Consider the following 72,089-nt stretch of genomic DNA (forward strand, 5'->3'; position numbering starts at 1 on the left):
TTTTGCAGTCCTTGCATACCTGGTATAAATCCCACTCGTTCATGGTGAATTATTTTTTGATATGATGTTGAATTCTATTGGCTAGAATTTTGTTGAGGATTTTTGCATCTATGTTCATGAGGGATATAGGTCTATAATTTTCTTTTTTTTGGTGTCTTTACCTGGTTTCGGTATCAGGGATATGCTGGCTTTATAGAATGAGTTGGGGAGTGTTTCGTCCTTTTTTATGCTTTGAAATACTTTTAGTAGTTGTGGTGTTAACTCTTCTCTGAAAGTTTTGTAGAACTCTGCAGTGATGCTGTCAGGGCCAGGGCTTTTTGTTGTTGTTGGGTTTTATTAATTACGTTTTAATCTCTTTTTTTGTTATGAGTCTATTTAGTTGTTCTACTTCTGTTTGTGTTAGTTTAGGTAGGTAGTGTGTTCCTAGGAATTCATCCATTTACCTAGGTTTTCAAATTTGTTGGAGTACAATTTTTTGTAGTAATCTGATATGATTCTTTTAATTTCATTTGGGTCTGTTTGATATGGCCCAACCCATTTCTTATTTGGGTTATTTGTTTCCTTTATTGTATTCCTTTAGTCAGTCTTGCCAGTGGTTTATCAATTTTGTTAATTTTTTCAAAGAACCAACTTTTGGCTTTGTTAAGTCTTTCAATTGTTTTTCTGTTCTCTAATTCCTTTAATTCTGCTCTAATTTTTATTATTTGTTTTTTTCTGGTGCCTGATGTTTTCTTTTGTTGCTCTCTTCTTATTTGTTCAAGTTGTAGGGGCAGTTTTTTGATTTGGCTCTTTTTTCTTTTTGTTTGTTTGCATTTATTGATAAAAATTGACCTCTGAGCATTGCATTCGCTGTGTCACAAAGGTTCTGATAGGAAGTGATTTCATTCTCATTGGATTCTGTGAATTTCTTTATTCCCTCCTTAATGTCTTCTATAATCCCGTCTTTTTTGAGCAGGGTATTGTTCAGTTTCCAAATATTTGATTTCTTTTCCCTGGTTTTTCTGTTATTGAGTTCCACTTTTATGGCCTTATGGCCTGAGAAGATGCTTTACAATATTTTGATGTTTTAGATTCTACAAAGTCTTGTTTTGTGACCTAATATGTGATCTATTCTAGAGAATGTTCCATGTGCACTAGAAAAAAAAGTATACTTTGTAGCTTTTGGGTGGAGTGTTCTGTATAAGTCTATGAGGTCAAGTTGGTTGATTGTGGCAATTAGGTCTTCTGTGTCTTTACTGAGCTTCTTACTGGATGTCCTGTCCTTCACCAAAAGTGGTGTGTTGAAGTCTCCTACTAAAATTGTGGAGGTGTTTATCTCACTTTTCAGTGCTGTTAGAGTTTGTTTCATGTATCTTGCAGCCTTGTAATTGGGTGCATAAATATTTAATATGGTTATATCTTCCTGGTAAATTGTCTCTTTAATCATTATGTAGCGTCCTTCTTTATCCTTTGTGGTGGATTTAACTTTAAAGTCTATTTTGTCAGAAATGACTGTTCTCACTTCTGCTTTTTTGATTGTTTTTCTCGATATATTCTTTTCCATCCATTGAGTTTTAGTTTGTTTGTGTCTCTAATTCTAAGGTGTGTCTCTTGGAGGCAGCAAATAGCTGGATTATGTTTTTTTAATCCAATCTGCAACTCTCTGTCTCTTTATTGGTGCATTTAGTGCACTTACATTCAGAGTACTTATAGATAAGTATGAGTTTAGTGCTGTCATTTTGATGCCTTTTTTGTGTGTGTGTTGTTGACAATTTCATTTTTCCACTTACTTTTTTGTGCTGAGAAGCTGTTCTTTGTAAATTGTGTGTTCCTCATCTTCACTGTAGTTGAATTTATTTTTGCTGAGTCATTCTGTTTATCTTGATTTTTATTTTGAAGTATGGAATTGTTAGACCTTTTGTGGCTACAATAATATTTACTCCTATTTTTCTATGTAAAAACCTAACTTGTATCACCCTATATTGCCTTGGTGTCCTCTCCATATGGAAGATCTATGCCTCTTGTGTTTAGTCCCTCTTCATTGATTATTGTAGTCTTTTACATAATGACATTGATGATTCCCTGTTTTGAGCTTTTTTTCTTTAATCAATTTTATTTTGTTTTTGTGATTTCCTTATCTGAGTTGATATCAGGATGTTCTGTTCTGTGACCTTGTGTTGTGTTGATATCTGATATTATTGATTTTCTGACCAAAGAATTTCTTTTAGTAATTCTTGTAGCTTTGGTTTGGTTTTTGTGAATTTTTTAAGCTTTTGTTTATCTGTAAATAACTTAATTTCACCTTCATATTTGAGAGAGAGTTTTGCTGGACATATGATTCTTGGCTGGCAGTTTTTCTCCTTCAGTGCTCTGTATATGTTATCCCATTGCCTTCTTCACTGCATGGTTTCTGCCAAGTAGTCAAAACTTATTCTTATTCATTCTCCTTTGTAGGTGACTTTTCTTTTATCCCTGGCTGTTTTTAAAATTTTCTCTTTATCTTAGGTTTTGGCAAGTTTTATAATAATATGTCTTGGTGATTTTCTTTTGGGATCTATAGTGTATGGGGTTCAATGAGCATCTTGGATAGATACCCTTTCACCTTTCATGATGACAGGGAAGTTTTTTGCCACCAGACCTTCAACTATTCTCTCTGTATTTTCTGTTATCCCTCCTTGTTCTGGAACTCCAATCACATGCAAGTTATTCTTCTTGATAGAGTCCCACATGATTCTTAGGGTTTCTTCATTTTTTTTAATTCTTTTATCTGATTTTTTTCCAGCTATATGGGTGCCAATTGTCTTATCCTCCATCTCCCCAATTCTGCATTCCAATTCCTTGATTCTGCTCCTCTAACTTCCTATTGTGTTGTCTAATTCTGTAATTTTACTGTTAATCTTTTGGATTTCTGAATATTGCCTCTCTATGGATTTTTGCAGCTTATTAAATTTTTCATTATGTTCTTGAATAATATTTTTGATTTCTTCAACTGCTTTATCAGTGTGTTCCTTGGCTTTTTCTGTAGATTGCCTTATTTTATTTCTGAGGTCATGCCTGATGTCTTGAAGCATTCTGTATATTCGTTTTTTATATTCTGCACCTGACAATTTCAGGAATGTATCTTCATCTGGGAAAGGTTTAGATTCTCTAATTTGGGGGTTTGTAGAAGCAATCATGGTCTGCTTCCTCATGTGATTTGATATCGACTGCTGTCTCCGAGCCACCTATAAGTTATTGTAATGATTTGTTTTATATTTGCTCACTGAGCCTTATCTTCTTGTTTTGTTTTGTTTCAGTACACCCAGATGGGCTACTAGAGTGTGCTAACTTGATTGTTGGAGCCTTTGAATCACTTATGTCCTGTTACCAGCTGGCTTGAGCTGTCACCTGGTGTATAAGCCTATGAGTCCACTCACTATTCTTGAATAGAATCAGCTCGGGTGTCCTGAGAGTGGGTCACCTAGTGTGTGGTGTAGGCTCTCACCTATTATCTTAGAAGAGCAGTGGTGATGGTTGTATGCACCCGTTTCTAGTAGCAGCAGGGAGTCACACTCCAAGGACGGCAGGATGCTGACAGCCTTCCCCCAAGTGCCGCTGAGGAAAGAGTGTCTATGTTCTCCAGAGCACTCTGGTGGGTGGGCTCTGCAGTTGTACATTAGGCACCCAGTGCTTATACCTCTAAAGACTGGTAGGCATCACTATCCTTAGACACCTTTAGCAGGTGGCTATTTGGTGTGGATGGAGCCTCAGCTCTCAGTTCACTGCTGTGGATCAGTGAGGGCTCTGTTTAATATGTACAGCGGTATCAGACCTCCAGAACTTGCCTTTCCACTGCTCAGCTACAACAATTAAAGTCAGATCTCTAAAAGAATTGCCTTTGCATTAAAATAACCACTTGGTTTCATGTAGTGGTGAAAGTCAAAGACTATGGATCTCTTATTTCTGGAAGGAGCTGGTTCATTAGTGTTATTCCAGTTTAGAGAAGTCAGGAAAGGATTTTTCCCCTGTTTTTTCTAATTGCTGCTTTTCCCAATTGCTGCTTTTCCCAGGCCAGGAGAATTGGGTAAGAAAAAAAAAGAAAAAAAAAAAAACCCTAGAGCAGTTCACTCTCTGGCCCAGGGAATTCAAATGTTAATGAAGCCAGCTGGGGCAGGGAGGGGAGGGATCAGATAGATACGAGAGAGTAGCACGGTAAAACAGACAAAATCACTTATCTTGTTTGGTGAGGACTGTTTTATCTGAGATTCCAGAGGGGTGTGTAGCCTTGCTGGGTCCCCGCTGAGATTGCCCCAGGGTGTTAGGGCTGCCTCCCATGCTTGCCTTGTCTCAGGAAGGCATGATCAGCCCCACCACTCTCGCCCCATGGCTCTTCAAGGGATCAGGTCTGGGGTGCAGCTCGCCATGCTCTGGAACTGGTCGCTCCTTCAACTCATGATTTCTCACTCTCCTGAGGGCCCAGGGCTGGGACGCAGCAAGCCAGGCTCCTGAACTGGTCACTACTTCAGCACGTGGTTTCTTGTTCCCCTGTCACTCAGGTCAAGTCCTTAGCTCTGTGTTTAATGGTCAGAGTTTGTAGATTGTCATATATGTAATCTATTCAGTTGTTTTTTCGAGTGTTTGTTGCAAGAGGGATCAGTGTAAGCTTCTGCTTAGTCAGCCATCTTGGTCCTTCCTCTCCCTTATCTTTTATAGTGGATTTTGTTTTAAAGTCTATTTTATCTGAGATGAGTATTGCCACTCCTGTTCTTTTTTGATTGTTTTCTTGATTTTTTTTTTTCCATCCTTTGATTTTTAATAAAGTTATGTCTTTGTTTCTAAGGTGTGTCTCTTGTAGACTGCATATTGACTGGTCTTGTTTTTCCATCCATTCTGTCGCTCTGTCTCTTTATGGGTACCTTTAAGCCATTTACATTCAGTGTGATTATTGACAGGTGTGAGTTTATTGCTATCATTGTGTAGTGCTTTTTTTTTTTGTCATTCTGACGTTTTCTTTATTCTTCTACCTTTCCTGTGCTGAATTCCTTGTGTTTGTCATTTTTTGTTTGTTTGTTTCATTTGTTTTTGTAGATTTTGTGTTTCCGGAGGCTTTATGTTTTTCTTCTTTAATTTCATGAACAGTTTTGTTAAATTTCTTTGTAGTTACCTGGAAATTTACCCCTATATTCCTAACTTTAAACCAGTCCTTTATTACTTGATAATGCCTTGACTTCCTCTCCATTTGAAACTCCTATGCCTTCACTGTTTATTGCCTCTTTTATTGCTCTGATGTTGTTGTCACTTACAGATTGACCCCTCTGGTTCCAAGTTGTAAATCTTTTAGGTTTGTTTTACCATTGAGAGTTCATTACCTAGGTCATTACGTGGCTGATGCTGTCCTGTGTCCTAGATTCAGTTTGTTGTCTGATGTTGTTGATGTGGTAACTGAAAGGAAGCCTTTAATAATTCTTGTAACTTTGATTTGGTTTTTGCATATTCTCTTAATTTCCGTTTATCTGAAGATGTCCTAATTTCACCATAAAATTTTTTTTTTATTATTAGAGTGAGATTTTTTCAGGATATATTATTCTCGGTTGGCAATTTTTTTCATTCAAGGTTATGTATATGGCATTCTATTGCCTTCTTGCCTGCATGGTGTCTGCTGAGTAATCAGAGCTTGGTCTTATTGTTTTTCCATTTTATGTGATTTTTTGTTTTTCTCAAGCTGCTCTCAGAACTCTTTCTTTTCCCTTGGTTTTGGTGAGTGTGATTATGATATGTCTTGGTGACTTTCTTTTGGGGTCTATGCTATATGAGATTTGCTGAGCTTCTTGGATGGCCAGCTTTTCATCTTTCACGATATTAGGGAAGTTTTCTGTCAGCAAATCTTCAATGACTGTTTTTTCTATTTTTCACCCTGTTCTGGAACTCCCATCACATGCAAATTTTTGCTTTTGATTGTATCCCACATCATTCACAGATTTTCTTCATTCTTTCCTCGGATTTTTTCCTCAAAGTGGCATCCAAAGATTTGTCTTCAATTTTGCTGATCCTGTATTCCATTGTTTCAAAATTTCTCCTAAAAACCTTCTATTGCACTGTCCATTTCTGAAATCTTATGTTTATCTTTGTACCTCTAATTGCTGTTTTTGTATGATTTTTGGTTTTTATTTATTTCAACATTTGGCTCCTGTATTATTTTCCTGAATTCCTTCATTGCTTTGTCTGTGTTTTCCTGATTTTGTCTGTATTTTCCATGTTTTTGTCTATTTTTTTCCTTATTTTTGTCCATATTTTGCTTCATCTGTTGGAGAACCCTGGATATTAGTTTTGAATTCCTTGTCTGGTAGTTCCAGTGCCTTTTCTTCTAGCAGAACGACATCTGGTGTCTCATTTGATCACTTTCTGGAGCCAACCTGTCCTTTTTTTAATGTTTTGATATTGTCTGCTGTCTCTGGAACAATCGGGAATTATTTTCTTCATTTATTGATTGTAGATTTGTTTGTTTCATCCTGTTTTTTTTGTTCCATTTCATTATGCCTGGGCAGACAGACTGGGTGCATTATGTTCCTTGCTGGCCTGTGGGCATGATACTTCTCACCACCTTTTCCAGGTGGGCAGGGCCAGTCGATCAGCTATGAGGCAGCAGAGTGGGTCTAGCGTGGGTGGAGGGGCAGGGAGGGATGGGTAGTTTGTGGCATGTACTGGGGCTGATGTGGAAGGGTTGGGGGCAATGCAGGGTGGGCTCTGGGGTGCTGCACAGTGCAGATAGACAGGAGGGAAAGGGTAAGATATGATGTGTGGAGCTATATGGATGACTGAAAGAAGAGAGAAACAACAGGAAAAAAGTAAATAAAATGGTGATGCAGTAGAATTTCACAGGTGGGGGGCAGGGCACACTTGGCAGGACCATGTGCTGATGGCTCTCTAGCCAAGCAGTGGGGCTTGGCTTGTTGAGGATGGGTGTGGGTGACTCGTAGGGCTAGGTGAGCAGGAGAAAGGAAATGAAGGAAAGACAGAGAAAAAATCAACCAACAAACAAAAAATAACAACAACAACAAAAAAATGGTGGTTTGGGAATTGGCCTTTGGGGACGGTGCTAAATTAGGGTGCCAGCTAGTTCATGTATCTCTTCCTGCGCAGTTCATCACAGCCCATCAGGAAGGGGCAGAGGCACCACAGGGCCTAGGTGTGTGGGAGAAGGAAAATGGATAAGAGGAAACATAAAGAAAATAAAAAAATATGAAGCTGAGGGAGCTGGCCTGTGGAGGCATTGAAGACCCAGGGATTCTGCATTCAAAAAGCTCTCCAGCTGAGTGGTACAACACAACTTGTCAAGAAGGGGGGGACAGCACACAGGGCTATGTGGGTGGGAGAAAGGAAAGGAAGGGAGAGAGAGAGAGAAGAAATAGCAACAAAGAAATAAATAAACAAACAATAAATAAAATGGCACTAAGGAGCTGGTTGGTGATGATGGCACAGAATGGGGGTGACCACACACCAGTGACCCTCCAGCTGAGAGGTGCAGCACAGTCCCTCGAGAAGGGTAGGGGCAGTACACAGGGCTAAGTGGGCAAGAGAAAGGAAAGGAAGGAAAAGAGAAAGAGAAAAGAAACAGGAAAAAAGAAAGAAAAAAAGAACAAAGCAAATAAATAAAAAAATATGGTGCTGAGCAAGCTGGTTGGTGGGGGTAGCACAGACCTGAGGAGGCCATGTGCTGGTGGCTTTCTAATCAAGTGGTACAGCACAGCCCACTGAAAAGGGGCGGAGGCAGCACATGAGGCTAGGTGGATGGGATAAAGGACAGGAAGAGTGGAATAGAGAGAGAAGAAACAAAAACAAACAAACAAAAAATATGGCACTGAGGTACCCAGCTGGTGGGGGCAGTGTGGACACAGGGAGGCTGTGTGCTGCTGGCTCTCTAGCCTAATGTTGTGGCACAACCCATCAAGAAAGGGCAGGGGTGGCACACTGGCTTAGCTGGGCAGGGAAAAGGAAAGGAAGGACAAGAGAGAGACAGGAGAAAAAAAAAAGCCAAAAAAAAAGATTAAAAAAATGGCACTGAAGAAGCTGGCCTATGGACATGGGACAGTCCCGGGTGGCAGTTAGCTTGTGTCTCTCTGATCAAGTGACCATGGCCTGCTGGAAAGCAGCAGAGGGCACATAGGAAGAAGAAGGGCTGGGGGTGCAAAATGTGTGTTACTTGTTACTGGGTCTTCTGTCTCCTGTTGGAAGCTCTGTGAAGTTGCCATCCTATACTCTCTGTTGGTGACTGTAGTCCAAGATGGCGAAACTGTGCCGTGTTAGCTAGGAGGGGACCTCCACTCCATAGCTCTCCTCATTCTCTGTTTTATGTTAGTTTCTTATTCCATTCCTTGTTTGATCAAGTTCTTTATCCCTTCATTTGATGCTTAGGTTTCCAGGGCTGGTGTTTGTATCTGTTATACTTAGTTTTTCGGGTCTTCACTTCTTGTTTCACTGAGCCTAGAGATCAGCAAAAGGTGAAAGGGCTTTCTAATGTCTTTTCTAAGCGTGCATCCTGACCTGGACATGCATGTTGCTTTTTAAATTCCCTGGTATATGTTGGCACTTTTTCAGTGCCCTAATTTCTCAAAGAAACTTCCTAGTTTTTCCTGTCTAGCTTTGGTGTGTCAATTGATTGCTTGAAATATAATGTTTTGCTTCAGGCAGCAGTGGGTTACTCATTTGCCTTACAGTATGTTCAGTGAATGCTATCGGCATAGCCACTTTTCCACATTGAAGAGTTCTAGTTTGGTGAAACAAAGGCAAGCATCCTGAGACAGTCCTTCAGGTAGCCCTTACAGAGATCAAAGAGAACAAACAATTTGTTGAGGTAAGTACTGCTCTGCTCCCTCTGGAACCAGGGACCAGAGTCTCACACTTGGAATAAGGGATTCAAAACTGCTACCGACTCATAGACAGGGGTGGGAAAAGGATAGATAAAATGTCACAGAACTTTCCTACCATTTTTAAGGAGGCTTTTTCTTGATTTTTTGTTTGCTTTGTTGATGTAAACCAGTATGTTTTCCAGGATTCTGAAAAAGTTGATTCTGACAGTCTTTGCTCAATTTTTCAATGCGTTTGTGGGGGAATGGGCCCTTGGAGATACCTTGGAGATTTTTGCTGGCATCAATCCTGAAGCCTATTTATTTAACTGCAAGAGGTATTATATGGACAGATATTTCACAGTTTAGTATCATATTCTACTACCGATGAATATATCCGCTCTATTGCATAAATTCGGTCATTTAGTATGTACTAGTTTTGTTTAATTTTTTCACTCAATATAATGTTGTGAGGTTTATTCCCAATTTTTTATAGAGTATTAGTTCATTTTTTCTCATTGATTTACAGTATTCACCATATGAATATACTCATTTCATAGCTCCATTCTACTATTGATGGACATTTGAGTTATTTTGTCTTTGGACTACTATAACCTAAGTCATTAACTACTCTCTCTCTATATACATACATACATACATATATATATGTGTGTGTATATATATGTATACATATACACATATATATATATAATAAACCAAACCAAATATGTTGTTGTTGAGTTGATTCCAACTCATAGTGACCCTATAGGACAAAGTAGAACTGCCACATAAATTTTCCAAGGAGGAGCTGGTGGATTTGAACTGCCAACCTTTCGGTTAGCAACTGTAGTTCTTAAGCACTGTGCCACCAGGGCTCCACTACTCTCTTTCTCTCTCTCTGTATATATATTAGTACTAGAAAGAGTAACGAATTAGAGTACAAGAGAATGGAGGAAGAGAAATGTGTACACATATTCCTCACTTATTGACATGGTTAGGTTCCAAATCATTATGTGAAATTTGGCATTATGTGAAAATGTAGGATGACCACATTAGATCACAAAATGAGGCGTGACCACATCATTACGTAACTGACAAATTACAGCATTACATAAGTGCCAAACCACTGAAAATCATGGCCCAGCCAAGTTGACACTTAACCTTAATCATCACAGCCGGTGTTACTCTTGCCTCACACCTTGGCTTTCTTTACTGCCAGACATATGCCTTTAATGTCCAAAATAATTACATAGTAGATTTTTTAATATTGCTGTAAATGCTAAATTTGGGCAACAAGATAGCCGATAAGTGAGAAATAGGTGTCATCACTTCCTTCATTCTCTTATACTCTCATTTTTAAATCCCAACTAAAACGATATCACATTTCTTGTATATATTAAAGTTGTTAAATGTTAAATTTCTTATGTAATTTATATCTATTATTTATTTATTTTTATTCTAGCACATTTATTCAACTTGATTTAGCATATCATTAATTCATCTGTTTAATGTTGTTGTTAGATGCTGTCTAGTTAGTACTGAGTCATAGCAAACCCATGTACAGCAGAATGAAACACTTCCTGGTCCTGTGCCCTCCTTGCAATCGTTGCTATGTTTGAGTCTATTGTCATAGCCACTGTGTCAATCTGTCTCATTGATAGTCTTCCTCTCTTTTGCTTACCCTTTACTTTACCAAGCATGATGCCCTTCTCCAGGGACTGGTCCCTCCTGATAGTATGTCCATAGTACATGAGATGAAGTCTAGCCATTCTCGACTCTAAGGAGCATCCTGGCTCTACTTTCAAGACAGATTTCTTTATTATTTTGGCGGTCCATGGTATATTCAATATTCTTTGCCAACACCATAATTCAAAGGCATCAATTCTTCTTCAGTCTTCCTTATTCACTGTTCAGCTTCCGTTGAGAGTTTATAGCTTGTTAAAGTTTTGATGAGCATTAATAATGGAGTTCAAATATTTTAAAGTGTCCTTATTTTGTTTCCACACCATGTTCAACCAGTGTAATATATGGAGAGACAGATCTTAGCTTATGAAATGTAAGCTCTAAATGGAACAGGCTACTTTGATATGGATGTTTGCCACCTCACTCTAGGCATAAAAAGTATTTAAGTATTACTTCTATTTTACATAGTAGTACTACTGGTCCTAGCCATCCCAGTCAAGTTAAAAAAAAAAAAAAATGAAAAAACACTCTCAGGAACAACAAAAAGGCATAAGGATTAGGACAAAGAAAAGGTCGTTGGATGTAGATAATGATTTGGAGTATGCAGAAAATTCAAAATAATTTTTAAAATATTGGAATTTAGGAGTGAGAGACACAAAACAGTACATCCTTTGTGATTCTATGTTTATAAAGCTCAAAAATAGGCAAAAGTAAATTATAAGTAAGGATAGTAATTACCCTGGGGATGATGGTGGTGGCATAATGATTACTGAAAAAGGACACAAATATCAATAAAGTTTTATTTCTTCAACTGGGTCCTGGTTAAATAACTATGTTTGCTTTGTGAAAATGCATCAAGCTGAACATTTATAATTAATTTACTTTACTAAATGTGTTCTAGAGTAATAAAACCTACATTTTAAAAAGAATATCTTGATGTTCTTGTTCCAGGGATTCAAAAGTCCTGATCTATAACTGAACTGGATGACTCTAAACTCTCTTCCAATCACTAGGCTCTCTCTGTGATTCCTTTTTTTTTTTTTTTTCTTTACTGTTAAATACATCTACTTACTATCTCTTATATATAATTTTACCTATCTTTTGAATCATTAAACAGGATATTTTCTCTATTTAGGGGATTTGCTCAAATTTTTATTCTCTTTTCCATTATACAGAAACCCAGCTAAAAATCTATTTAAGAAGGATTCTTGATTTCTACTGCATATGATCATGTCTTTATATTCATCACCTATATACTAGCTTCCCATATTGCATATAATATCTACTTTCAGTTTGTGTATATGTATGTGTGACTGTGTGTGTGTGTGCAGGTAGATAGATAATCTACAATTAACAGAAAGATTACCTATGATGAACTGGATTCAGCTTTAGGATCCTTTCAAGTCTTAAGTGAGAGAAGGATTTCCTGTGTTTGCCTCAACCCTGATCACCCTCCCTAGAAATTTCATGATTACTCTTCAGGAAAATTATGTTCTTCATGTTCCTGAATAGTGATTTACAGGTGATATCAGTATTGAATTGCCCTTTGTTTTGATCATCTAGTGCTGCTCTAACAGAAATACCACAAATGGATGGCTTTAACAAACAGAATTTTATTCTTTCACAGTCTAGGAGGCTAGAAGTCTAAATTCAGGGTGCCAGGTCCAGGGGAAGGCGTTCTCTCTCTGTTGGATCTGGAGGAAGGTCCTTGTTATTAATCTTCCCTGGTTGAGGACCTCCTCAGCAGAGGGACCCTAGGTTCAAAGGACACACTATTCCCTTGGGTCTTGTTTCTTGGCGGTATGAGGTCTCATTTCTCTGCTCACTTCTCTCTTTTCTATCTCAAAAGAGATTGACTTAAGATACAACATAATCTTATAGATTGAGTCCTGCATCATTAGCATAACTGCCTCTAATCCTGTCTCATTAACTTTATAAAGATAGGATTTACAACACATAGGAAAATCATATCAGATGACAGAATGGTAGACAGTTACTTAATACTGGAAATCATGGTCTAACCAAGTTGACACATTGGGGGATACAATTCAATTCAATACACCCTTTTCAACCTTAAATATGTGTTTCTATGGCACAGTTTCTCAAAGCTACCATCCTATTTACACAAGACATTGAAAAATGTTACTCATTAAAATATTCTGTGGCCAAATGATTTAGAGATATACTGGGGGAAATCTAATATAAGCAGAAATAGCCTTTACTGTACTTTGTGAATTCCCGAGAAACCAGAGAAACTTTTTGTAAGGTTGAGAAGTGTTGACTAGAGGAAATACGTTACTACCAAGTTTTTGTTGTAATCTTCCTGAAACAGAATCCATATGTGAAAATTTATCCTACTGACTTGCTTTGGTTTGTGACACATGCACATCGATTCATTTTATGAGGTCTTGATAGTTATGTCCTGATTATATACCAGTTGCTTAAATAAGGTGGTGATGCTGGTAGTTCTGTGAAAATCATGATTCTAGGCATGTACCTTGTAGAGGGTGGGAACTTTTCCAAGATTTTATTATAACATGTGAATCGAGGTGCTGAAAGCCTTCTAGATTGGAGATCTAAGTGTTCAGAAGCAGCTTTTTCCATACAAGTTCCCCAGGAAACCTTTACTCTTGGTCACTCTTGTGCTTGGTATTAATTGGCCTCGGGAATATAAGAGCCTCTAGGTCTCATCCTGGGCCCAAAGTTCAGTGTTTTCTGGCTCCAAAGAGAAGCACTTCCACCCTAAACTTACCTTGGATCCAGAGATTCATATTCAGAGGCTTATGGTTCTGAAAAACTCATTCACGAGAACCATCTTCTTGTCTTGGGAAACTAATTAGAAGAGTGAAGGGACAAAATTTTCAGAGGTGAGGAAATAATAATAAAAAAAAAGGGCCACGTTATTTCTCTTGCCCATCTGCATATACTACAAATTATCTATACAGAGAAAACATAATACTTCTTTTCTTCAACTATTCATGTTAGCCTTCCTGATCTACTCCAGCCAAAAATTCACCTAGCCTTCATACATGCCTTTTATAAAATGTTTTTATTTCAAAATACTATATTATCTCATCTCTTACTATTTTTAGAAGGGAGTAGTAAGTCAGACAAACCATATTAGTATACCTTCCTTAATTTTTTTTTTTATTATTATGCTTTAGGTGAAAGTTTACAGCTCGAGTTAATTTCTCATAGAAAAATTTATGCACATACTGTTAGTTGCACTCCCTAAATTGTGACAGCACACTCCCCCCTTCTACCCCAGGTTTCCCATACCCATCCATCCAGCTCCTATCCATTCCTGTCTTCTCATTCCGCCTATGGACAGGAGCCACTCGTTTGATCTCGTGTATATAGTTGAGCTAAGACACACACCCTCTTCACGGGTATTGTTTTTATGTTTTATAGTCCATTCTAATCTTTGTCTGAAGAGTAGGCTTTGGGAATGGTTTTAGTTCTGGGTTAACAGAGCGTCTGGGGGCCATGGCTTCAAAGGTTCCTCCAATCTCAGCCAAACCACTAAGTTTGGTCTAGTTCTTCTGGTCTCAGTCTGATTGTCTTAATTTTAAGAACGTACATTCATTATAGGGAAATTCAGAGGGGAAAAGCATGAAAGGTAATTTCCCTGCTTTATGGGGAATTTCCTTTACATTCTGATTTTTCTTAAATTTTTTCCAATTGTACAGTTTGTTAAAAGGCTGAAAATATGAATTCTTTCTAATGTAGTCATAATTGTTGATACATATAAGTTATGGATACAGATTGTTTATGTGCATATATGTGTTATATGTATGTATGTGTTCTTGCTCCCTTGCCCTCTGGATAATTCTACTTTCTCCATAACTGTAGATAATTGGGGAAACTTCATATTTATTCATATATACAAAGTTTAAAACGTGGGATACAGTAAATTGTGATGCTCATGTGTTCTATTTTCTTAAGAACAAGTGAACTAGCAGACCCGGAGGCACTGTGGTTAAGTGCTCAGCTGCTAACTGAAAGATTGGCAATTTGAACTCACCAGCTGGTCTGCAGGAGAAAGATGTGGCAGTCTGCTTCTATAAAGATGACTGCTTTGAAAATCCTATGGAGCCGTCATCCTCTGTCTTGTAGGGTTGCTATGAGTAGGAATTTACTCGACGGCAATAGGTTCATTCAGGTTAAGGACAAATGAATGAATGGAACAAGACTGAGTTAAATAAATGTGAACATGACAACTATATCAGAAGAAAAGCATGGAGATTATCTTTCTATCTAGTACTTACCTCCAGAAAATACTCTAACCTTTCTTAGAAGTATATTTTACAGCAGTACATTTAAAAAAAAACTCAAGTGATTGTTGGGGGCACTGAAACTTCCTGACTAAATTGGAGGAGAAGAGGGAAGGATGTGAGTCTTTTGAAATAGTAATTAGATACATGTTTTTTAATGAAACCTACTATATTTATGGTGTATTGATTTATGCTCTATATATGTTGTAAACACATAATTTATTTCTAGCTAGAGGAAGAGAAATAGAGAGAAAAGCTGTTTAATAGAAAGAATAAAGGCACTAGTTTATTCAAGAGGTATTTATTTGGTTCCTTCTATGTTCCAAGAAGCCCTGGTGTTAGAGTGACTAAGCACTCAGCTGCTAACCAAAATGTTGGCAGTTTGAATCCACCAGCCACTCCTTGGAAACCCTATGAGGCAGATCTACTGTGTCCTATAGGGTTGCTATGAGTCAGAATCAGCTTGATGAGAAAACTGGTTTCATTTGGTTTATGCTCCAAACAGGCCTGCTTGCTGAGGATAGCATGAAAGACATTTAAGAGAAATCTTTGCCCATTAGGAGTTTACTTTCTATCTGAGGATGCATGACCAGCTCAGTGACATGAAAGTCAGCACATTATTGCAAAATAGTTCAGGATTACCAGAAGTGTTTTGTAGAGAGTGGATCTGAGTTCTTGGAAGATGTTGGTCCAGAGATAAATATTAACAAGTCAGTAGAATTTGCTGTATAGTTTCCAGGTAGTACAGATGGTTTGCTCCGGACTGTTAGCATAAAGGTTGGCAATTCAAATTCACCCAGTGGCACTGCAAAATAAAGGTCTGACAATCTGTTTCTGTAAAGACTGTTGTTGTGTACCATCCAGTGGATTCAGTCTCATAGTGATTCCACGTGACAGGGTAGAACTGCCCCATAGGACTTCCTAGGCTATAATCTATAGGAACAGAGAGTTAGGTCTTTTCTCCTGCAGAGAGGATGATGGGTTCAAATCACTGACTTTTGGGTAGCAGCTGAACCCTTAATCACTGCTCCTCCAGGGCCCTTTTGTAAAGATTACAGCCAAGAAAACACTATGGAGCAGTTCCACCCTGTGACACATGGGGTCCCCATGAGTCGGAAATGACTTGATGGCAATTTTTTTTTTTTTTTTTAGAATTCATCAGGGGTAAAGGAAATGGAATAGTTATTGCAAAGAGGAGACAGAGGATTGGCAAAGTATTTGAATCAGAAATTAAAACTTTTTGTAAGTGGAGTAGTAATGGAATTTACTTGACTAGAACAAATTATAAATGTTGGGAGATAATTCTGAAAACCAAAAGGGGAACAAAAATTGTGCGGAGTCTCCAATTCAGTGCTGAGTTTTGTGAATTTCATACATTGAGAAATGAAAATTGTATCTTGATGAATGTCGTTTTTGGGAGGCGTGATTCTGTCAGTCATGTATAGGAAAGGAATGAGGATTACAACTGAAAGGTAAGAGACCACCTAAAATTCTTTGCCATCTAGGATGATATAAATAGAAGTCTTTTTTTTTTTTTAAATAAATTTAATAACATAAGGATAGATTGGTTAACATGCATTAAAGGTGCAAAATGTCATCATCACATTCAAATTTAGTTTGGATAGGGGTATGAGATAACGGACATAAGTGGTAGAACATTGTAAAGTGAAGAATTTTTTTGTTAGGGAGAGTAATAATGGCCTCCAATTACGACATTCTGTGTCTATCCAAGTGGATAACTAGGGAGAAGGTATATAATAGTCAAACAGCAGGACTGAATCACATGTAACATTTCTTTTCTATATAAATTTTTGAAGAATCGTAAATTTAGAGGCATGTAAATCTATTATCTTCTCTACAAAATATTTTTTCAGCTTTAGTGTTTCCTACTTCTGTAAAGGACACCGAACTGTTCAAGAAATAAACTTGTAATCCATCATCAACCCTCCCTTCTCACCCTCCACATCTAGTTAATCATCATGTTCTGTTGATTCTAACTTCTAAATATCTCTAGAGTCTAAGAATATAAATCTTCCCTGCCACCATCAAGCCCTTTCTTTCTTCGAGCATTGCAACTGCTTTCAAACCAGTTTCCATGTATCAACTCATTCCTTGCCGAACCATTCTGCAATCTGAGGCCAGAGTGGTTTTTTTTTTTTAATAAAACAACCTGTCAATTACCTGTCCCTCCTGACTTCTATTGCCCCTTCACCTGCTTAAAACATCCTTGGGATAAATCCAACTGTTCAGCATAATTTAAACATTCCTCTTCCTTCCCATGCATGCATACTATTGTAAACTAATTCTATAACAGCATATATTTCTCTTCTCTATGCCTTTTCAGCATTAAGCCATAGCATGCTATTCCTTCTGCCTAAAATAATCTCTCCTTACCCCAAACTTCATTGTATTTACTGGTTAAGGCCTATTCATCCTTTAGTTCTCTGCTTAAACACTACTTACTAAGAAAAGTTGTCTGACTGCCATCAGCAAAAATGCACTACATGTTTTTTTAATCAAATTTCCAAAACATTTTTTATCTTTTTTTAATCTCCATTTCCTTCAGTAGAAGGTCAGCAGTGACCTGTGGCATGGAAGACCACTAAATTATTTAGCAAAGTTGTGTAATGCAACCAAATGGACTTGTTATTCTGATACTATATAATATGAAGTTATAAAAGGGGAAATATTGATCACACTCCAACCAAAATTTCAATCCAGTCTATCAAAGAATAAAATTTTCAAAAGCTTTAGCTTTTTTAATTAACATAAAAATATCCAACTGCTAATTTTTACAGAATAAGAAAAATATAGAAGCAAAATTATTTAATCTGTAGATGATATTTACTAATTAATTAAAACAACATGATAATTACATATTTCATATTCTGTCTTATCCCAAACCGGTGCCGTCGAGTCGATTCCGACTCATAGCGACCCTATAGGACAGAGTAGAACTGCCCCATAGAGTTTCCAAGGAGCACCTGGCGTATTCGAACTGCTGACCCTTTGGTTAGCAGCTGTAGCACTTAACCACTACCCCACCAGGGTTTCCTCTATCTTATCATGATATTGATAAATGCATACATATGTCAGCATAATGCGTTGCGATAATAATAATAAAAAAAAAACCTAACCCCTTGCCATAGAGTCAATTCCAACACATAGCGACCCTATAGGACAGAGTAGAACTGCCCCTTAGGGTTTCCAACGAGCAGGTGGTGGATACTAACTGCCAACCTTTTGGTTTACAGCCGTATATTTAAAAAAGCATATGTGTTCCTTATTTGCTGCTTTTACTACTGACCACTGACACCCGTTGCCATCTGGTTGATTCCCACTCATAGTGACCCTGTAGGCAGAGGAGTACTGCTCCTAGGGTTTTGAAGGCTGCAGTCTTTATAGAACAAGATCAGCACCCTTTTCTACCAAGGAGGAGCTGGTGACTTCCAACTCCTTGACCTTTGGGTTAGCACTGCACCTAACCTGTGAGCCACGGGGGCTCCTTTTGATCACTGATAAAATAGGTATAAAGCAAATGTTCATTGACTGGACAACACCTCTCCTTTTCTTCTTTCGCTTCCAATTTTACAAGATGCTTTTGAGGAAGAAGGAAGTAGATTTGCAGAAAAATTGAAGAATTTGGAATAATCAAGAAATCATTAATTATTGTTTACTTCTTTTATTGTTTATCCCTTTCCTTCTCATGGGTACCCCAAGGAACCAAGTACATTTTCTGCTTCTGGACATTTATTGGGAAGCTGCTGCACCACTGACAGTGCCTGCTGCCTCAAGGCAGGGGCCTTTATGACTACAACTGAAGAAATGGGAGTGTGCTGTAAATTACTATTTTTATAGGGTATTGTATGAGGTATCTTAATTTTTGGTAGGAAAAATAGAAATTTTGAAAATTTTTATTTGTTGCAGGTAAGTACCAGTAGACAGACCCCACTGAGGACTCTGCGGCATAATTAGTGTAACATCATGTGTACCACTGAACACTTAGGGTAAGCTTCTGGGAGGGGATAAGAAAAAAAAATCCATACTGCCTTCCAAAAATTCAGACACACTTAATGATTCAGCATGCTTCCATTAATGAAAACACGTGGTAACAACAACAAAAAAAAGAATTTAAAGCAGAAAATAACGGGTTCTTGAAAGGGTTATTTAATGTCACCATATTTTTTAGCATTTCTCTAAGAAAGTTCTTAATTTTTTTCCTCCTGGTGTCAGACAGGTTTGTCTCTTCACTCTTTCTTTCTCTCTCTCTCTACTTACACACCCTCATTCTTCAACTTCAGGGTCTATTTCTTTCAAGTGTATTTCTGATTTTATTTGCTTCCCACTGCCCAATATTGACTCAATTTGGCAGTGTATTTGGTTTTGGATTTTAGACTCATCACATGTATTTTTGTACTCATCTCTTTCCTTTTCATAAGTAGGGTGATGAAGACAAATAATGAGAGTTTGGGAAGTGATTTCATTTTGGTGGGCTTCTCTGACCAGCCACAGCTTGAGAAGATCCTCTTTGTGGTTGTGCTGATCTCCTACCTTCTGACACTGATGGGCAACACAGCCATCATCCTGGTCTCCAGTCTGGATCCCAAGCTCCATACGCCCATGTATTACTTTCTTACCAATCTCTCCTTTGTTGACCTCTGCCTTACCACCACCATTGTGCCCCAACTGCTGTGGAATCTCCATGGATTAGCAAAGACAGTTACTCCTATAGGCTGTGCTATTCAACTCTACGTGGCTCTGGCACTGGGATCTACTGAGTGTGTTCTCCTGGCTGTCATGGCATATGACCGCTATGCTGCTATTTGCCGACCACTTCATTATGCTACTGTTATGCATCCACGGCTTTGCCAGTCACTTGTAGGAGTGGCATGGTTGAGTGGAGTGGGCAATACCCTAGTTCAGGGCACCATCACCCTTCAGCTGCCCCTTTGTGGGAACCGGAGGATTTACCACTTCATCTGTGAAGTGCCTGCCATGATCAAGTTAGCTTGTGTAGACATTCATGCCAATGAGGTCCAGCTCTTCATGGCTTCCTTGATACTACTCCTCCTCCCCCTGGCACTCATCTTGGTCTCATATGGATACATTTCCCAAGCAGTGATGAGAATCAGGTCAGCCCAAGCTTGGCGTAAAGCCCTTGGAACATGTGGATCCCACCTATTTGTAGTTTCCCTCTTCTATGGGACCATCACAGCTGTCTATATCCAGCCCAACAGCTCCTACGCCCACAGACAGGGAAAGTTTATAACCCTTTTGTATACTGTAGCAACTCCCACCCTCAATCCCCTCATTTACACTCTGAGAAACAAAGATGTAAAGGGAGCTTTGAAGAGGCTGGTGAGAAAAGATCAGAGTATAGGAAAGTGAGAAAACGATACGGAAAACGTGCAGACATGGTTTAACTAAGGTGGGAGTGCTGAAAGACTGAAAAGCATGCTGCAAAACTAAATTCTCAATGCTGTCTGAAGAATCCATAAACAACTGAAATCACTTTCTTTAATCCCCGTACTTAACATAGTCAGGATATGATGTCCAGACTGGCATCTTATAATCTGCCAGACAACTGGTTTACCCAATAAAGCACAAACAAGCCTTACTCTTCCTAGAGCCTCTGAAGTTAATTTTCCTCCCTCTCTATTCTTTCTCTTGTATAAATTCTGGTTTTGCCTTGTTAGATGAAATCAATCTATTAATTTATCTCCCTTTTGTAGAAATAAAAAAACCTTTGATGCCAAGTTGATTCTGACTCATGGCGCCCCCATGTGTTACAGGTTAGATCTGCTCCATAGGGCTTTCTTGTCTGTTATCTTTATGGAAGCAGATCACCAGGGCTTTCTTCTGTGGTGCCACTGGGTGTGTTCGAACTGCCAACCATTGTGTTAATAGTCAACCACAAACTGTGCTACACAGGGGCCTTCTTCTTATAGAAGTAAACAGTTCGTAAACAGTAAAATAATTAGCTAGGTGTCTTCGAGTTGTTCTTTTAAAGGTTATTCATGAAGGCACTGAGATATTACTCTTTTGGATTCAATCCATGGACCAAGAGAAACATGTAGTCTGAAAGCTCACCTCAACTGAGCTGGACTTCTAGACTCCTGGATTCCCCTCCCCTGGCTAATCTGATAAGTTTTGTGGTTGAGCTTTTTGATTCTTTCATTCTATGTCTGATTCCTTGCCAAGTTAGCTTTTTATTTCAGTTTTGATTGTGCGTAGGTGATGGTGTCCACACTGGTGGCAGCAGGGGTAGGATTTGATTTTCGGTATGTTACCGAACCCTAAAAGGGGAGTCCTTGTTCGGAACACTCAGACTTGCCAATTATCTGGACACTGGTCTTTGAGAAAGTAACTTTGTTGCAATGCACAGAGCAAGGAGTCTGGAGGAAGTTCCTCAGATCTGACTCCCCAAGCTACTAGGCAGCAGGGCTTATGTGTGATTTGGGCAACAAGATGGTGGCCATGCAGGTTTACTGGGGAGGGAAAATTCTAGAAGATGGACAGGAAACAGGAGGTGATGTGGTTCTTGTTGGACCTCTCGCTTCAGAATAAGGTCCAGATGATGATTTTCCTTTTGATTTGTTCCTCCTGTTGCTGCGCCCTCTGCTCAGGTTAAGTAGCGGTCCCACCTCGCCCTTCTGCACATGCGGGGTGGGCCAAATCTGTCTTGGGCTAGCTTAAGGACTAACAGAAATTTACTGGCATTTGTAGGGTCAGATTATAGGCATTCTATCATCAAGTAATTCTGCCATGTAATGATGACAGGAATTCAAACCCTGCCAAGAGAAAATGACGGCGGATTTGAAACTAATTCATTTGGGGTGTGTGCGTGCGTGTGTTTGTACATGTTTGTTTGAAGATTCTAATATTTCTGGAATATAAGATGCAGGGTGGAGAAGCTTTTCATCTTTTGTTTTTCTGAATTTGATGGAATCCTCTCTGTGCATTTTGTGTTTGCTCCAAGATGAGTGTTCCCAACTTTAAAAGTCAAAGCTCTTTTCCTCCTTCCAACACTCTGACTTTTTAAATGTTTATTTCTTATGGGAGTCCTGGTAGTGTAGTGGTTAAAAGCTCAGTTGCTAACCAAAAGGTTGGCAGTTCAAATCAACCAGCCCCTCCTTGAAAATCCTATGGAGCAGTTCTACTGTACCCTATCAGATCTCTATGAGTCAGAACTGACTTGATGACACCTAACAACAACAAAAACATCCGTTAGGGGATCAACAGGTATCAGTATCTGCACAAATGAAATTTATACACCAAAGATGATCTTAGTATGCCATACTCCTCACAAGTATTTTGGCTTTAGTAAACTTGTATTCTTAACCAAAAAAAAAAGAGGAGCCTTAAAACAAAAGGTATCCAAATCCCTAGCTTTCCACACTCAGCCTTCTTCTATCAGTTTGCTAAAACTTTTATATGATTAAATAATCTGATATTAATGTTCCTTCAGGATTATTTAAATAGTCTCAGTAGATAAGAATGGAAAAACTTACTTCATTGTAAACTGGACAGATTGAATCAGGAAAAGAAAATTTTTCTATGGCTATATAAATCAAGATTTGGTGTTCTCCTCTCGACGTTCACCCTTCAATCAAAGCTTATCCAGGCCCATGAATAAAACAAGACTAAAGGGGCACATCCGCCCAGGGGCAAGGACTAGAAGGTAGAAGGGGACAGAAAAGCTGGTAATAGGCAACCCAAGGTCGAGATGGGAGAGTGTTGGCATGTTGTGGGGTTGTTAACCAATGTCATAAAACAATATGTGTACTATTTAATGAGAAACTTAGTTTGCTCTGTAAAACTTCACCCAAAGTACAATTAAAAAAAAAGCAAGAACAAGATTTGCTGTTCTCAAGGCAATCCTTCAAAGAAAAAAGGCTGGGAAATATGACATTATGTTAAGGGATATGAACTCTGAAAAAGACATTGCTCTACCAAATTCAAAAGGGAATCAAAAATTTCTCAAATTCTCATCAGTGATGCCTATGGAGATACCTAACAATATTTTGTTATATGTCTTTATTTCTTTATTATTTTTAATTGATGCAAATACTTCTTTTTCTATCTTAAATCATGTTCTATTACATTTAGCTTATCTAATTTACATAAGAGCTAATAAATTTTTTTCATTTTTATAAATCTAAAATTATTAGCAAACCAGTATTCCTTGACTCTTTCAGAAGTAGATCTCCAGGCCTTTCTTCGGATGTACCTCTGGGTGGATTCAAACTGCTAACCTTTCAGTAGTAGCTCAGTGCTTAACTGTTTGTACACCCTGAACCTCCTGACTTCATAAAGAGGGAGATAATGAAAGTATAATTTCTCTTAAAATATAATGGCTTGCTGGTTGGTTTATAAAGACAAATAAGTGCTTATATCAATTTAAAATGAAAGAAACTTAGATTTCTAAGAACATGCATTCTTATACTTCAAATGATACATTGGCTCTTCAAGAATCTTTTTGTGTTCAAACTTTACCTTAAGTTAAAAAAGATATATTTTCAGTTTAATTGGTGGTTTTGCTTATTTGGCTAAGTGATAAGAAATACAACAAAACTGCATTATTTTATTTTACTTTTTTATTGTACTTTAGATGAAGGTTTATAGAATAAACTAGCTTCTCATTAAACAGCACACATATTGTTTTATGACATTGGTTAACAACCCCACGACATGTCAACACTCTCCCTTCTTGATCTTGAGTTTCTTATTACCAGCTTTCTTGTCCCCTCCTGCCTTCTAGTCCTTGCCCTGGGCTTGTGTGCCCCTTAGTCTCATTTTGTTTTATGAGCCTGTCTAAGCTTTGCATGAAGAGTAAACCTCAGAAGTGACTTCATTACTGAGCTAAAAGGGTATCTGGGGCCCTACTCTTAAGTATATCTCCAGTCTCTGTCAGGCCAGTAAGTCTGGTCTTTTTTTGTCGAGTTAGGATTTTGTTCTACATTTTTCTTCAGCTCTGTCTTGGACCCTCTATTGTGATCCCTGTCAGAACACTCAGTGGTGGTAACCGGGCACCATCTAGTTGTGCTAGACTCAGTTTTGTGGAGGCTGTGGTAGTCGCGGTCCATTATTCTTTTGGACTAATTGGCATTATTTTTAAACAATTTAAACACTGTTGTATGTGAGATGTAATTATATAGAGAAAACATTAACGTATTATTCTTAGGTGATTCTTTTAAATATTAGACTGGTTAAGCAATTTTGACATAAAACATCTCTATATCTCCCTCCTTATAAAGATGTTACCGTGATGTTCTAGTTTATATAACCTTGGGTTTATTTTTATTAAAAAAAAAGAGTCTAGATAATTTGAATTTCCTAAATATCACCTACTGCTTTTACTGAATTTAATCTAGCATCACTTTGTTTAAGATTATAAAATTAGGTGTTCAACTAATTTCAATTATCAAAACTAATGCTTTTATTAAAAATGAATTATTTAATGATTCAAATTGTATGGATTTAGTGTTTCAGCTTAACTGGTACTTTTAAGATCTTTAACTTTGCAAGTTTAAACTACTGTTGATTTAATTTATGACTCATCTTTGCATGCCTGGGCAATCTCTAAATTAAGAAGAGAAAACAAAACACTTGTAACCACTTATCATTTTAAATCTATCCTTTTATATTTATACATTATAGAATGCCCATTGTATAATAGACTGAAAAAATATATACAGGCATACCTTGTTTTATTGTTGTTTCATAAATACTGCGTTTTTACAAACAGGTTTGTGGCAACCCTACATTGAGCAAGTCTATCGGCGCCATTTTTCCAATAACGTGTGGTCACTTCGTGTTTCTGTGTCACATTTTGGTAATTCTTGCTATATTTCAAACTTTTCATTCTTATTTACATGCACTGGGAAACCAAAAACTTGTGTGACTCACTTTATTACGGTATTCACTCGATTGCAGTGGTCTAGAACTGAACCCACGATATCTCTGAGGTATGCCTATAGCTGCATTTGGATAATGTTAAAGTTCTTCTTCTTTTTTTTTTTTTTTTTTTGCCACTCTGAAAGAGAAATGTAGCATAGACTTTGGAATAGAAATAGCTAGTTTTTTTTGTTTGTTTTTAAACTGTTACCTACCCTCTAGTTTTCTTTACACATTTAACCTTTGGTTAACGGTCCCCATGAACATAAATTGTTGAAACTATAGTTTGTTCAATACTTTCAGAGACTATGAATATGTTTATAAAATAATGAATATGATTTGTATGTTTATTTGGTAGTTTATTTTTTTATTAAGTTCATTAAGATGGAAAATGTAACTTAATATAGTTTATCTTATTTAATATTCTGATAAATTTTATTATCTTTTATACCTAACGTTGAAAGCTTTAAATTTGTCCCCTATTTGTATGTATTTAAACTCATACCTATAAAGATATGTGAAGATTATTACATTTTTTTTTTTAACTTGCAAGTGATAATCCATTGCCACTGATTCCATTACGATTCATAGTAGCCCTGTAGGAAAGAGTAGAACAGCTCCATAAGCTGTTGTTGTTAGGTGCCTAGAAGTCGGTTTCGACTCATAGCAACTCTATGTACAACAGAGCAAAACACTGCCTGGTCCTGTACCATCCTCACAATCATTGTTATGCTCGAGCCCAGTGTTGTAGCCATTGAGTTAATCCATCTCGTTGAGCACCTTCCTCTTTTTTGCTGACCTTCTACTTTACCAAGCATGATGTCCTTCTCCAGGGACTGGTCCCTCCTGATAACATATCCAAAGTATGTGAGATGAAGTCTCGCCATCCTTGCTTCTAAGTAGAGTTCTGGCTGCACTTTTTCCAAGACAGATTAGTTTGTTCTTCTGGCAGCCCATAGAATAGTCAATATTTTTTGCCAACACCATAATTCAAAGGCATCATTTCTTCTTTGGTCTTCCTTATTCACTGTCCAGCTTTCACATGCACAGGAGGAGATTGAAAACACCATGGCTTGGGTCATGAGCACCTTAGTTCTTAAACTGACTTCTTTGCTTTTTAACATTTTAAAGAGATCTTTTACAGCAGATTTGCCCAATGTAATGCCTCGTCGTCATTTGTTTTCTTTACCACTGCTTCCAAGGGCTCTGATTGTGGATCCATGCAAAATGAAATCTTTGACAACTTACAAGGCGGTAAATCTTTACAGAACCAGACTGCCCATCATTCTCCCCCTGAGTGGCTAGTGGGTTTGAGCTGCCAATCTTTTGGTTAATAGCCTAGTGCTTAACCACCAGGGCTGCTTTCTGTAAGTGATAAAACATCTAGAATTTTAGAATGGTGACTATATTTTATGACTTTACAATCATTTAAATCATTTAAACAAAATCAATTGCTACTGTATTCATTTAAAATCTTTTCACCTAGTCTGTCACTGTTCCTTGCTATTGTGTTTACGTTAAATATTTTCACTCCCAAATAAGACTGTAAGCATTTTCCTCTCTTTAGACACTTAGTCTCATATCTTAATGTAATAACATGTTTTGTCAAAAATGGTAAGATGTCTTTCATATCTAAATTATTTCTGAGGTTTCCTAGATGGCTATCAAGTAACCACAAAGATTATACCCTTCACATTATAAAATAAAGAATGCTAAAATAATTAAATTTATCTAGTATTCTGTATCTTAGCACCTAAAATACCTATTTTACTGTCTTTCTTACATAATAAAGGCAAATCTCATAACTGTCTAAAAGCTCTAAACTTGACAGCTGCTAATTTGACTGATGTCCAAACTTGATGACAATTCTAATTGTTAAAGCATGTATTTCATGACTAAGATCTAGCTTCTAAATATTTTGTGTCACTAATAGCTCATCCCATGCAAAAGCTCTGAGGCTACCTTGCTAGAGGTTTATGAGCTAATATTCATAGGAGAGTGCAAGTGCTATAGGGTTAGTTCATGATTTCTGCATGCTGTAAATGCTATGAAAACAAGGGAGTTTTCTGTCTTCTTCAGAGGTCTCGATTAAAAATTTTGAAACAAAGCAATGACTGCTTATTGGTGACAGTCCAACCTTAAAAGAAAATCTGTTATTAAAGCCTATACTAAATTGTAGTCTCTGGGTGGTACAAATGGTTTGCACTTGACTACTACTATCTTAAAGGTTGGCGATTCGAACCCACCCAGCAGTGCAATGGAAGAAAGGCCTGGCAATCTTCTTCCATAACGTTTACAAGCAAGAAAATCCTATGGAGAAGTTCTACTGTGTAACACATAGGGTCACTAGGAGTTGGAATTAACTCGATTGCAATGGATTTGATTTTATAGTTAATGAAATACCCTGACTGTTTTATAAACAGTAGTCTTAATACTCTTGTATTAATCCTGTAGTGACAGTGTTTAATCTGGTTTCAGACTAGAAATAATTTATTTAAATTCAACAAACTTTCCTTCCAAAAAGAAAAGCTTAACGCCATCTCAAAATTATCACTTGTAGCTTGGAGCTGCTCAGAATCATCTCTAGACTTTTTACTTATGAAACCATCACCAAACAATATAAAAATATTGTTGGAATTTTCTTACCCAGTGTGGTCAATGAGTTCCTTGACCTTATTTTATTTGTGATTATCTTAAACTGAAAAAAATAGTAAAGCTACAGAAAATATCAAATCCCCCTCTCTGGAACTATTTGAACATTTAAAAATAAATTTTATTTGGGATTTTTCCTACCCAAGAAAAACTTCAATACTTTATAATAATAGAAATCAAGTTTCTAAGTAAAATACTTTAAATACACTAAAGGAAAGACTTCCATTTAAAAAAATACCCTCAAAGCTTTAAAAATATGATCTTAGCTAATGATGTCTTGAAATCAAAATCATCTAACTTTCTGAGAGATCTTAAACTTCTCTGGTCTGCAGTTTTGTTCCAGGCCTAATGGTTATGATGATGTGACATATATCTTTAAATCCTCAACCTAGGAAATTGTTACTGAAAGGTCCATGAGATTTTTCCCGACTTCTCCTCTCACAGATTCCATCTTGGTACATTCTACTCTTGCCAGATATTCTCAGATAAGTAAGATTATGTACGAGTTAATATTCATAACAGATGCAAACCACAGTTTCAAAAAGAACATCACCTGATATGCCTTACATGATATTGAACTAAGAGACTAAATACACTGAAAAAATTTAAAACAAAAATCAGCGTTGAAACCACACTGGAAAAGATAATTTCAGGTGCTATTATTTACAAACACGGTTCTTTTTAAATTCATTTTTCAATTTAAAATATTATTGTGGCAAAATATATGTAACAAAATGTTTGCCACTGAAGCCATTTTTAAGTGAACAATTCAGTGACATTCATCACAATCACCAAGTTGTGCAAGAAAATCACTATCCATTTTCCAAAAGTTTTTCATCACACCAAATGGAAGTTCAATGCCTCTGAATAACTCCCCACTTCCCCTCTGGCCCTTGGTAACTACCAATACACTTTGTCTCTGCATACAAATATGGCTCTTAAGTTCCCAGGCACATCAACACATGTTTCCAATTATAAACACGTTTAGGATCCTACCGTCTGGATATCTAATCCCAGTGGAAATCTGACATTGAGGCTCACTAAAAAGGCTTTCCCAAACAGGTGACTTCTGAGAGAACACAGCTTCCTTTCAGACTCTAGGGATTAAGACAATGACATTTGACATTGACAATATGCAGGTTTCTCTCAAAACCTTTGGTCCAGTATCCTTGATCACGATGACGAACTTCTATTTGGATTTAGGTTTTATTTTTTTTCTCTTTCTTCTTCTCTTATTTCTTTCCTCTTATGTTAAACTTTTTTTTTTTCTACACTGACAATCAGTTCAACAGTTAAATTTGTCATTCAGCCTTTTCAAGTATTCAAAACAAAATTCTTTGTTAATAGTGCCTTATTAAAAGCTCAGCATAGAAACATAACAAGAGGGGTCCATGACATTGAATTTCACTGATTTGTTTAAGGAGTTCTATTCAAACCATAATGTCACTTTGAAGTCTAAAGTGTGCCTGACCAAGCCATGGTTTTTTCAATTGTCTCATATGTGGACAAAAGCTGGACAATGAATAGGGAAGACCGAAGAAGAATTGACGCCTTTGAATAACAGTGTTAGCAAAGAATATTGAATATATCATGGACTGCCAGAAAAATTAACAAATCTGTCTTGGAAGAAGTAGAGCCAGAATGCTCCTTAGAAGGGAGGATGGCAAAACTTCATTCCACATACTTTGGACATGTTATTAGGAGGAACCAGTCCCTGGAGAAGGACATCATGCTTGATAAGTAGAAGGTCAGTGAAAAAGAGGAAGACCCTTGACAAGATGGACTGACACAGCAGCTACAAAAATGGGCTCAAACATAGCAACAACTGTGAGGATGATGCAGGATGGGGCAGTGTTTCGTTCTGTTGTACATAGAATACAAAGGGTCACTATGAGTCGGGGCCAACTCAACGGCACCTAACAACAGCAACATCCAAACTGTAAGTGCCAATATAAAAATATTTGGTCTTTACTTTATATCTGATTATGAGTCAGAATTGACTCGATGACACACAACAGCAACATGACCCAAATAGCAGATGAAATAATCAATTAATAATATAATATCCTACTTGGTTAACTAAAGTTGATCAAAACTTGCCTTTATGTTCCTCTATTATCCAAGGACTTTCATTCCTCTTTAATTCAGTTTGCTACTCACCATTTTCCTTAGCATTCTCTTTTCACTTAGGTTAATTATTTAATAGCGTATCAACTAATACTTGCATTAACTTATGCCCATACTTAGATGAATACCTCCTCATTAGTCTTTGAGCAAAGACGATATATTTTATGTGCCTGTAGAAAGCCTAGAAAGCATGTTTGCTCCTTGGTGCTGACGGATGGGGAGAAGTACCTTCTGTGTCACTGCGTTCAAAGGTATTTTCTGTCTGAATGATGCTTTTTTCTTCCTTACTTTTTCTGCTTTGTCTTTATATCATTTAAATAGTAGATGTTCAGCACCTAGCCACCTTTTTTTTACATCTTTTAAATAACAAGCATTCAGTACCTTGCTTTATTCTTTCGCTACCCTAATATATACCTTTGGCTTTCCATTTTCTTATGCTTGCTTCTGATAGAAACAAGTAGGTACTATGTGAAACTCATGTGTAACTAGGAGAGTATTAGGATTTATTAATTTTAATTTGTTATAATATTAAGAGAAATATTGACCTCATCGATGTGACAAAATTTTTATAGCTATTTTTGATAACCATTCTGGTTGATTCAGACAAAAATTAAAATTTGAATATCTTATATTAACAATTTAGAGTGGTCAGAGAATTGGTTGTAATAATACATTTCACTTGAATTCATCTGGTACTGTGTACATAGTCTGTGAAATACAGATCATTCATTATATTCGTCGACTAATCTCCTATTTCACCTTTATTATTTTCCCTCCTAAATGTTCGTATTTACCTACAAAGGCTTAGGGACAGACCTGTCCATGACAATTCCTGAGGGGCAGAATCAAACTGCTTCTTGACATTCTCCAATGAGAAGAAAATAGAAGTCTCGGGGAGGGGGTAGGAGGAGCAAGATAAGATTCAGAACAAGAAGGATAATTAAAATAAAACATAGTCACATCCCATTGTTTTTCAGGAAGAAGAAAGGCTCAAATATACCATCACATAATCAACACAGCCTTGTATACTTCTTTTTGTGTGTGTGTGTGGAGTTGAGGGCATACCAGGGAGGGATGAGATGCTCTCCCATGAGGTACACACTCTTCCTGTGACCATCCATGGTCCCTGACTACAACAAAGGGTTTCAAGTGCACAGTCTTAGAGGTGAGGATGGGGCAGATTTGTATCTTCTGAATGTTGGCTATAAGGGGAGGGTGCAGAGAAAATCAGGGGTGCCTCACCAGAAGCTGTAACCGTCCACTTTTTTCCCCTCAGATGTTACGGTTCAAGGTGTGTGACAAAGCTGATGTCTTAAGAAAAGAGCAGTTGTAGAAGATGGCAGATTACAATGTGACAACGGACAACAATATCCAAAGCAGATTTCAGTTCTGAGCATTATTTTAATCAGTTATTTTCTCCTTCTCCAAAAAGTAGAGCAATTTACTCAACCTCTCTATATCTCTCTCATAACATTTCTGTATGTTGTGCTAAATTAATTATTTCATAGATAATTGGTGTACCTCTTATTTTGAAGGACTAGATTGTCCTGTACATGATGATCTAGGTGATAAGACTGTTTCTTCTGGGTTGTGTTAAGGTACCATTTAGCTGAATATTAGGTCCTACAGGGGAAATTCTGGAAAGTAATACTAACCAAAAGTTTGGCAGTTCAAATCCACCAGCCACTCCTTGCAAATACTATGGGTCATTTCTACTCACTGTGAGTTGCTGTAAGGCAGAATCTACTTGGTGGCAACGGGTTTGGTTTGGTTCTGGTATGGGAGAATTTGTGGAAGGTAATGGGTAATCATCTCTATACATTTTGAAGACCAATTACCTAAAGTGTATCTACTATTAAAATATTTTAGTGCTCGGTTCAGCAGCACATATACTAAAATTGGAATGATACAGAGAAGATTAGCATGGCCCCTGCACAAAGATGACATGCAAATTAGTGAAACGTTCTATATTTTTTAAACTTTCACTTAAAGCACAATAAAATTAAAAAAAATATTTTAGAAATAATGATTATGTAATACATATTAACAATTATCTTGTTTCTTGTGTGTTAGGCACCATACTAAGTGTTTAATATTCAATGTCTAATAGCACATCACATGTTTTCTTTGGCTGATAGGAAATAAAGAAATGTCTTACTGTAAATATACAGATAAATAAGGAAGTGAATCAGTCAAGGAACATGTCTAATTATGAGGAGCTCTGAAAATGAATCAGTTGTGTTGGATTATTTCCAAAGCAGAACCATATAGAGTGTGCTGGTCTTAGATCTTGTGGTTGAGTAAGGTGGTGTGTGAAGTCAAGCCATCAAGCTATTAAATCTATTTTATTTCCCTTCTCTGTTTTTTTCTCACATCCACCTATGACTGAAAGTCCATCTCAATATCTAAACTTTCAGAACTTTGCCAGTGTTAAGTGGCCACTTAATGTTTTATAACATTGAATAGGAATCTATAAGCTATGATAATTAATCATGGGGCATGGAACTTCTAACGCTTCAGGTTATATCACAGTGCCTGTTAAAGTGGCTTGATTACTGGCTTTTAATATAGCTTATTATATAGATTGATAACAACAGGGAATATTCCACGCAGTGTTCTATGAGCTCATTCATGTGAAGATTTAAAAGGGCAGGAGGTTTTGCCTCTCCTAAACTAAATTTTAATGGCCACTCCTTACTTTTTATTCATGGTTTTCTTGTACGATGTTTGCATTTGTGATTCAAAAAAAACAAAGATAGGAAAGGCTTCATTATTCTTTCTTTACAAGAAAATGATGGATCAGGAAGCCTAAATCCAGAAAAATATATCAGGTGAGAGACAGCAGCTCTCTCCTTTCTGCAGACCCTTGATAACTGCCTTGAGCATCTTACTGTCTTTCCATGGGCAGTGATGAAAATAAACAGTCATAGTATGTACATAAAGCTGACTTTTACTACATGGATATCAAGCTCCCCAAACTAAGGCCCAACAGGTGAGGGAATACTAAAAACAATAGAAAACGTAATTAAACAACAACTACAACAAAAAGCTTTACATGGTTTAGTGATAGTCCAAGTGACAGAGAGGAAGAGAATTTCATTACATTTGTTTGTGTTTTCCTCTCTAGTGAGTCTTATAAATTTCTTTTTACAAGATTTAGCATTTCCAGACAGACTACCATTCTTCGTCATTTTAAATATTTAGAAGCATTCACAGACCTTCACTATCCTATCTTTCACTTGTTGCTCCTGAGTTCTGTGAGGTTTTAAAATGTACTTATCATGAGATTAATGTTTTTCACTCCTATGGTTTTTGTGCAGCTAGCCATTCACCAGTAACTCCCTCGCATTCCCCAGTATCCCCTGACCCCTGACCTCAACATAGACATTTACATTTTTCTTCTACAGTTTAAATGTGAGACAAGGGTATTCATGATGTCACTAGTTAGGAAAGGGACAGATATTCTCTTTTTCTGGGTTTGGTCTTCCATTACCCCATCCGTGTCTCTAAAGATATGGTAGTACCTCCCAAAGACAGGAAGATATGATAAGTAAAATGCATATTTGTTAATTTAACTGACAGATGGAATGACAGCCTCTCCACATCCAGAGCTTTCTATGCAACAGAGTAAACTGTTACTGAGTCAGGGTATTTAAAAACATCTTTTGGGTAATAAAAAAGATAAGCAAGCCATTGTCTTTGGTTGTCTCAGCCTTAACTGAATAGTGTTGCTACATGGGAAATACAAATAAAATGAATTACAATACAAGAAAAATTTGTTAAGTGCTTTAACATAAGTGTAAAAGCATTCTTATAGACTTCTCAATGTGTAAGAAATTTTTCTGATAGCCATATGTATTGAGGTTCATACAGAACTGCTATTTCTTATCTAATCATGTCTTGAATCAGCTCACTATCCTCCATTCTTACCTTTTTGAGGCTTTTGCATAGCTCAGTTAATTGTCAAATTAGTAGATTAAAATTATCTATAACATGCAACTGTCTTTACCCTGGACAAAAAATTCAGATAGCATTTTTATGAATGAATGTGTTTAAGTAATGTGTGTATATGTCTGTTCTTTTGGCTTTTCCTCTCTCTATGTTAGCAGATGAATAGAAAAATATAAAATGAGATAAAGATGATGAATAAGAAGACTGGGGACTATGATGTGAAATTCCCTAAGAGGTTATATATATATGAGGATAAATTTATTGTGACAATACATGTACACATATGTGTACATATTTATAAAATAAAAAACCGGAGGCGGGGCCAAGATGGTCTACTAGGCAGAAGCTACCTCAGATCCCTCTTCCAACAAAGACTTGGAAAAACAAGTGAATCAATCACATACATGACAATCTACAAACCCTGACCATCAAACACAGATCTAAAGACTTGACCTGAGTGACAGAGACTCAGCCATCATAAGCAGGCTGCACACTGACACGGCTAACGAGAGAACGAGCAACCATGGGGAAGCAGTGACTGTTTTCAGAGCCTGGAGCCAGAGTCCCAGTCAGAAAAACTTGGCACCGGGCTTTGGACTGGGCACAGGGGAGCTGGGCATGGCATCCTGACATTGCGCAAACATGGAACGCAGCCCTTGCCCCCAGAAGTGACCTCGGGGGAAGGCCATCCAGTGTACACAGGCAGCGCAGTGATGCAGTCGACAGGAGGAGAAGTCACCGGGAGGCAGCGACTGGTTTTGGAGCCTGGAGTGAGGAGTCCCAGCCAGGGAACCTTGGCTCTGGGCTTTGGACTGGGAGCAGAGGAACTGACCACGGCTTCTGAGACAGCACAAGCACAGGATGAGGCCCTGACCCTCAGGGGTAATCTCGACCCAGCCAAAGCACGCAGGCTACACACCCCTCAGTCATAAAACAGTCATCACCAAGCAAGATAAGTAACTTGTCTATATTCCTGGGTGCTACTCTCTCCTATCTATCTGATCCCTCCCCTCTCCGTCTCAGGCAGCTTCATTAACATTGGAATTTCCTGGGCCAGAGAGGGAAGTGCCTCTGCGGGTTTTTTTTTTTTTTTTTTTTTTTGTCTTTTCCTAACCCATTCTCCAGGCCTGAAAGAAGCAGCTACAAAAAACCCAGGGACCAAAAATGCTTCCCTAATTGGACTGAAAATACACAACCAGCTCCAGCCAAGCATATGAGATCCATGGTCTTGGGCTTTCATCCCTACAAGGAACAAGGTGGATATTAAAATGCAAAGGCAACTCTGATAGAGATCTGACTGTAATTGTTTTAGTGGATTACTGGAAAGACAAGTTTTCCAGGTCTGATATCTCTACCTATTAAACAGAGCCCTCACTTACCCACAACAGGGAACCGAGGACTGAAGCTCCACCAAAACCACCTAGCCTGCTGCCATAGGGGTCTGAGGATAGTGACACCTACCAATCTATAGAGGTACATACATTGGGTGTCTAAGGTACAGCTGCAGAGCCCACCCACCAAACTGCTTTAGAAATAGAGACACACCTACCTTACTGGCACTTGGGGGAAGCCTCTTAGCATCCTGCCCCCCCCCCGAGTGTGACCCTCTGATGCTACTAGAATCTGGTGCATACAACTATCACCACTACTCCTCTAAGTGAATAGGTGACAGTATACACCACACACTTGGTGACCCAAAATCAGATGCTACTCAAGAATAGTGAATGGCCTCTTAGGCTTATATATCTGGTAACAGCCCAAATCAGCTGGTAATGGGACATAAGTGATTCAAAGGCTACAACAATCAAGACAGCACAATCTAGTACCCCATCTATGTATATTGAAAGAAAATAAAACAAGATAAGACTCAGGAGCAAATATAAAATAAATCCTTACAATATCTTATAGATGGCTTGGAGACAGCAGTCGATATCCAACCACATGAAGAAGAAGACCATGATTGCTTCTACAACTCCCCAAATTAAAGAATTAAAATCTTTCCCAAATGAAGATACAATTCTGGAATTGCCAGATGCAGAATATAAAAACCTAATTTACAGAATGCTTCAAGACATCAGGGATGATCTCAGAAATGAAATAAGGCAATCCACTAAAAAAAAAAAAAATTTTTTTCCACACAGAAAAAGTCAAGGAACACACTGTTAAAGCAGTTGAAGAAATCAAAAAGATTATTCAAGAACATAGTGGAAAATTAATAAGATGCAAGAATCCATACAGAAGACAGTATTCAAAAATCCAAAAGATTAACAGTAAAATTACAGAATTAGACAACTCAATACGAAGAGGAGCAGAATTGAGCAATTGGAATGCAGAGTAGGGGAGACGGAGGATAAGGCAATCGACACCCATAGAGTTGAAAAACATCAGGTAAAAGAATTTTAAAAAATGAAGAAACCCTAAAAATCATGTGGGACTCTAACAACAAGAAAAACTTGCTTGTGATTGGAGTTCCAGAACAGGGAGGGATAACAGAAAATACAGAGAGAATAGTTGAAGATCTGCTGGCAGAAAATTTCCCTGACATCATGAAAGACAAAAGGATATCTGTCCAAGATGCTCATTGAACTCCATATAAGATTGATCCAAAAAGAAAATCACCAAGACATATTATCATCAAACTGGTCAAAACCAAAGATAAAGAGAAATTTTAAAAGCAGCCAGGGATAAAAGAAAGGTCTCCTACAAGGGAGAATCATTAAGAATAAGTTCAGACTACTCAGCAGAAACAATACAGTCAAGAAGGCAATGGGATGACATATGTAGAACACTGAAGGAGAAAAACTGCCAGCCAAGGATCATATATCCAGCAAAACTATCACTCAAAAATGAAGGTGAAATTAAAACATTTACAGATAAACACAAGCTTAGAGAATTTGCAAAAACCAAGCCAAAGCTACAAGAAATACTAAAGGAAATTGTTTGATTAGAAAATCAATAATATCAGATACCAACACATCACAAGGTCACAGAACAGAACATCCTGATATCAACTCAAATAGGGAAATCACAAAAACAAATTAAGATTAATTTTTAAAAGAAAAAAATGCTCAAAACAGGGAATCATTGAAGTCATCATGTAAAAGATCACAATAATCAAAAAGAGGGACTAAATACGAGAGGCATAGAACTGCCATATGGAGAGGAAAACAAGGTGATATAGGACGAAACAAGTTAGGTTTTTACTTAGAAAAATAGGGGGTAAATATTAAGGTAACCACAAAGAGGTCTAAGAATTCCATAACTCAAAATAAAAACCAAGAAAAATATAATGACTCAGCAAACATAAATTCAACTACTATGAAAATGAGGAACACACAATTTACAAAGAAAAACGTCTCAGCATAAAAGTAAGTGGAAAAATGAAATTGTCAATAACGCACACAAAAAGGCATCAAAATGACAGCACTAAACGCATTCTTATCTATAATTATGCTGACTGTAAAAGGACTAAATGCACCAATAAAGAGACAGAGAGTCTCAGACTGGGTAAAGAAACACGATCCGTTTGTATGCTGCCTATAAGAGACACACCTTAGACTTAGACACACAAACAAAAACTCAAAGGATGGAAAAAATATATCAAGCAAACAGAAATCAAAAAAGAGCAGGAGTAGCAATATTAATTTCTGACAAAATAGACTTTAAAGTTCAATCCACCACAAAGGATAAAGAAGGACACTACATAATGATTAAAGGGACAAATGACCAGGAAGATATAACTATATTAAATATTTATGCACCCAATGACAGGGCTGCAAGATACACAAAACAAACTCCAACAGAACTGAAAAGTGAAATAGACACCTCCACAATTATAGCAGGAGACTTCAACACACCACTTTCAGAGAAGGACAGGACATCCAGTAAGAAGCTCAACAGAGATACGGAAGACCTAATAGCTACAATCAACCAACTTGACCTCATAGACTTATACAGAACTCTCCACCCAACAGCTGCAAAGTATGCTTTTTTTTCTAGTGCATATGGAGCATTCTTTAGACTAGATCACATGCTAGGTCATAAAACAAACCTTTACAGAATCCAAAACATCAAAATATTACAAAGCATCTTCTCAGACCACAAGGCCATAAAAGTGGAAATCAATAACAGAAAAATCAGGGAAAAGAAATCAAATACTTGGAAACTGAACAATACCCTGCTCAAAAAAGACTGGGTTAGAGAAGACATTAAGGAGGGAATAAAGAAATTCATAGAATGCAATGAGAATGAAAACACTTCCTATCAAAACCTCTGGGACACAGCAAAAACAGTGCTCAGAGGTCAATTTATATCGATAAATGCACACATACATAAAGAAGAAAGAGCCAAAATCAGAGAACTGTCCCTACAACTTGAACAAATAGAAAATGAGCAACAAAAGAATCCATCAGGCACCAGAAGAAAGCAAACAACAAAAATTAGAGCTGAACTAAATGAATTAGAGAACAGAAAAACAATTGAAAGAATTAACAAAGCCAAAAGCTGGTTCTTTGAAAAAATTAACAAAATTGATAAACCATTGGCAAGACTGACTAAAGAAATACAGGAAAGGAAACAACCCGAATAAAAAATGAGATGGGCCATATCACAACAGACCAAAATGAAATTAAAAGAATCATATCAGATTATTACAAAAAATTGTACTCTAACAAATTTGTAAACCTAGAAGAAATGGATGAATTCCTAGAAAAACACTACCTACCTAAACTAACACAATGGATGTAGAACAACTAAATAAACCCATAACAAAAAAAGAGGTTGAAAAGGAAATCAAAAAACTCCCAACAAAAAAAAGCCCTGGCCCGGATGGCTTCACTGCAGAGTTCTACCAAACTTTCAGAGAAGAGTTAACACCATTACTACTAAAGGTATTTCAAGGCATAGACAAAGACGGAATACTGCCTAACTCATTCTATGAAGCCAGCATATCCCTAAAACCAGGTAAAGAAAAAAAAAAAAAGGTAAAGACACCAGAAAAAAATAAAATTACAGACCTATATCCCTCATGAACATAGATGCAAAAATCCTCAACAAAATTCTAGCCAATAGAACTCAACAACATATCAAAAAAATAATTCACCATGACCAAGTGGGATTTATACCAGGTATGCAAGGCTGGTTTAATATTAGAAAAACCATTAATGTAATCCACAAGATAAATAAAACAAAAGAGAAAAACCACATGATCTTATCAATTGATGCAGAAAAGGCATTTGACAAAGTCCAACACCCATTTATGATAAAAACTCTCACCAAAATAGGAATTGAAGGAAAATTCCTCAACATAATAAAGGGCATCTATTTTAAAAAAAAATAAATAAATAAAATACAAAGCCAACAGCCAGCATCACTCTAAATGGAGACAGCCTGAAAGCATTTCCCTTGAGAACGGGAACCAGAAAAGGATTCCCTTTATCACCTCTCTTATTCAACATTGTACTAGAAGTCCTAGCCAGAGCCATTAGGCTAGACAAAGAAATAAAGGGCATCTGGATTGGCAAAGAGGAAGTAAAATTATCTTTATTTGCAGATGACATGATCTTATACACAGAAAACCCTAAGGAATCCTCCAGAAAACTACTGAAACTAATAGAAGAGTTTGGCAGAGTCTCAGGTTATAAGACAAACATACAAAAATCACTTGGATTCCTCTACATCAACAAAAAGAACACTGAAGAGGAAACCACCAAATCAATACCATTCACAGTAGCCCCCAAGAAGATAAAATACTTAGGAATAATTCTTACCAAGGATGTAAAAGACCTATACAAAGAAAACTACAAAGCTCTACTATAAGAAATTCAAAAGGGCATACATACTTAAGTGGAAAAACATACCTTGTTCATGGATAGGAAGACTTAACATAGTAAAAATGTCTATTCTACAAAAAGCCATCTATACATACAATGCACTTCCAATCCAAATTTCAAAGTCATTTTTAAGGTGATGGAGAAACAAATCACCAACTTCATATGGAAGGGAAAGAAGCCTCGGATAAGTAAAGCATTACTGAAAAAGAAGAAGAACGTGGAAGGCCTCAATCTACCTGATTTCAGAACCTATTATACAGCCACAGTAGTCAAAACAGCCTGGTACTGGTACAACAACAGACACATAGACCAGTGGAACAGAATTGAGAACCCAGATATAAATCCATCCATGTATGAGCAGCTGATATTTGACAAAGGCCCAGGGTCAGTTAATTGCGGAAAAGATAGTCTTTTTAACAAATGGTGCTGGCATAACTGGATATCCATTTGCAAAAAAATGAAACAGGACCCATACCTCACACCATGCACAAAAACTAACTCCAAGTGGATCAAAGACCTAAACCTAAAGACTAAAACGATAAAGATCATGGAAGAAAAAATAGGGACAACCCTAGGAGCCCTAATACAGGGCATAAACAGAATAGAAAACATTACCAAAAATGAAGAAGAGAAACCAGATAACTGGGAGCTCTAAAAATCAAACACCTATGCTCATCTAAAGACTTCACCAAAGGAGTAAAAAGACCACCTACAGACTGGGAAAGAATTTTCAGCTATGACATCTCCTACCAGCGCCTGATCTTTAAAATCTACATGATTCTGTCAAAACTCAACCACAAAAAGACAAACAACCCAATCAAGAAGTGGGCAAAGGATATGAACACGCACTTCACTCAAGAAGATATTCAGGCAGCTAACAGATACATGAGAAAATGCTCTTGATCATGAGCCATTAGAGAAATGCAAATTAAAACTACTATGAGATTCCATCTCACTCCAACAAGGCTGGCATGAATCCAAAAAACACAAAAGAATAAATGTTGGAGAGGCTGCGGAGAGATTGGAACTCTTATACACTGCTGGTGGGAATGTAAAATGGTACAACCACTTTGGAAATCTATCTGGCGCTACCTTAAACAGTTAGAAATAGAACTACCATACAACCCAGAAATCCCACTCCTCGGAATATACCCTAGAGAAATAAGAGCCTTCACACAAACAGATATATGCACACCCATGTTTATTGCAGTTCTGTTTACAATAGCAAAAAGCTGGAAGCAACCAAGCTGTCCATCAAAGGATGAATGATTAAATAAATTGTGGTATATTCACGCAGTGAAATACTATGCATCGATAAAGAACAGTGATGAATCTGTGAAACATTTCATAACATGGAGGAACCTGGAAGGCATTATGCTGAGCGAAATGAGTCAGAGGCAAAACGACAAATATTGTATAAGACCACTATTATAAGATCTTGAGAAATAGTAAAAACTGAGAAGAACACATACTTTTGTGGTTACGAAGGGGGGAGGGAGGGAGGGAGGGAGGGAGGGAGAGGGTTTTTTATTGATTAATCAGTAGATAAGAACTGCTTTAGGTGAAAGGAAAGACAACACTCTATACATGGAAGGTCAGCTCAATTAGACTGGACCAAAAGCAAAGTTTCGGGACAAAGTGAATGCTTCAAAGGTCAGTGGAGCAAGGGCGGGGGTTTGGGGACCATGGTTTAAGGGGACTTCTAAGTCAACTGGCAAAATAATTCTGTTATGAAAACATTCTGCATCCCACTTTGAAATGTGGCATCTGGGGTCTTAAATGCTAACAAGCGGCCATCTAAGATGCATCAATTGGTCTCAACCCACCTGGAGCAAAGGAGAATGAAGAACACCAAGGTCACACGATAACTAAGAGCCCAAGAGACAGAAAGGGCCACATGAACCAGAGACCTACATCATCCTGAGACCAGAAGAACTAGTTGGTGTCTGGCCACAATCGATGAATGCCCTGACAGGGAGCACAGCAGAGGACCCCTGAGGGAGCAGGAGATCAGTGGGATGCAGACCCCAAATTCTCATAAAATGACCATACTTAACGGCCTGACTGAGACTAGAGGAATCCCGGCGGTCATGGTCCCCAAACCTTCTGTTGTCCCAGGACAGGAACCATTCCCGAAGACAACTCATCAGACATGGAAGGGACTGGACAGTGGGGAGGAGAGTGATGCTGATGAAGAGTGAGCTAATTATATCAGGTGGACACCTGAGACTGTGTTGGCACCTCCTGTCTGGAGGGCGGATGGGAGGATAGAGAGAGTTGGAAGCTGGCAAAATTGTCACGAAAGGAGAGACTGGAAGAGCTGACTCATTAGGGGGACAGCAAGTGGGAGTACGGAGTAAGGTGTATATAAACTTATATGTGACAGTCTGACTTGATTTGTAAACATTCACTTGAAGCTCAATAAAAGTTAATAAATAAAAAAAAAAGATGATGTAGGCCACACCTTAGGTACACTCCTTTTACATTGGATCAAGGACGTGACCTTAGTAAGGGTTTAAAAATCTTACCCTAATCCTCTTTAATCTAAAATTAAAATCACAAAATGGAGGACAACCATAGAATACTTGGAATTATGGCCTTTGCCAAATTGATACACACATTTTTTGAGGGACATAGTTCAACCCACGACAGCAACCAATGTCACAAAATAACTTCTGTTAATTGTTTAATGAGAAACTAAGTTGCTCTGTAAACTTTCTCCATCATGGAAGGAGGATTAAGTAATATATTGCTCTCTCGATGATTTTTCTTTACTAGAACAAAACAGCAATGTCCAAATGTTGACCGTATAAGATTGAAACACATGAAGTGGTTTTTCACACTGCCTCCCACACAGTAGGCATTCCATACACACTCTTTTAAGGATTGTTTAATTTGATCTGCATTTATCAACTCACTTTTATTTCGTGAGGCTATTTACTTGTACTCTTCGTAGTCACACTTTTTTTTTTTTTTTAACCTGTATAGGCATGCCACACTCTTCTTTTTTACCTGGATCTTGTCTACCAAATTCAAATCTTAGAGAATCCTTAATCTTTGATTAAAATTCCAACTACTTTTATGACTAAGTTTTCCTTTGCTCCAAATCAAATTGATCCCTTACTTTCCTGAAAAAAACTTTGCACATATAATTAGTGCTAAGCAGTTTAGCAGTTAGCTTATGTAGTTTGGTCAGGCCTTCTAATTTTACCATGTAATTTTTAAAGAAACGTATAAAAGGTCTGTGACTTTGTTTATATGTATAACCAACACCAAACCCGTTGCTTTCAAGTCGAGTACAACACATAGCAACTCCCCATAGAGTTTCCAAGGAGCACCTGGTGGATTTGAACTGCTGATCTTTTGCTTCACAGCCACAGAACTTAACTCCTACACCACTAGGGTTTCCTATAGTACTCCGTTTTTATTTATAAAATGGACAGCAAAGAGCATAAAGTTAATTTAATTAATCAGGTTCATTATATGCTGATGTCAGTATCTCTCGGATTCAAGTATGAGCCTGTACTCCAGCACTGTCCTACTCTGGTAAGTTCCCCCAAATTCCCTCCATACATAAGAGGTGTTTTTTACTATTTATTCTGTGTGGTTTTAGCCCATTTATGGATTGAATTGTTTCCCCCCAAAATGTGTATCAACTTGGCTATGCCATGATTCCCAGTGTTGTCTAATTGTTCACCATTTTGTCATCTGATATGATTTTACTGTGTGGTGTAAATGCTCCCTCTATGATGATAATGAGGCAAGATAAGAGGCAGTTATGGTAATGAGGCAGGACTCAATCTAAAAGATCAGGTTGTACGTTGAGTAAATTTCTTTTGAGATATAAAAGAAAGAGGGAAGCAGAGAGACAGGGGATTCTCCTACAACCAAGAAAGCAGAGCCGGAAGCAGAGTAAGTCCTTTGGACCCCGGCGTCCATGCTCCTAGACCAGCAGAATATTGATTTCAAAGACCTGCCCCCAGGCCCAACAGAGAAAGAAAGCTTTCCCCTGGAGCTGGCACCCTGAATTTGTACTTTCAGCCTACTTTACCGTGAAGAAATAAATTTCTTTTTGTTAAAGCCATCCTCTTGTGGTATTTCTGTTAGAGCAGCCCTAGATGACTAAGACAGTTGCCACCCCCCTGATGTGGTAACACTCTCCCTTTGTCTGCCCTGGGTTCCCTGTTACCATTTGTCCAATTTTCTTGTCCCTTCTTGCCTTCTTGCCTTTGCTTTTGGGCTGGTGTGCCCATTTGGTCTTCCATGCACGATTGAGCCACGAAGCACGTTCCTCATATGTATTATTGTTGGCCCTATAGATCTGTTTGAGCTTTGGCTGAAGGGTGAACCTCAGGAATGACTTCATTACTGAGTTAAAAGCACGTTGGTGGTCCGTGCTCTTGGGGTTTCTCTAGTCTCTGTCAGACCATCAAGTCCGGTCTTTTTTTGTGAATTTGAATTTTGTTCTACATTTTTCTCTCACTCTGTTTTGGACCCTCTATCGTGATCCCTGTCAGAGCAGTTGGTGGTGGTAACCAGGCACCATCTAGCTATTTGGGACTCAGAGTGATGGAGGCTGTGGTAGTTGTGGTCCGTTAGTCCAACGGACTAATCTTTCCATTGTTTCTCTGGTTTTCTTCATTCTCCTTTGCTCCAGCCAGGATGAGATGTATCTCAGATGCCGTTTAAAGCCGTTTAAGACCCCAAACACTGCTCACCATGGTAGGATGGAGAACAGTTTCATTATAAACTATGTTATACCAATTGAGCTAGATGTCCCCCAAGACCAAGGTCCACAGCCCTCTGTCCAATAACTCAGTCTGCAGGAAGTTTGGATGTGTCTGTGCCTTCTATGGCCCTTGATTTCTTTTTCCTTGCATTATTGTTCTACCTAGGGCAACAGCACAATGCTGAATAAGAGTGGTGAGAAAGGGCATCCTTGTCTGGTTTCCATTCTCAAAGGGAATATTTTCAGTCTCTATTTAGAATGCTGTTGGTTGTTGGTTTTGTATTCCTTGGATTTTGTCAAATGCCTTTTCTGCATTGATTGAGAAGATCATATTGTTCTTTTGTTTTATTTATGTAGTGGATTACGTTGATTAATTTTCTAATGTTGAACCATCCCTGCGTACGTGGTATGAATCCCACTTGGTCATGATGTATTATTTTTTAGTATGCTGTTGAACTCTATTGGCCGGAATTGTGTTGAGAATTTTTGCATCTATATTCATGAGGGATATTGGTGTGTAGTTTTCCTTTTTTGTGAGGTCTTTGGCTTTGGTTTCAGGGTTATGCTAGCTTCATAGAATGAGTTCAGGAGTATTCCTTTGTTTCATATGCTCTGCAATAGTGACTAGTATTGGTTTTAGTTCTTCACTGAAAATTGGGTAGAATTCTCCAGCAAAGGCGCCCGGCCCAGGGCTTTTATTTGTTGGGAATTTTTTTTTTTTAACCTCTGCAATCTCTTCTTTTATTATAGTCTATTTAGTTTTTCTACCTCAGTTTTTTGTTAGTTTAGGTAGGTAGTGTGTTTGTAGAAAGTTGTTCATTTTCCTCAAATTTGTTGGAGTACAATTTTTCATAGTATTCTCTTACGATCCTTTTTCTTTCATTTAGGTCTGTTGTGATTTTACCCATCTCATTTCTTATTTGGATTATTTGCTACTTCTGTTTTTCTTTTGTCAATTTGGTCAGTGTTTTTTCTATTATGTTGATCTTTTCAAAGAACCAACTTTTGTCCTTACTGATTCTTTCAGTTGTTTTTCTATTCTCTATTTCATCTCTTTCTGCTCTAACCTTTATTATTTCCATTCTTCTGGTGCCTAAGGACTTCTCTTGATGCTCTCTTTCTATTTGCTCAATTTGTAAAGTTTATGTTTTGATTTTGGCCCTTTTTTCTTTTTTTATGTGAGCGTTTATTGCTATAAATTGACTTTTAAGCATTCTTTTTGCTGTGTCCCAAAAGCTTTGGTAAAATGTATTTTCATTCTCATTTGATTCTTTGAATTTTTTGTAATCCATCCTTGATTTCTTCTATTACCCAGTAGTTTTTAAGCAAAGTGTTGTTTGGTTTCCATGTATTTGACTTATTTTCCTTGCTGTTTCTTTTATTGATTTCTACTTTTATGGCATTATGATCAGAGATGTTTAGCGTTATTTCGATGTTTTGGATTTTGTTGAGGCTTGTTTTGTGGCCTAAAATGTGGTATATTCTGGAGAATATTTCATGTGCTTTGGAAAAGAATGTATAATTTGCTGCTTTGAGGTGGAGTGTCCTGTATATGTCTATGAGGTTGAGTTGTTTGATTGTGGCATTTAGATCTTCTGTATCTTCATTGCTTTTCTTTCTGGATGTTCTGTCCTTCACCAAAAGTGGTGTGTTGAAGTATCCTACTATTATTGTGCAACTGCCTATTTCTCTTTTCAGTGCTGTTAAGAGTTCGTTTTATGTATTTTGAAGCCCTATCAGTGAGTGCATATATATTTATTATGGTTATGTCCTCCTGGTGTATTGACCCTTTAATCATTACATTATCCTTGTGGTAGATTTTGCTTTAAAGTCTGTTTTGTTGGAGATTAATATTGCCACTCCTGCTCTTTTTTGGTCATTGTTCACTTCATACATATTTTTACATTCTTTGAGTTATAGGGTATTTATATCTTTCAATCTAAGATATGTTTCTTGTAGACAGCATATAGATGGATTGTGTGTGTGTGTGTGTGTGTGTTCCATTCTGCCACTCTTTTGTCCCTTTCCTGGTGCATTTTTTTTAGTCTATTTACATTCAGTGCAATTATTGATAGGTATGAATATACTGGTGTCATTTTGATTTTTTTTGTGTGTTGTTAATGGTTTTTTTTTTTCCACCTAATTTTCTGTGCTGAGTTCTTTCTTTAAATGTATTTTCTTTTCATCTCTTTCATTAGTGTTGATTTTGTTTACTGAGTCTTTATGTTCTTCATTTTTATTTTGATAGGTAGGTTTGTTAGCCTCCTTTGTGGTTACCTTGAAATTTACCTTTAGTTTTCTAAGTTTAGACCATTCTTCTATTTCTTGATATTGCTTTGACTTCCTCTCCACATAGAAGTTCTATGACTACACCTTTTATTCCCTCTTTATGTTTTGAATTTGTCATTGTTTACAATTTATGTCTCTGGTTTCCTATTTTCAGTCTTTTTTCTTAGTTTTTGTGAACTTCCTGTGTGGGTTGGTATCTGGTTAATCTGTCCTGGTCTTGGATTGTTGTCTGATGTTGTTTGTTCTCTAACCGGAGGACTCCCTTTAATATTTATTGTAATTTTTATCTGTTTTTTACAAATTTCCTTAATGTCTATTTATCTGGAAATGAGCTAGCTTTGCTGTTGTATTCAAGAGACAATATTTGGCTGGCATTTTTTTTCCTTCAAGGCTTTATGTGTGTCATCCCATTGCGTTCTTGACTGCACAGTTTCTGCTGAGTAATCAGAGCTTAGTTTTATAGGTTCTCCTTTGTAGGTGACGTTTCCTTTATCACTAGCCTCTCTCAGGATTCTTTCTTTGTTTTTAGTTTTGGCAAATTTGATTATGATATGCCTTGGTGACTTTCCTTTGGAGGGTACCATGTATGGCATTCATTGAGCTTCTTGATAGATATCTTTTTGTCTTTCATGATATTAGGGAAGTTTCCTGCCAGAAAATCTTCAGCAATTCTCTCTGTGTTGTCCATTATACCCCACTGTTCTGGTACTCCAATCACTCATGGGTTTTTCCTCTTGATAGTGTCCCACTTAATTCTTAAGCTTTTCTCATTTTTTTCCCATTCTTCTCTCTTTTTGGAGGAGGAGGCGGGTTTCCTCAAACAAATTGGTGCCAAGCGATTTCTCTTCAATCTCACTAATTCTGACTTCCATAGGCTCAATTCTGCTCCTATGACCTTCTATAGAGTTGTCTATTTTTGAAATTTTATTTTAATATTTTGGATTTTAGTGGCTGTTTCTGTATGGTTTCTAGCAGCCTGTTTATTCTGTCAGTTTGTTCTTGTATTATTTTCCTGGATTCTTTTATTGCATTTGCTGTGCTCCTTGGTTTGGTCTGTTTTGCCTGATCTCCTTCTTCATCTCTTGGAGAGTTCTGTACATTAGCCTTTTGAATTACTTTTTCAGGTAGTCTCATTGCCTCATCTTCCTCTGGAGGGTTTTCTGGTTCCTTGTTTTGGTCTCTTGCTGGATCCATCTTGTCCTGCTTCTTTATGTAATTTGATATTGACTGTTGTCTCCGAGGCATCAGTAAGTTATTTTTTTTTTTATTGTATTTTTGTTTACTGTGTCCTTTTTTTTTTTGTTGTTATGTCCAGGTAGTCTAGGTGTGTGTGCTATTCTGGCCGTTGGTGTCACTTAAGCTCTCACTTTCTGTGTGCAGGTGGTCAAAGCAGCTAAGTATGTGAGCCAGGAGTCTGTTCACCGTTCTTTTGGGGGTGCCGAAGACATAGGGGAAGATTTCTGGTGAAGTGAAGAGTCTGTCCCATTTGTTACCTGGCCAAGTTTACAGTGGGTATTCTCTCTGGTCTTATGTTGGCTGTTGTATGTGTGTCTGCCATTTACTGGTTGGTTGAAGCAAATGTGCCTTGGTCATCAGTTACCAAGTACGTGGTACATAGAGTCCCACTTAAGGTTCTGAGTGGGCAGGGTTAGGTGGAGCCATTCAGAGTAGGCACAGGTCTCTGAGTGCAATGGAGAGCCATGTGGGGGGCAAGGCAAGCAGCTGTCATCTGCCCTCAGGTGTCCAAATGCAGAGCATGCCCCTGTCCACTACAGCCTGTGTATGTGGGGGGGGCAGTAGTGCAGCCAGTTTTTGGGTGCTCAGTGCTAGTGGCTTGAGGGATTTGGAAGCACCAGTAATTCTCAGGCACCTCTCATCGGTGGCTAGACTGAGTGAGTGGCACTCCTGGACCTTATGTTGCCTGTATGTGGTTGAGGCCCCATCTTTTAAAATAAATTTTTTTTTTAATTGCGCTTTAAGTGAAAGATTACAAATCAAATCAGTCTTTCTTACAAAAATTTATGTATACCTTGCTATGTCCTCCTAGTTGATCTCCCCCTAATGAGACAGCACACTCTTTTTTTTTCCACCCTGTATTATCCATGTCCATTCAATCAGCTTCTTTCCTCCCCTGCTTTCTCATCCCTCCTCCAGACAGGAGCTGCCCACATAGTCTCATGTGGCTACTTGAGCCAAGAAGCTCACTCTTCACCAGTATCATTTTCTATCTTATAGTCCAGCCCAATCCTTGTCTGAAGAGTTGGCTTTGAGAACGCTTCCAGTCTTGGACTAACAGAAGGTCTGGGGACCATGACCTCTGGGGTCCTTCTAGTCTCAGTCAGACCATTATGTCTGGTCTTTTTAGGAGAATTTGAGGTATGCATCCCACTGCTCTCCTGCTCCATCAGAGATCTTGTGTTGTGTTCCCTGTCAGGGCAGTCATCGGTTGTAGCCAGGCACCATCTAGTTCTTCTACTCTAAGGCTGAAGTAGTCTCTGATTTTTGTAGCCCTTTCTGTCTCTTGGGCTCATCTTTACCATATGTCTTTGGTGTTCTTCATTCTCCTTTGCTCCAGGTGTTTTGAGACCAATTGATACATCTTAGATGGCCGCTTGCTAGCATTTAAGACACCAAACACCACTCACTCAAGTTGGATACAGAATGTTTTCTTAATAGATTTTATTATACCAATTGACCTAGATGATCCCTGAAACCATGGCCCCTAGACCCCTGTCCCTGCTACTCTGGCCTTTGAAATACTCAATTAACTCAGGAAACTTCTTTGCTTTTGGTTTAGTCCAGTTGTGTTGACCTCTCCTGTCTTTCCCTTCATCTAAAATAGGTTTTGTCTTCTATTTAATTAGTGAATACCCCTCTCCCTCCCCCACTCCTCACTCTCATAACCATCAAAGAATATTTTCTTCTCTGTTTAAACTATTTCTTGAGTTCTTATAATAGTGGTATCATACAATATTTGTCCTTTTGCAACTAATTTCACTCAGCATAATGCCTTCCAGATTACTCCATGTTATGAATTGTTTCACAGATTCTTCATTGCTCTTTATTGATACATAGTATTCCATTGTGTGAATAAACCATAATTTATTTATCTATTCATCTGTTGATGGTTGCTTCCATCTTTTTACTCTTGTAAACAGGGCTGCAATGAACATGGGTGTGCATATATTCGTTCATGTGACAGCTCTTATTTCTCTAGGATACATTCTGAGGAGTGGGATTTCTGGATCATATGGTAGTTCTATTTCTAGCTTCTGAAGCAAGTACCATATCCATTTCCAAATTGCTTGTACCATTTTACATTCCCACCAGCAGTGTATAAGTGTTCCAGTCTCTCCTCAACCTCTCCGACGTTTATTCTTTTGCATTTTTTGGATTAATGCCAGCCTATGGGTATCTCATTGTAGTTTTGATTTGCATTTCTCTAAAGGCAACAGGTTTTTTAAAGGCTAATGATCATGAGCATTTCTTCATGTATCTGTTAGCTACATTCAGTCTTCTTTGGTGAAGTTTCTGTTCATATCCTTTCCCCATTTTTTAATTAGGTTATTTGTCTTTTTGTAGTTGAGTTTTTGCAGTATCATATAGATTTTAGAGATCAGATTCTGATTGGAAATATCAAAGCTAAAAACTTTTTCCCAATCTGTAGGTAATGTTTTTACTCTTTTGGTGAAGTCTTTGGATGAGCATAGGTGTTTGATTTTTAGGAGCTCCCAGTGATCTAGTTTCTCTTCTGGTGTTTGTGCATTGCTAGTAATGTGTTGTATACTGTTTGTGCCATGTATTAGGGCTCCTGAAATTGTCCCTATTTTTTCTTCCACGATCTTTAGTGTTTCAGGTTTTATATTTAGGTCTTTGATCCCTTTTGAGTTAGTTTTTGTGCATGGTGTGAGGTATAGGTCTTGTCTCATTTTTTTGCAGATGGATTTCAAGTTATGCCAGCACCATTTGTTAAAGAGACTGTCTTTTTCCCATTTTACTAACTTTGTGCCTTTGTCACATATCAGCTGCTCATAGGTGGGTGGATTTATGTCTAGATTCTCAATTCTGTTCCACTGGTCTATGCATCCGTTGTTGTGTCAGCTCCAGACTGTTTTTGATTATTGTGGCAATATAATATGTTCTAAAAATAGATAGTGTGAGGCCTTCCGTTTTCTTCTTCTTTTTCAGTAATGTTTTACTTATCCAGGCCCTCTTTCCCTTCCATGTGAAGCTGGTGATTTGTCTCTCCATCTCATTATAAAATTTTGTTGGAATTTGCATTAGAATTGCATTGTATCTATAAATCGCTTTAGGTAGAAGAGGCATTTTTACAATGTTGAGTCTTCCTGTCCACGAGGAAGGCATGTTTTCCCACTTATGTAGGTGTCTTTTGGTTTCTTGAACGAGTACCTTATAGTTTTCTTTGTTTAGGTCTTTTATATGTGTGGTAAGATTTATTCCTAAATATTTTATCTTCTTGGGGCTACTGTAAATTGTATTGATTTGGTGATTTCCTCTTTGACATTCTTTTTGTTGGTGTAGAGGAATCCAACTGATTTTTGTATGTTCATCTTGGATCATGACACTTTGCTGAACTCTTCTATTAGTTTCAGTAGTTTTCTTGAGGGTTCTTTAGGGTTTTTTGTGTATAAGATCATATCATCTGCAAATAGAGATATTTTTACTTCTTCCTTGCCGGTCTGGATGCCCTTTATTTCTTTATCTAGCCAAATTGCTCTGTCTAGACCTCCAGCACAATGCTAAAGAAGAGTGGTGATAAAGGGCATCCTTACCTGGTTCTTGTTCTCAAGGGGAATGCTTTCAAACTCTCTCCATTTAGGATGATGTTGGCTGTTGCCTTTGTGTAAATGTCCTTTATAATGTTTAGGAATTTTCATTCTAGTCCTATTTTGCTGAGAGTTTTCATCATGAATGAGTGTTGAACTTTGTCTAATGTCTTTTCTGCATCAATTGATACGATCATGTCGTTCTTGTCTTTTGTTTTATTTGTATGATGAATTACAATAATTGTTTTTCTAAAGTTGAGCCACGCCTGCATATCTGCTATGAATCCCACTTGGTTATGGGGATGCATTTTTTTGATATGTTGTTGAATTCTATTGGCTAGAATTTTGTTGAGGATTTTTGCATCTAAGTTCATGAGGGATATAGGTCTGTAGTTTTATTTTTATTTTATTTTTTGGGGGTGTCTTTACCTGGTTTTGGAAACCCTGGTGGTGCAGTGGTTAAGTGCTATGGCTGCTAACCAAAGGGTCAGCAGTTCAAATCTGCCAGGTGCTCCTTCGAAACTCTATGGGGCAGTTCTATTCTGTCCTATAGGGTTGCTATGAGTCAGAATCGGCTCGACGGCACTGGGTTTGTTTTTTTTTTACCTGGTTTTGGTATCAGGGTTATACTGGCTTCTTAGAATGAGTTTGGGAGTATTCCATCCTTTTCTGTGCTCTGAAATACTTTTAGTCATAGTGGTGTTATCTTTTCTCTGAAAGTTGGGTAGAACTCTCCAGTGAAGCTGTCAGGGCCAGGGCTTTTTTGTTGTTGTTAGTTTTTAAATTACCTTTTCAATCTCTTCTTTTGTTATGGATTTATTTAGTTGTTCTACCTCTGTTTGTGTTAGTTTAGGTATGGAGTATGTTTCCAGAAATTCATCCACTCTTGTAGGTTTTAAAATTTGTTAGAATGCAATTTTTCATAGTAATATGATATGATTCTTTTTAATTTCAGTTGGGTCTGTTGTGATATCACCCATCTCATTTCTTATTCAGGTTATTTGCTTCCTCTATGGTTTTCCTTTTGTCAGTTTGACCAATGGTTTATCAATTTATTAATTTTTTGAAAGACCAGGCTTTAACTCTTTCAGTTGTATTTCTGTTCTCTATTTCATTTAACTCTGTTCTAATTTTTATTATATGCTTCTTTCTGTTGCCCGAGGGTTTTTTTTTTTTTTTTTTAATCTTAAAAAACACTTTATCGATTTTCAGTGTTTTGGAATTCAGAGATAGACAACACATAAAGCCAAAAACATTTTAATTATGGATACAGAACTAAATGCAAATATAGAAAGAGAGGAGTTAAGATGAAGCAGGGTAAATGTGATAAAGAATGTCTCCTTTTACACAGTGGGAAGTCAAGAGACACTGTATACAATTGATGGAACAAGAAAGAAGAGCTGGAAAAGTGAGTATCTAACCAAGCTCTGGAGGGCAGGGTGCCATTGTTAAATTTCTCATCTTTCACAGTAGAAATTGTGCCAGATACTGTTAGTTCTTCAAAATCCACCTGCCCTTCTTCCTTTCGTCATTGATCCTGTACATTTTAGCTGGGTTTTCTGCATTTGTGGATGCTTTGCAAACAGAGGGACTAACTTCTCTTTGGCTCTGGACCATCTTTTCAAGGGTGTTTGTACAGCAACCATCCTCGGAAAATGGAGCTAGTATCTCCCTCTGGCTCAGAGGCAGGTTTACTTCCTGTCCTGTATAATAAATATGATATCTCCCTCTGCAGCAAAGGTCAGGTATTTAGGTTCTCTAATCTCTCAGAGAAAATTTATATTTCCCAGCCTCCCTTGCAGCTAGGTGTGACCAGGTGACCAAACTGGATGTAAGCAAAAGTGATGTGTCTTTATTTATTTTTTAATTTTTATTGTGCTTTAAGTGAAAGTTTACAAATCAAGTCAGTGTCTCTTTCAAAACCTTATTTATACCTTGCTCCCCCTAATGAGACGGCACACTCCTTCTCTCCAACCTATATTTCTGTGTCCATTCACTCAGCTTCTGTTCCCCTCTGCTTTCTCATCCCCTGTCCAGACAAAAGCTGCCCCCATAGTCTTATGTGTCTACTTGAGCCAAAAAGCTCACTCCTCACCAGCATCATTTTCTATCTTATAGTCCAGTCCAATCCCTGTCTGAAGAGTTGGCTTTGGGAATGGTCCTTGTCTTGGGCTAACAGTAGGTGTGGGGACCATGACTTCTGAGGCCCTTCCAGTCTGAGTCAGACCATTAAGTCTGGTCTTTTTAGGAGAATTTGAGGTCTGCATCCCACTGCTCTCCTGCTCCTTCAGGGATTCTCTGTTGTGTTCCCTGTCATAGCAGTCATCAGTTGTAGCTGGGCACCATCTAGTTCTTCTGGTCTCAAGCTGATGTAGTCTCTCATTTATGTGGCCCATTCTGACTCTTGGGCTCATACTTACCTTGTGTCTTTGGTGTTCTTCGCTCTCCTTTTGCTTTGTGTGGGTTGAGACCTAAGGATTTCTGTTGTTCCTCTCTTTCTAGTTGTTCAAGTTGTAGGGATTATTCTTTGATTTTGGCCCTTTCTTCTTTTAGGATGTGTGCATTTATTGCTATAAATTGACTTCTGATCACTGCTTTAGCTATGTCCCAAGGGTTCTGATGGGAAGCGTTTTCGTATTCATTGGACTCTATGAATTTCTTTACTCCATCCTTAATTTCTTCTATAACCCAGTCGTTTTTGAGCAGGGTGTTGTTCTGAGTTTGATTTCTTTTCCCTGCTTTTTCTGTTATTGATTTCCACTTTTATAGCTTTGTGGTCAGAGAAGATGCTTTATAATATTTTGATGTTTTAGATTCTGTTAAGTCTTGCTTTATGACCTAATACGTGGTCTACTCTAGAGAATGTTTCATGTGCACTAGAAAAGAAAGTATACGTGGCTGCTGTTGGGTGGAATGTTCTGTATATATCTTCGAGGTCATGATGGTTGATCGTGGCATTTAGATCTTCTGTGTCTTTTCTGAGCTTCTTTATGGATGTTCTGTCTTTCACTAAAAGTGGTGTGTTGAAGTCTCCTACTATCATTGTGGAGCTGTCCAGCTCACTTTTCAACGTTGTTCGATTCTGTTTTATGTATCCTGAAGCCCTGTCTTTGGGTGTGTAAATATTTAATATGGATGTATCCTCCTGGTACTTTGTCCCTTTTATCATTATATAGCATCCTTCCTTGTTAGCATTTAAGACCCCAGACGCCACATTTCAAAGTGGGATGCAGAACGTTTTCATAATAGTGTTATTTTGCCAATTGACTTAGAAGTCCCCTTAAACCATGGTCCCCAAACCCCCGCCCTTGCTCCGCTGAACTTTGAAGCATTCCCTTTGTCCTGGAAACTTCTTCGCTTTTGGTCCAGTCCAGTTGAGCTGACCTTCCGTGTATTGAGTACTGTCCTTCCCTTCACCTAAAGCAGTTATTATCTACTAACTAATCAGTAAAAAACCCTCTCCCACCCTCCCTCCCTCCCCCCCTCGTAACCACATAAGTATGTGTCCTTCTCAGTTTATACTATTTCTCAAGATCTTATAATAGTGGTCTTATACAATATTTGTCGTTTTGCCTCTGACTCATTTCGCTCAGCATAATGCCTTCCAGGTTCCTCCATGTTATGAAATGTTTCACAGATTCTTCACTGTTCTTAATCGATGCATAGTATTCCATTGTGTGAATATACCACAATTTATTTATCCATTCATCCGTTGATGGGCACCTTGGTTGCTTCTACCTTTTTGCTATTGTAAACAGAGCTGCAATAAACATGGGTGTGCATATATCTGTTTGTGTGAAGGCTCTTATTTCTCTAGGGTATATTCCGAGGAGTGGGATTTCTGGGTTGTATGGTAGTTCTATTTCTAACTGTTTAAGATAACGCCAGATAGATTTCCAAAGTGGTTGTACCATTTTACATTCCCACCAGCAGTGTATAAGAGTTCCAATCTCTCCGCAGCCTCTCCAACATTTATTATTTTGTGTTTTTTGGATTCATGCCAGCCTTGATGGAGTGAGATGGAATCTCATCATAGTTTTAATTTGCATTTCTCTAATGGCTCATGATCAAGAGCATTTTCTCATGTATCTGTTAGCTGCCTGAATATCTTCTTTAGTGAAGTGTGTGTTCATATCCTTTGCCCACTTCTTGATTGGGTTGTTTGTCTTTTTGTGGTTGAGTTTTGACAGAATCATATAGATTTTAGAGATCAGGCGCTGGTCGGAGATGTCATAGCTGAAAATTCTTTCCCAATCTGTAGGTGGTCTTTTTACTCTTTTGGTGAAGTCTTTAGATGAGCATAGGTGTTTGATTTTTAGAGCTCCCAGTTATCTGGTTTCTCTTCATCATTTTTGCTAATGTTTTCTATTCTGTTTATGCCTTGTATTAGGGCTTCTAAGGTTGTCCCTATTTTTTCTTCCACGATCTTTATCATTTTAGTCTTTATGTTTAGGTCTTTGATCCACTTGGAGTTAGTTTTTGTGCATGGTGTGAGGTATGGGTCCTGTTTCATTTTTTTGCAAATGGATACCCAGTTATGCCAGCACCGTTTGTTAAAAAGACTATCTTTTCCCCAATTAACTGACACTGGACCTTTGTCAAATATCAGCTACTCATATGTGGATGGATTTATATCTGGGGTCTCAATTCTGTTCCATCGGACTATGTGCCTGTTGTTGTACCAATACCAGGCTGTTTTGACTACTGTGGCTGTATAATAGGTTCTGAAATCAGGTAGAGTGAGGTCTCCCACTTTCTTCTTCTTTTTCAGTAATGCTTTGCTTATCCGAGGCTTCTTTCCCTTCCATATGAAATTGGTGATTTGTTTCTCTATCCCCTTAAAATATGACATTGGAATTTGGATCGGAACTGAGTTATATATATAGATGGCTTTTGGTAGAATAGACATTTTTACTATGTTAAGTCTTCCTATCCATGAACAAGGTATGTTTTTCCACTTAAGTATGTCCTTTTGAATTTCTTGTAGTACAGCTTTGTAGTTTTCTTTGTATAGGTCTTTTACATCCTTGGTAAGATTTATTCCTAAGTATTTTATCTTCTTGGGGGCTACTGTGAATGGTATTGATTTGGTTATTTCCTCTTCGGTGTTCTTTTTGTTGATGTAGAGGAATCCAAGTGATTTTTGTATGTTTATTTTATAACCTGAGACTCTGCCAAACTCTTCTATTAGTTTCAGTAGTTTTCTGGAGGATTCCTTAGGGTTTTCTGTGTATAAGATCATGTCATCTGCAAATAGTGATAACTTTACTTCCTCCTTGCCATTCCGGATGCCCTTTATTTCTTTGTCTAGCCTAATTGCCCTGGCTAGGACTTCAAGCACGATGTTGAATAAGAGCGGTGGTAAAGGGCATCCTTGTCTGGTTCCCGTTCTCAAGGGAAATGCTTTCAGGTTCTCTCCATTTAGAGTGATATTGGCTGTTGGCTTTGCATAGATGCCCTTTATTACGTTGAGGAATTTTCCTTCAATTCCTATTTTGGTAAGAGTTTTTATCATGAATGGGTGTTGGACTTTGTCAAATGCCTTTTCTGCATCAATTGATAAGATCATGTGGTTTTTGTCTTTTGTTTTACTTATGTGGTGGATTACATTAATGGTTTTTCTAATATTAAACCTGGTATAAATCCCACTTGGTCACGGTGGATTAATTTTTTGATGTGTTGTTGGATTCTATTGGCTAGAATTTTGTTGAGGATTTTTGCATCTATGTGCATGAGGGATATAGGTCTATAATTTTCTTTTTTTGTAATGTCTTTACCTGGTTTTGGTATCAGGGAGATGGTGGCTTCATAGAATGAGTTGGGTAGTATTCCGTCATTTTCTATGCTTTGAAATACCTTCAGTAGTAGTGGTGTTAATTCTTCTCTGAAAGTTTGGTAGAACTGTGCAGTGAAGCCATCCAGGCCAGGGATTTTTTTGTCGGGAGTTTTTTGATTACCGTTTCAATCTCTTTTTTTGTTATGGGTCTATTTAGTTGTTCTACTTTTGAATGTGTTAGTTTAGGTAGGAAGTATTTTTCCAGGAGTTCATGCATTTCTTCTAGGTTTGCAAATTTGTTAGAGTACAATTTTTTGTAATAATCTGATATGATTCTTTTAATTTCAGTTGGTCCTGTTGTGATGTGGTCCTTCTCGTTTCTTATTCGGGTTATTTGTTTCCTTTCCTGTACTTCTTTAGTCAGTCTAGCCAATGGTTTATCAATTTTGTTAATTTTTTCAAAGAACCAGCTTTTGGCTTTGTTAATTCTTTCAATTGTTTTTCTGTGCTCTAAATCATTTAGTTCAGCTCTAATTTTTATTATTTGTTTTCTTCTGGTGCCTGATGGATTCTTTTGTTGCTCAGTTTTTTCTTTTTCTGTTTGTTCAAGCTGTAGGGACAGTTCTCTGATTTTGGCTCTTTCTTCTTTTGGTATGTGTGCATTTATCAATATAAATTGGCCTCTGAGCACTGTTTTTGCTGTGTTCCAGAGGTTTTGATAGGAAGTATTTTCATTCTCGTTGCATTCTATGAATTTCCTTATTCCTTCCTTAATGTCTTCTATAATCCAGTCTTTTTTCAGGAGGGTATTGTTCATTTTCCAAGTATTTGATTTCTTTTCCCTAGTTTTTCTGTTATTGATTTCTAGTTTTATTGCCTTGTGGTCTGAGAAGATGCTTTGTAATATTTCGATGTTTTGGACTCTGCAACGGTTTGTTTTATGACCTAATATGTGGTCTATTCTAGAGAATGTTCCATGTGCACTAGAAAAAAAAGTATCCTTTGCAGCAGTTGGGTGGAGAGTTCTGTATAAGTCAATGAGGTCAAGTTGGTTGATTGTTGTAAGTAGGTCTTCCGTGTCTCTCTTGAGCTTCTTACTGGATGTCCTGTCCTTCTCTGAAAGTGGTGTGTTGAAATCTCCTACTATAATTGTGGAGGTGTCTATCTCACTTTTCAATTCTGTTAAAATTTGATTTATGTATCTTGCAGCCCTGTCAATGGGTGCATAAATATTTAATACGGTTATGTCTTCCTGTTCAATTGTCCCTTTTATCATTATATAGTGTGTTCGTTATCCTTTGTGGTGGATTTAAGTCTAAAGTCTATTTTGTCAGAAATTAATATTGCTACTCCTTTTTTGCTTATTGTTTGCTTGATATATTTTTTTCCATCCTTTGAGTTTTAGTTTGTTTGTGTCTCTAAGTCTAAGGTGTGTCTCTTGTAGGCAGCATATAGATGGATCGTGTTTCTTTATCCAGTCCGACACTCTCTGTCTCTTTATTGGTGCATTTAGTCCATTTACATTCAGCGTAATTATAGATAAATAAGTTTTTAGTGCTGTCACTTTGATGCCTTTTTATGTGTGTTGTTGACAATTTCATTTTTCCACTTACTTTTTTGTGCTGAGACGTTTTTCTTAGTAAATTCTGAGATCCTCATTTTCGTAGTGTTTGACTTTATGTTTGTTGAGTCGTTATGTTTTTCTTGGCTTTTATCTTGAGTTATGGAGTTGTTATACCTTTTTGTGGTTACCTTATTATTTACCCCTATTTTTCTAAGTAAAAACCTAACTTGAATTGTTCTATAGCACCTTGTATCACTCTCCATCTGGCAGTTCAATGCCTCCTGTATTTAGTCCCTCTTTTTGATTATTGTGATCTTTTACCTATTGACTTCCATGATTCCCTGTTATGTGTATTTTTTTTTAATTAATCTTAATTTGTTTGTTTTTGTGATTTCCCTATTTGAGTTGATATCAGGTCGTTCTGTTTTGTGACCTTGTGTTGTGCTGGTATCTGATATTATTGGTTTTCTGACCAAACACTCTCCTTTAGCATTTCTTGTAGCTTTGGTTTGGTTTTTGCAAATTCTCTAAACCTGTGTTTATCTGTAATTATCTTAATTTTTCCTTCATATTTCAGAGAGAGTTTTGCTGGATATATGATCCTTGGCTGGCAGTTTTTCTCCTTCAGTGCTCTGTATATGTCGTCCCATTCCCTTCTTGCCTGCATGGTTTCTGCTGAGTAGTCTGAACTTATTGTTATTGATTCTCCCTTGAAGGAAACCTTTCTTTTCTCCCTGGCTGCTTTTAAAATTTTCTGTTTATCTTTGGTTTTGGCAAGTTTGATGATAATATGTCTTGGTGTTTTTCTTTTGGGATCAATCTTAAATGGGGTTCGATGAGCATCTTGGATAGATATCCTTTCGTCTTTCATGATGTCAGAGAAGTTTTATGTCAGGGAAGTTTTGTGTCAGGAGTCCTTCAACTATTTTCTCTGTGTTTTCTGTCCCCCCTCCCTGTTCTGGGACTCCAATCACACACAAGTTATCCTTCTTGATAGAGTCCCACATGATTCTTAGGGTTTCTTCATTTTTTTAAATTCTTTTATCTGATTTTCTTTCAGCTATGTTGGTGTTGATTCCCTGGTCCTCCAGATGTCCCAGTCTGCATTCGAATTCCTCGAGTCTGCTCCTCTGACTTCCTATTGCATTGTCTAATTCTGTAATTTTATTGTTAATGTTTTGGATTTCTACATGCTGTCTCTCTATGGATTCTTGCAACTTATTAATTTTTCCACTATGTTCTTGAATAATCTTTTTGAGTTCTTCAGCAGTTTTATCAGTGTGTTCCTTGGCTTTTTCTGCAGTTTGCCTTGTTTCATTTGTGATGTCTTGAAGCATTCTGTAAATTAGTTTTTTATATTCTGTATCTGCTAATTCCAGGATTGTATCTTCATTTGGGAAAGATTTTGATTCTTTTGTTTGTGGGGTTGTAGAAGCTGTCATGGTCTGCTTCTTTATGTGGTTTGATATGGACTGCTGTCTCCGAGCCATCACTGGGAAACTAGTTTTTCCAGAAAATCCGCTAAAAAAAAATGCAGTCAGATCCCTATCAAAGTTCTCCCTCTGGCTTAGGAAATTCGGATGTTAATGAAGTCGCCTGGGGAGGGTGAGGGAGGGATCAGAGAGATAGGAGAGTAGCACCTCAGAATATAGCCAGAGTTGCTTGTCTTGCTTGGAATGACTATTATACCTGAGATTCCGTGGGGCGCGTAGCCTATGTGTGCTGGCTGTGTGGAGATTGCCCCCGGGGAGTCTGGCCCATTGAAGTCACGGTCAGATCCTCCGCTGCCAGCCCCACGCCCAACGTTAAGGTTCCCCTGCTGGGACGGTGCACTCTCGACTCCAAAATCAGTCTCTGCCTCCTGGGGACTTCTCGTCCCGCCAGTCACGTCGCTGTGCCGCCTCCACGAACCGGCTGGGCCTCCTCCCTGGGTTAGTTCAGGTAAGTGGAGCACCTCCCCGTGCTTGTGCCGTGACCGCGTATCCCAGCTGGGACGCTGCTCTCCCCACTCCAAGACCAGTCACTGCCTCCCGGGGACTTCTCCCACCGGCTGGGTCACCAAGCCACCTGCGCGAACCGGCTGGGCCCCCTCCCGGGGTTAGTTCAGGGGGGTGGAGCAGCTCTCCGTGCTTATGCGGTGCCTGCGTCCAGTCAAAATCCCGGCGGGGCGGTTCCCCAGCTGGAGCGCTGCTCTCCCCACTCCAAGACCTGTCACTGCCTCCCGGGGACTTCTCCCACTGGCTGCGTCCCCACGCCGCCCGCACAAACTGGCTGGGCCCCCTCCCGGGGTTAGTTCAGGGGAGTGGAGCAGCTCTCTGTGCTTGTACCGTGCCTGCTCCTAGCCAAAATCCTGGCGGGATGGTTCCCCGGCTGGGACGCTGCTCTCCCCACTCCAAGATCAGTCACTGCCTCCCAGGGACTTCTCCCACCGGCTGCGTTGCCACACTGCCCGCGAGATCCAGCTGGGCCCCCTCCCGGAGTGAGTTCGGGGGCTAGGGCTGGGCCTCTTTTTTGTGCCGTCTGCTCCCCTGGGCTCTGCCCTAAATCGGGCGCCGAAGGTTACCTGACTGGTACGCTGGCTCCAGGCTCTGAAAACATTCGCTGCTTCCCCGTATTTGTTCGTTCTCCGTCTCTAAATCTGTGTTTGTCGTTCAGGGTTCGTAGATTGTTATGTATGTGATCGATTCACTTGTTTTTCCAGGTCTTTGTTGCAAGAGGGATCCGAGGTAGTGTCTACCTAGTCCGCCGTCTTGGCCCCGCCTCCTTGGGTTTTTTTTAATGTATGCTTTTTGTGATGTTCTGAAATTACTTGTGTGTAAGTCATTAGCATGTAGCTTCTATAGTGTTTTTTAAACTGCTGTGATGCTTTTAAACACCTATGTAATGTGAAGTTACAAATACAGAATTTCTGAACTTAGAAAAAATGTACACTTCTATAATGCTCTTTAGCCATTAACTGTAAGTCATTAGTAAGTTGTTCTAGGCTTGGAAATATATAAGAGAAGTGTGTGAAGTATGTGGTAAACAAGAGCATAAATATGTCACAAGGCAATTTCCATAATTTTTAATTAATTAAATTTCTGTAAACTTACTTTGGGACATGGGTATGTTATACAACTATTCCCTAATAGGAAATAAAAGACACTATTAATTCAAATCTCTTTAAATTAGCAAAACAGAAATGTTACACAATGATTCCCTAATTGGCAGTAAAACATACTAATCCTGGGTGAACATGACTACACCTAAGCCTTATCTTGTGACGTCAACATTAAGAAAGTATATGTATACCGTTGATTTTTGTTCACTTGCTGGAGAAGAAGACAGTGGCAAAAGGTCTCTTTTGCTCTCTCTGAAGACTGAGAGCCTGCTGAGATACTGCCTGCCTCAACTGATGTTGGACTTTCGCTATAAGTACCCCCTCCTTTTTTCTGAGTTTAAAAGTGGTCACGTCTTTCTCTCTGCGATTACTCGTTAAAGGCATAGCGTGGAGTCTAAGGTATGAATTCTAATTATTGAGTTAACTTTATAATTGTTAATTCTGATTCTTTAGTGCTAAACGAATGTCATGAGGTCTTGTGTGCATTGCCATGATTGTCTAGCAATAAGCTAAATGAGTTTCTACATGACAAACCTAAGCATGTCTTTAATTTTAAGATAAAAATCCGCCAGGACAATACATAATTTATAAATGTGTTGACATAAGTTTATTTCATATATATGAATATATCATATACTAAATAAATGCATACACATATAAAATACTTCTTAAAGTATTCAAGTATTTCCATAAGCTAAAACATACTGTAATGTTTTCATTAAACACATTGAACATATTTGTGAAATTTTTTCATCATAATTTTGTTTCTATTTTTCCAGTTTTTCATTTTTTTTGTCTAATTACATTAGACAAAAATATTAAAATACTGGGAGTAGGAAAAAATATCTCAAGAAATACAATATGTTGGTAACATTAATTTGAAATTGATTCACTAGTACATAGAACAACAAGTAAGCTGCATAATATGTTTAGCAATTATTAGAATATTGTTCATTTAGAAATATGTGAAAAAAAATCACCTTGTTTGCAAAGAGGAGAATTTGAAATAGTTTTCCCCTTGGCTTTGGCATGCAACAGTTCCTTTTATAATACCAATTCCATTAAAAATAAATATACCACTTATGGAATCATATATATATTTTTTCTATCACCCATGAGAGGCTAACAGTAGACAAAAAAAAAAAAAAAGACAAAGAGAAGTGCAAGCATAGAAAAATAGAAAGTTCCTTGCTGACCCTCAAATCTCCTAAATAAACACAAGCTCACAAAATTAATAAATAAAAAATAATAGTTTATTCTTAAAGTATTACACCAGGCAGTTGAAGGAAACCAAAATCTTGTAGAGTACGTATTTGGATTTAAAAGGTAAATGATTTCTCCAGGATAAGGATAGAAAAAATTACAGTTTCCATTGGGATCTAGATGGAATTTTTTTTTTTTTTTTTAATACAGAATCAGTCTAAAGTCTAAAAAGGATTGTTGAAGAAAACATTTTACATCTTAACTACATGGTGTCAGTATAACGGTACATTACTGATACAATAAAAAGGTCATTCTCAAAGGGGTATTTAAAATTTGCGCTGAAAAGGGTGGCTTTAACCCTGTAGCAAAACCGAGTCAGATTTATGGTCATGTAAAAACAAAGATTGGTTCGATCGATTACTTTTGTGTGGCCTTTCTAGCCACGGTCTTGTAACTCCCACCCAGGTGACTGGGAAGGACTATGTGATAGGGTAGGTAATTCTGGCCCACCAAGGAGACTGGTCAGTTTTGCCTTAAAAGAGAGCCAATTCCAGAGCAGAGAGGAGGATCCCACCGCCACCAAGAAAGAAGAGACAGGAGTGGAGAACTCGTCCTTTGGGCTTTGGAGCCCTGTGCTGAGAAGCTCCTGGAAGTGTAACTGAACGCCACACAGGTTCTTGTCCTGTCTTATTAGCTGACTGAAATAAGACAGACACTAAGTGCAAGGGAAACAGCAAGTGGCAAGTTTATTGTCTACACATACAAGGACCGTGTGGGGTCTAGTGACCATCAGTCCACATGCTCGCCCTCTAACGGGTCTGGGGGGCTATTTGTTTCCAAGGGAGTTGGAGGCTGGGTTTGGTGCCCAGAACTTTCCACCCTTAGCCCTCCCATGCCCATATTTGGGGGTCCGGATAGTAAATCATCTTCCGTCAGATATGAGTGTAGTGGGACCCCTGGCTTCTAAAATGGAATTGGGGGAAATCATGGGCTGGGAAATATTGCTCCTTCCAGTGACAATTGTGTCTGGGGGTTGGTTGAAGGATGTGATTTCTTCAATCTGCTGATGATTCAAGGTGTAGCTCGGGCGAGTTCAGTGAATGGAGCCACTACCTGCTGCGACTTCCTGAAAAATGATGCTCAAAACAAGCTCGTGGTTAGCAAGACATAGAAAGCGGGGAAGGGGTATTGATTGAGGTTTTCAGAAGCAGGAGCAGGGGAGAGAGAGAGAGAGAGAGCAAGCTAAGATCCTGAAGATGGTGAGAAGCCCTGGCAGGAGAGATGCAGCAGCAGAAACCTGGCAGCAGGGGACAGCTTGGTAGGGTGCCTAGGGCCAGGGAGAAGTGTGCCTTCAAGCACAGGTGGGAAGAGGTTGCCCTGATGGAAGAACTGTATCATGAGTGTTCCTCAGCCTGAATTGTCACTGTTGCTTCCCTAATAAACCCCATAATCATGAGTATGGTATATGAGTTCTGTGTGCCCATTGTGATGAATTATTGAACCCAGTAGAGAGCACTGTGGCAGAAACGGTTGGTGTCAGTGTTGGTAAAAATGGCAGAGAGAGGAGTTTTGTCTGATCTCCACTTTATGGGAGTCGGCCTGGTGCTGTTGATCTTGGTTCTCCTTCCCTCTTGTGGGGTTGGAGGAGGTCAGACACCACCTCCACGCCATTTTTTACAAAATACAAATAGAAAATAATTCTCCTTGTTGAACATAGGGAAGATGCTCCTTTCCTCCCGTTCTTTCAGAATTTCCTTCAAATAACTTGTTACTGTAAACTACTTCTCTGTCTCTTTGTAAAGTATATAAATCTAAGGTGTTAACCTACAGCCACCTCTTTAAAATGTAGCTTCAGGTAATTCTCCCCTACCTACCAGTTTCCCTGGAAAGAAATTAGCGTAACTTCTGGTATCCTGCTGTAAAGACCCTAGAAAATCACCAATTTTATCTTGCACACTTGAATATAATGGGTTGTATTCACTTAGCTATGTAGCCTCAGATTCCTTTCAGTTTTTGCAGATTAGTTGATTACCTGCGATGCATTACTTCCTGGCTTAATGTTGATTCGATAAAAAAACTTCACAAACCAAAGGCACAAGGGAGATTACTCCACAGGACTAATGGACACAACTACCACAGCCTCCACCAGACTGAGTCCATCACAACTAGTTGGTGCCCGGCTACCACCACCAAAAGCTCTCACAGGGATCAAATAGAGGATCCCAGACGGAGTGGGGGAAAAATGTAGAATGAAATTCTAACTCACACACACAATAAAAGGCCAGATTTACTAGTGTGAGAGAGACTGGAGGAACCCTGAGATTATGGCCCCCTGACATTCTTTTAGCTCAGTAATGAAGTCGCTCCTGAGGTTCACCCTTCAGCCAAAGCTTAGACAGGTTGGCAGAAAAAAAAAAAAAAGAGACTAAATAGGCACACCAGCCCCAGGGCAAACATGGGAAGACAGGAGGGACAGGAAAGCTGGTAATAGGGAACCCAAGGCTGAGAAGGGGAGAGTGTGTGACATGTGGGATTGGCAACTAATGTCACAAAACAATATGTGTACTAATTGTTTAATGAGAAGCTAGTTTGCTCTGTAAAGCTTCATCTAAAGTACCGAAAAAAAAAAAAAAAACCGACTGTTCTTCCTCTTCTATGTTTGTGGAGACGTTTTCTGGGCTGGGGATAGATTTTGCTTTAAATTATACTTCTTCAACAGTCTCCAGCATCTTTTTTTGAATATCTTTCCATGTTTTGAAAATTTGCCACTTATAAGTGTATGTTTTGCCTCCCCCACAGTAGACACTGGATCTCATTCTTCCAATGTCGTTCGTAGTATAGGCGCAGGTGTGTAGCCAGGAATATACAATCAGATGTATCTGCTTGTCTTTGACTTGAAAAAGAGCAACCTGAGGAAGCAGGTGCCACACAAAATAGAACTCTTGAGGATGGTGGAAAAGGAGGTGCCTGGGTTTTTAGAGGCATGAGTGGCAGATTTCTGTTCTCCAGACTTGAAAGGCGTTTTAAATTTTACTTTACAATTATTATTATGGAAGCTGCAGCCAGGAAATGAAACGACTCATTGCATTGGGCAAATCTTCTGCAAAAGACCTCTTTAAAGTGTTAAAAAGCAAAGATACCACTTAAAGGACTAAGGTGTGCCTGACTCCAGCCATGGTGTTTTCAATCACCTCATATGCATGCAAAAGCTGGACAATGAAAAAGGAAGAACGAAGAAGAATAGATGCTTTTGAAATATCGTATTGGTGAAGAATATTGGATATACCGTGGACTGCCAGAAGAATGAACAAATCTGTCTTGGAAGAAATACAGACAGAATGCTCCGTAGGAGCAAGGATGATTGTGAGGCTGGTGCAGGACTGGGCAGTGGGCAGTGTCTTGTTCAGTTGTACATAGGGTGGCTATGTGTTAGAATCCACTTGAAACCACCGAATAACAACATTATTATTATATTTTGCTTGTTTAGAGAAATATTTTTGCATATTCATATGGACCAAGGCCAACTCCCACACAGTCAACTTGTCATCCGCAAATACTGATTAATTTATCCATTTGGTTTTAATACCTACTTTGTGTTATTACTTTGGTAAAAACTTAGAGTGACTATTAGAGAGAGAAAATTCTTAATTTTATTTCTAATTTTAAATTGAGAAAGCTTTTAAAAATATCACCAACTTAAACGTTTGCTACAGGTTTTAGATAAAGATATTTATTTTAAGAAAGCTTAATTCTCAGTTCATCAGTAGATTTTCTTTCAGTTGAATGCTGAATTTTACTGAATGTTCTTTTAGGAATATATTAAAGTGATTAGAAATTTCCCCTGTAACATATTAATGTTAATTTGGTGGAGTACATTGACTGATATTATTATCCTTGCGTTCCTAGGTGATAACACACTTGATTACAACCCATTTTTTTTTTTTCTGTTGAATTCAAATGGATAAATTTATATTTAGGATTTTGGTACTTATCCTCGTAAAGGAGATTATCCTATGTGTCATTCATCTGTTTTGTTTTGTTTTCTCCTCATGGTTATTATAACCTTATAAAAAGAATTGGATAGCATGTCTTCTTTTTTCCTAGACCCTGAAGTGGTTTTTTAATAAAAACCTCTAAAGACAGGGCCTCTCTCTGTTACTAGAAAGTTTGGTAAAATGTACTGTCATAGTGAAACACCAGTCTGACACTTTGTGTGAAGTGAAAACAAAAAGTTGTATTGTAGGAAGTGTTTTGCAAAATGGGGCACATTACCACACCCAAGCAGGGTGCAATAATTTCTAACACATGAGAGGAGAAGAGAGTTTTCATGGGTGAAGTGAACAATGGCTGCAGGCTTGCAAGCATGAAAGAGGAGTACGTGGCAAAATCTATAAGGAGGTTGTTAAAATATAATCTTTCTCAAATATTCTTCTTAACATCAGTAAGTCTATTAGTTAACATCCTGGTGTCTTGAACAAGGTGGTCTGTCAGGAAAAATCGAATCAACTTTCTGTTAAAACTGCATGTTTGTCTCTCCCTCTTATCTTAAAGCAACAAACAAGCTACGCTTCTGCTTTCTTGTTTCTGATTCTAAAGAAAAGCCTTTCCTAGTATTGCTACTAATTTTTTTTTTTTTCTTAAGATTCTTTTTGTCAAATTAAGGAATTTCCTTCCAATTTCTATTCTGGTAAGATTTCTTTTTCTCTTTTAAAAATCATGAGTGGATATTGTATTTTACCAGTGCATATTCTACATCTACTGAGATAGTCTTTTTCTTTAGCATGTTATTGTTGGAAATTACATAGACTGATATGCTAATATTAAATCAGACTTCCATTTCTAAAATAATCTCAAGATGATACTGGTATTATATCCCTTTTATTCATTTAATTTGCTTTGAAGTTATTTAATTTTTTTTTTTTTTTTGGTCCCAGAGATTAACCTTTAAAATTCCTAACTCTCATCCTGACAACGTAATTCTATAACTCTTGGTTTGACTGGTATTCAGTATTTATATGATTATGCCTACTTGAATATTATTCCCAGCTGAACAGCTTAGTGTAGCATTACATTTCCTTTCTTTTGTAGTTTTTCTATTTTCAGATTTTATAATTCTTTTTTTTTTGCTTAGTTTACTATGCACTTATCATTGATTTATACCCAATCATTAACAAATGTAGATGTTTTCTCAATATTCAAGCAATGAATACATCAATTTTATTTTCCTTTTCAAAACATCACAATGGGCCATTCTGCATTCTGCTTTCTCTGAATTGGTGTTGTCTTGGACTGTTACAGGACTCTCATCCTGTGATCTCTAAGTGTTTGCTGTATTTTCTTTAATCTTAAAAAATTGAGTGTTTCCTTTGCTGACTTTGCCTTGAATATTCCTTTTATAGATCCATGATGTACAGCTTGGTGAAGTACATCTTCTAATGGGCTTGCAAGACTCATTTTTAAAAGACTTTACATGTCTGAAAATGTCTTAATTTTATTCTGATGCTTGACTGATAATTTGGCCAGGTATAGAAATTCAGGTGGAAATCATTTTCCAACAGAATCCCGATGGCATATTTCCAGTGATACTACAGCTTTGAAGATGATTGTTAAGGATGGTGGCATTATTAACAGCAGCTTTTACTTTACAATTCTGAAATTTCATGATGTTGAAATTTCATCTGGTTTGAAAAATCAATGGCCAATTAAGACAGGGAGCAAAGGCCTTGAGATGGGAGGGTGCCTCTTTGAGGAAGAGCAAAGAGACTGCTGTGGTTAGAGGAGAAGCAAGTAAAAGAGAAACAGTCTATACAATCAGGGAGGTAATAAGGGTTGAGTGCAGAATCTACAGGCTTAGTAAGACGTAGAACAGAGGTGCCCCCAAATCTGCAAACAAAGTAACAAGATATGGGCCAGGGCGCAGAAAAGAAGCCAATCCCCAGAACAATGGGGCAGGGTATCTGAAAATAGCCTGCAAACTTTTTTAAAGCTGCCTTGCAGAAGCAGCTGAAGAAAACCAGGCCCAGGGACATGCTCAGAACATCCACATGTGACTGCTGTATGAATTTCCAACAGGGGCAGTTAGGGGCTACAGCCGCAGCCAGGGAATCGAACCTGGTAAACAAGAGACTGTGCAGGCGCAACACCCCATAATAAGTCCTGTTATGAATCCCAGAGACATCTGGGACAGGAGCCAGCTTGGAAAGCTGCTGCACGCACACACCTTAATTAACATATCCCCACCTGTGCCTAGGAATAAATATGAATCTTCCCCCCACCCCGCCCAAGAATTTTTAAAAACTCGGACCCTCTTTGGTTCTGTGAGACAATGGTATGCTTTCTTCTAGGGCCTCCTCATCTCTGCTTGCAAACCTTTACAGTAAAGCTTTGCTCATGTGGAAAACTATATGCCTTATCTGCTCATTCTTGACCAGTGAGAGGCAAGAACCTTATTCTGGTCATGCAATGACCATTTTTTAAAATGAAAACTTATGTATTCAAGTTTTGGGAAAGTACTATCTTTAAGAATTTTAAATTAAATAATACTTGATATATTCTGTACCAGTCCTTTGCACCTTTACTCTCTGACCCCATTCCTATCCTTCTGTGCTATTCTATGTACTGTAGGGACCTGGAACTTTGCTTGGCATATCTCTGCTGGGCAATCTCATACATCTATGGTCAGATGATGGATTGATTGGCAGCTGGGTGATCTAAGATGGCCTTACACATCTGGCAGTTGGCAGGCTGTTGGCTGGGCCATCTCAGTTCTCTTGTACTTGTTCTCTCATGTAAACATAGCTTGGGCTGACTGATACGGTAGAGTCAGTGTTTCAAGTTCAAGAGAATGAGACTCAATGTGCAAGCACTTTAAAAACATTTTTTTTTTAATTGTGGAATTACATATAACAACAATTTGCTACTTTAACCATTTTTAAGTGTACAATTCAACAGTAATAATAACTTTCTCAAATTTGTGCAACCATCACCTCCATCTATTTACAAATTTTTTTCATTGTCCCAAATAGAAACACGGTACCCATTAAGCAATAACTCCCTTTTTTCCCCTCACCCAGCTCCTTTGTAACCTCTAATCTACTTTCTGTCTCTATCAATTTGCCTAGACTTAATACTTCATATAAGAGTCATACAGTACCTGTTCTTTTATGTCTGACTTATTTCAATTAATGTGATGTTTTCAAGATTCATCCATGTTGTAGCATGCAATAAAATTTCTTTCCTTTTTATAGCAGGATAATATTCCATTGTATAGATATATCATATTTTGTTTATCCATTCATCTCCTGATGGACACTTCGATTGTATCTACCTTTAGGCTATTGTGAACAGTGCTGCTATGAACATTGGTGCACAAATATCTGTTTGAGTCCCTGCTTTCAATTCTTTTGGGTATACGCCTAGGAGTGGAATTACTGGGTCATATGCGAGTTCTCTCCATGCTTCTGACAGTTGGTCATTTTGTGGGGGCTTGTGTATTGCTCTGCAGCTGAAAGTTATGGCACTGGTATTCAAAATCACCCATGGTGGACAAGGTTTAGCTGAACTTCCAGAATAAGGCAGATTAGGAAGAAGGACCTGGCAGTCTGCTCCTGAAAAAAATTAGCCAGCAAAACCTTCTGAATAGCAGTGAAACACTCTCTGATATACTAGAAAGAGGCCATGGAAAAGCACAATAGCATCAGCTAGAACAAGGCCAGGGCCTGACCACAGGGCAGATATTCAATAGCTCATATGCAAGTTCAAGTTGAAGCTGAACAAAATTAGAACAAGTCCACGGAAGTCAAAGTACAACCCTGAGTATATACCACCTGAATTTAGAGACCACCTCATGGATAGATTTGACACATTGAACACTAATGACAAAAGACCAGTCAAGTTGTGGAATGACATCAAGGACATCATCCATGAAGAAAGCAAGAGATCATTAAAAAGACAGGAAAGAAAAAAAGACCAAAATGAATGTCAGAAGAGATTCTGAAACTTGCTCTTGAAGGTTGAGTAGCTAAAGTGATTGCAAGAAGCAATGAACTAAAAGAGCTGAACAGAAGATTTCAAAGGGCTGCTCAAGAAGACAAAGTATGATAATGACATGCGCAAAGACCTGAAGTTAGAAAACCAAAAGGTAAGAATGTTCTCAGGATTTCTCAAGCTGAAAGAACTGAAATAAAAATTCAAGCCTCAACTCTCAATACTGAAAGATTCCATAGGCAAAATACTGAACGATGCAGGAAGCATCAAAAGAAGATGAAAGGAATACACAGAGTACCAAAAAGAATTGGATGACATTCAATCATTTCAGGAGGTAGCATATGATCAAGAACAGATGGTACTGAAGGAAGAAGTCCAAGCCGCACTGAAGACATTGGCAAAAAACAAACATTCAGGAATTGACAGAATGCCAATTGAGATGTTACAACAAACTCATGCAGTGCTGAAAGTGTTCACTGGTCTATGCCAAGAAATTTGGAACACAGCTACCTGGCCAAAAACTAGAAGAGATCCATATTTATGCCTATTCCAAAGAAAGGTAATCCAAGTGATTATGGAAAGTATCAAACAATATTATTAATATCACACTCAAGTAAAATTTTGCTTAAGATCATTCAAAAGCGGTTGCAGCAGTGCATCGACAGGGAACTGCCAGAAATTCAAGCCAGATTCAGAAGAGGTTGTGGAATGAGGAATATGATTGCAGATGGCAGATGGATGGATACTGGCTGTCTTAGTTATCTAGTGCTGCAATAACAGAGATAACACAAGTGGATGGCTTTAACAAAGAGAAATTTATTCCCTCACAGCCTAATAGGTTACAAGACCAAATTCAGGGCGTCAGCTCCAGGGGAAAGCTTTCTCTTCCTGTTGGCTCTGGAGGAAGGTCCTTGTCCTCAAACTTTACATGGTTGAGTGGCTTCTCAGGTGCAGAGACCCTCGGCCCAAAGGACATTCTTTGCTCCTGGGGCTTCCTTCTTGGTGGTCCTCTGCTTGCTTCTCTTTCCTTTTGCCTTTTGAGAGAGAAAAGGTGGTGCAGGTCACACCCCAGGGAAACGCCCTTTACCTTGGATCAGGAAGGTGATCTATCTAAGGGTGGTGTTACAATCCCACCCTAATTCTCTCTATATAAAATTACAATAACAAAATGGTGGACAACCACACATGGCCTAACCAAGTTCATACACATATTTTTTGGGGAACGTAATTCAATCCATGACACTGGTTGAAAGCAGAGAATACCAGAAAGATGTTTTGATAGTTAAGGTTGTGTTTCAACTTGGCTGGGCCATGATTCTCAGTGTTTTGGCAGTCCTATGATGTTTTGATCACTTCCATGATGAGGTTTGATATAATGTGGTCACCTCTGTGATAGGACCTACTGTAAGTAGCCAATCACTTGAAAGGGAATTTCCTTG

At 38.1% G+C, this 72,089-nt stretch overlaps 1 protein-coding gene and 1 non-coding gene across 2 annotated transcripts; both read left to right on the forward strand.

The window, feature by feature from the left end:
* Positions 1-19,204: 19,204 nt before the first annotated feature.
* LOC126077730 (olfactory receptor 2G3-like) lies at positions 19,205-20,146 on the forward strand. Its single transcript, XM_049887323.1, has one exon. It carries the CDS (start codon positions 19,205-19,207, stop codon positions 20,144-20,146), a length of 942 nt encoding a protein of 313 aa, XP_049743280.1.
* An 11,156-nt stretch (positions 20,147-31,302) lies between these two features.
* Positions 31,303-31,409, forward strand: LOC126058077 (U6 spliceosomal RNA). The gene has a single exon (XR_007513089.1). It is a non-coding gene; the product is annotated as a U6 spliceosomal RNA (small nuclear RNA).
* The last annotated feature ends 40,680 nt before the right edge of the window (positions 31,410-72,089 follow it).

This window comes from Elephas maximus, chromosome 1 (genome assembly GCF_024166365.1).
Source record: "Elephas maximus indicus isolate mEleMax1 chromosome 1, mEleMax1 primary haplotype, whole genome shotgun sequence".
Classification (NCBI taxonomy): Eukaryota; Metazoa; Chordata; class Mammalia; order Proboscidea; family Elephantidae; genus Elephas; species Elephas maximus.

Bases quoted from the DNA above. Each gene is read 5' to 3' on its own strand.
- LOC126077730 (XM_049887323.1), top strand. From the start codon at position 19,205: ATGAAGACAAATAATGAGAGTTTGGGAAGTGATTTCATTTTGGTGGGC.